This window comes from Magnolia sinica, chromosome 8, assembly GCF_029962835.1.
Source record: "Magnolia sinica isolate HGM2019 chromosome 8, MsV1, whole genome shotgun sequence".
NCBI lineage: Eukaryota > Viridiplantae > Streptophyta > Magnoliopsida > Magnoliales > Magnoliaceae > Magnolia > Magnolia sinica.
In genome coordinates, this window is record NC_080580.1 from 85,115,682 (window position 1) to 85,176,629 (window position 60,948).

General features: G+C 40.5%; 1 protein-coding gene and 1 long non-coding RNA gene across 3 annotated transcripts; one reads left to right on the plus strand and one right to left on the minus strand.

The window, feature by feature from the left end:
* The first annotated feature begins 14,073 nt into the window (after positions 1 to 14,073).
* Positions 14,074 to 14,483, plus strand: LOC131254106 (uncharacterized). The gene is made up of 2 exons (XR_009175501.1): positions 14,074 to 14,148; positions 14,314 to 14,483. It is a non-coding gene; the product is annotated as an uncharacterized LOC131254106 (long non-coding RNA).
* Positions 14,484 to 24,424: 9,941 nt separating this feature from the next.
* LOC131253562 (stress response protein nst1-like) lies at positions 24,425 to 57,777 on the minus strand. Of its 2 annotated transcripts, none has more exons than XM_058254600.1 (3): positions 55,659 to 57,777; positions 54,397 to 55,445; positions 24,425 to 24,666 (listed from the first exon to the last, which is right to left on the minus strand). In XM_058254600.1, exons 1-3 carry the CDS (start codon positions 57,156 to 57,158, stop codon positions 24,552 to 24,554), a joined length of 2,664 nt encoding a protein of 887 aa, XP_058110583.1. In that variant the 5' UTR covers positions 57,159 to 57,777; the 3' UTR covers positions 24,425 to 24,551. The 2 variants fall into 2 exon arrangements, with proteins under 2 accessions (XP_058110583.1, XP_058110582.1); XM_058254599.1 differs by having other exon boundaries at positions 24,425 to 24,669; positions 55,659 to 57,775.
* Positions 57,778 to 60,948: the final 3,171 nt, after the last annotated feature.

A 60,948-nucleotide genomic window follows, 5' to 3' on the forward strand; every position in this document is an offset into this window, starting at 1 on the left:
TGTGGTGTGGTCCACAAGAAGTTTGGATCTGCTTCATTTTTTGTCACATGGACTAAAATAATCTTACAAAACAGATGGACGGCATGGATATACAGCACATACATTAAGATGGGGCCGTGATCATGACTTAACAGAACTCGATCAGATCCCTACCTGACTGAATTGGCACCCTAGACGACTTGTGTTAGGAATCTTCTTACTCCTGACCCATCTAAGGCTTGAACCAAACCCAACTTATTTGGACTTGGACATGACCAAACTGAACCATATATGGCTAGACCCTATCATACATCCTCTTATACTAGACCTCACCCAACTCTAACCAAACCCAACTTATTTGGACTTAGACCTAACCCAATTGAACCCATGCATGGCTAGACCCTGTGTCATAAATCCTCTTAGTTCAGAGCTGATTAGACTCGAACCAAACCCAACTTATTTGGACTTGGATGTGACCAAATGGGACATACATGTGATAGATGGGGTGTGGGACCCAAAATAAAGACTGATTGAAGATGTCGGCTCCTAAACTCTTTTCCACTGGGCCCCACCCAATCCATTTGCCATCTAGCCCTGTCCATATTAGAGAACCGTACAAAGACTTCATTGATTGAAGTAAACGGTCCACATCCATAGACAAAAGAAAAATAATGGATTCCTCTTTCATCCCTCATTGGATCCCACAAGTTTTCTTGTGGAAAAACTTTTTTGTTTCTTTAGAGGAATGATTAGGTGGGCCAGACATCTTTACACGTGGCACTGATGTACGGCTATCCAGACTGTTGAAATTGTGCCCCAGTTTGGGTGTAGCATGTCTATGAAACAATGATCCAGCAATTCTAATATGCAATTACTAGCGGCCATTAAACAAACGGTTAAAAATAAAATAGTGAATTAGGTTTGTGGATGGCCATCTAACCATATCATATGTACAGTTGAAGAGTTATCATCATTTTTTAAAATTTTGCCAACCTCACACAAGAGTTTAGACCCAAATTCAAACCAAACCCCCACTTATTTGGACTTGCGTTGTGGATCCTCTTAACCTAGGCCCAACCCTAGATTCAAACCAAACCCAACTTATTTGAACTTGTACCAACCCAATAGTATTCATATGTATGATATGCTAGACCCAAAATGTAGACCAGGACATATTGGCTCCTGAATATCAAACCCTACTGGAACCATTTGTCATGTAGATGTATTATTATAGAAAAACACCTGCGGGTGATCAATATAATCAAAATCACAAAAGAAAAGGGTCAAATAAAAACAAAAGACAAGATGCACATCATGCCTATTTCACAAGTAAAATCATAGCGTTTCTTTAAAGAAACAAAAGTATAAGGTTTACCTCTCTTCCATCTGCATAAAAAATCTCACATTAAGGAATACTTCAGAAAATGAATTAATGAAATACATTTCTTTACCTATAGTTCCCTATATATAGACCACGCTACAAGAAAGAGTAAAAAGAAACCCAACAATACAGCTACATACGGATATACATACCCATGAGAAAACATCTCTCGCTTACAACCCATTTGGATCCCACCAAATAAGTTACTTTTTCTACTTACAGTAGTAGATGAGTCCCCGCATCCCACGGGCTACCCCACTCGAGCCCGATGTGAAATGCGCATTAATCACCCCCAGCCTGTGGGCCCCAAATCACATGGGTCACCCACCCCGAGTTTAATCAGCCCCGGTGAGAAGTCTCAAACATGAGACCTCCCATTTTGATACCAATTTAATGCAGGACAATTAATCGCTTGCTCTAAAAACTCGAACTGTTAGAGTATGGTGAATTAATATCTTTATCTTATAGCCCAGACCCCACATCTCATGGGTTAGGACCTCGACCAAACCCCCCTCGTAGGCCCCAAATCACATGGGCCGCCCACCCCAAGTGTGTTCCCGCATCCCACGAGCTACCCCACTCAAGCCCAGTGTAAAATGCGCATTAATCACCCCCGGTGAGGAGTCTCAAACATAAGACCTTTCTCGTGGGCCCCAAATCATATGAATCACCCACCCCGAGTGTATCCCTGCATCCCACGAGCTACCTCACTCGAGCCCGATGTGAAAATGCTCATGCATTAATAAGTAACTTATTTCAAATAAACAAGTTTGGTTTATGATTAGTTATAACTTTTTTAGTTAAACTTATTTAATCACTTTAGTTAATTTTTTAACCTTTTCTACTTTTCATATATTGCTGAAGAGACGCATCATGAGAGAGGAGAAGCTAATTAGTATGTTGTTTACTAAATATATTTATCTGCTTAATAAGTAGAAACTAAGATAAGCTACTTAAGGTATAATATACAGCTTATCTTAAGTAACTTCTGATCCAAACACCCCCTTAAAGATTAATTGAAGAAAAAGAAAGAGAGAGCAAGAGAGATACGGCACCAATAACACATGACAACCGCACAAAGATATCATTGTGAAGTAAATGGTCCATGTTCTTGGACAAAGAAAAATATTAGATTCGGATTCCTTATCCATCCCTACTTTTCCTCTGAAAGCTTCCTTTTTTGTTCTTTTAGTAGAATAATTGAGCTAGGCATCCTCACATGTCGCATTGATGTACAGCCATCCAGACTATCAAAATTTTGGCCCATTGTGGTGCTGCATTGCTCAAATCAATCAATCCTAACCATCCAATTATTGGGTATTAGATGATTGGTTTATAGTAAAATGGCAAGTGGTCCAAATTAGAATGGAAAAATCAGATGGATAATATTATCTCCCAGGGCAATGCTTCAACTATGCTCCATCCATGGTTGGGTTTGTAATTTTGGATGGTCTAGATTAGCGTACAACCACAGCAGATGGTGCCAAACTAACCTAGGAATCTAGTATCCAACATTTTCTTTCTCAGATTCGGTCTTAGGTCTTCTTTTTCTTTTCTCTTCTTTTCTTTTTTTTTTCATGCAAGTGATGAGTCAACCTTTGCATAATTAGACCAGTCAGATGTGAGGGCCATAGTTTGATGATCCAGACCATTGATCTGATCATCCCCACTGTTTGTGGATGGATTTTGCTTCAGAAATCTTCTGGAGTGGATGATCTTACCGTTTCTTAGATGAGTTTGGGTAGATTTACAAGAACATTAAGAAATCCATGTGTAGGCTTAAACAAGCTTCAGATAATAAATTTTTAAGTTTAATAGTGGCACTGTTTTTCTAAAATTTCAAAAAAAAAAAAAAAAAACACAATTGATAGATGTATACATGCATGCATCGAAGTACATAACTATAAAGGTCAGTGGGAGTAAGTTTATATTTTTGGTATAGTCTATGGACAATATCTTTCTCATTAGTCATAATCTTGGCCCACTACATGCATACGGGCACACAAATGTTAGCGTTCAAGTGGGGATGTCAGGGAGATACCAAAGCGAGAAGAAAATGATTACGAAAAAGTTGTAAAGAAGATTATATAATAATTGTATGGGATAATAGTTACAAGCACACGTTTGGTCCATGGAATATAATGGTATTGAATTGTATTAGATGGGATTAACATTTTTATTGCACAATGATTGCTTGTGTGGAAATACCATAGTATTTTAGCCATCCAATCTCATGTTTGGGATAAAATTCTTGCCATGGGAAAACACTTAGATTAAGCAAAATCTTGTTTGGTGGGCCATGGAATTGTAATCAATGAACCAAATTCACAACAGATGTCATTCGCTTGTACACATATATAACCAAACGGTCACGTGTAAACGGTGAATATGGATGGACGGCATGGATAAACACATGCATCAATGTGGGCCCCATATGTGTACTGGATTTCAAAATTCATGGAAATTCTGCATGGGACCAATTGCAACTCCATCCCACCTAATCCCAACCTTTCTCATCTTCCCCAAATGTTGGATGGAATTTGCACCGACCGAATGCAATTTTATCCCGCCTAATCTCATCTAATACCTTTACGGAACGATACGGGCTAGGATACGGTTCTTATAATCTTAGTAGCGGAAAACTCGCTTGAGTCAAGATTAATTAATGCCCTCTAGTAGGGCAATTTCATGTAAAGGTATGAAGTAGTCCATCTCTATTGCTTCAACTATGGAAGCTGAGTACGTGGCATACAGTGAGAGGCCATGAACCATATATTATGATTGTAGAATCTATTTCAATGCTTATAGTTGACCACTTTATTACGAGGTTGTCAAGAACTTGTGGGTGATAATGCCACAATAATATTCTTTTACAAGAGAGAGAGAGAGAGCAGAATCTATTTCAATGCTTGTAGTCGACCACTTTAATACGAGGTTGTCAAGAACTTGTGGGTGATAATGCCACAATAATATTCTTTTTCAAGAGGGGGGGGGGGGTATTCTAGTGATCCCAAAAAAAGTGGTGATTAGGTGAGTCCGGGTTATGGCTTTGTGAGTGAGTCGCAAGTCGCTGACCTAGGGTCCACTTTGATGTGTGTTGTATATCTACTTCGTCCATCATTTTTACTAGCTCATTTTAAGGCATGGTCCCAAAAACAAAGTATATTTAAATCCCATAGAAAATGGTGGTCATTGACCATAAAAACCTTCTTCTAGGCCACAAAAGTTTTGGATCGAGATGATATTTTTGCTTTCCCTTCATGACTTGAACTTTTCAACGGTTGGATGCCAAATAACATTACAGTGGGCTATAGGAATTTTTTAATGGTGGGTGTTCAATGACCATTGTTTCTTATGACGTGGTTCACTTGAGATTTGGATATACTTCATTTTTTGGACAATGCCCTAAAATAAACTGAAAAAACTAATGCACATAGTGGATATACAACACATACATCCAGGTAGGCCCCATGGTCAAGGACTAACCCACTTAGCTGTTACCCTAAAATCACTTAATCCACACCCTGCCAAATCCATGAAAATTAAGTTTTGCCATCCATCATAGGAGCCAAACTTTGATTCCCCTTCTATTTAAAATAGTGACTTTAACCATTCACTCTTAGGCATATAAAATAGACGGTCCACATCTTTCCTCTGACAAAAGGTTTTCTTTATAGATCGAAACCATCCATCTTATTTCCCACCTATGATTATATGGATAAAAACGGTGAGCCAGATTGACTTGAACTATATCCATCATGTGAGCTTCAAATTATTCAAAAAATACAAAGAGACACGGGTCCTATCTATTTCCAATGAAAACTAATTCTAGCCATATTTTTTGGGGGACCATAGAAGCACAAAGAGATGAATCAAGCAAAGTATTCCAATTGCACAATAAGTCTAATCACAAAGACTCCAAATTTAACGTGGAAAAATTCTTTCGGCAAAAAATCACGGCACCAAGCGACAGATATCACCATTAAAGCAGAAATTATAAGAGATAGAGAGAGTACCCGATTCGAACAAGCCTCAAATCTCTCCTTACAAGCCTTGAAAACCCTAGGAATAAATTAGAAAGCCTTGAGATCTACCCTAATCCCATTTATACCCCTATATATAGCCTTAAGAAAAATCTCAAACATAATCAGACAAAAATCCCATACTTACACAATTCTCCGTATTTTCTGCAGAATCGTTTAATGGCACCTTTGATGGGACTTTGATGGCATCGACAGACCGTCAATGACATCGAACTAAAAACTAAACATTCCAGTGACTAAACATGAATTTTTCAAATTTTACCGATGGCATCGAGCAGGCCTTCGATGGCATCGAACAAGACACCTAAAGTGTCCAACAACCAACTTGATAATTTTCATATTTTAGTTAAACTTATTTAATCACTTTAGTTTAAAAAATTACACTTTCTACTTCTCATAAATTGTTGAAGAGATGCATCAGGAGAGAGGAGAAGTTAATTATCTACTTCATACGTACAAACTAAGATAAGCTACTTCAAGCATTAGTAGCTTAAGCATTAGTAGCTTATCTTAAGTAACTTGCTATCCAAATGCCCCCTTATATATTAATTGGAGAGATAGAAAGAGAGAGAGCACCAATAACACATGACAACTGCACAATGATATCAATGTGAAGTAAACAGTCCATGTTCATGGACAGAGAAAAATATTGGATTCAGATTCCTTATCCATCCTTATTGGTTTCACAACTTTTTCGGCTGAAAGCTTCTTTGTTCTTTTAGTAGAATAAATGAGTTAGGCATCCACACATGTGGCATTGATGTACGGCCATCGAGACTATCGAAAATTTTCCCTATTGTGGTGCAGCATTTCTCAGATCAAGCAATCCTAACCATCCAATTATTGGGTATCAGATGATTGGTTGATAGTAAAATGGCAAGTGGTCCAAATTAGAATGGAAAAATCAGATGGATAATATTATCTCCCCGGGCAATGCTTCAATTATGCTTCATCCATGGTTGGGTCAGTAATTTTGGATGGTCTAGATTGCCGTACAACCGTAGCATATCTATGATTGAAGAGCCGCCGCCACTTTTTACATGGTGCCAAACTAGAGTAGCAATCTAGTATCCAACATTTTCTTTCTCAGATTCCTTAGGTTCTCTTTTCTTTTTTTTTTCATAAGACCAGTCAGATGTGAGGTAGATGGTTTGATGATCCAGACCATTGATCTGATCATCCCATTGTTTGTGGATGGATTTTGCTTCGGAAATCTTCGAGATTGGATGATCTTATCATTTCTTAAATGATTTTAGGTGGATTTATAAAAACATTAAGAAATCCATATGTAGACTTGAACAAGCCTCAGACAATAATTTTTGAAGTTTAATAATGTCACTATTTTTCTAAATTTTCAAAAAAATTATAATTGATAGATGTATACATGCCTGCATCGAAGTGCATAACTATAAAGGTCAGTGAGAGTAAGTTTATTTTTGATATTGTCTGTGGACAATCTTTCTCATTAGTCATGATCTTAGTCCACAACATGCATCTGCACACACAAATGTTAGCTTTCAAGTGGGGATGTCAGGAAAATACCAAAGTCATAAGAAATTGATCACAACAAAGTTGTAAATTAAAGAAGATAATATAATAAGTGTATGAGATAATAGTTACAAGCTCATGTATATATAAGAGGATAGTTCAAATGCTCATACTCAGATTTCATGCAAAGTCTTAGTAGTGAAAAACCCACCTAAGTCAAGATTCATGCCCTCTATTAGGGCAATTTCATGCAAAGGCATGAAGTAGTGAGTCCGGGTTATAGCTTTGTGGGTGAGTTGCTGACCGTACGGCCCACTTTGATATATGTGTTATTTTTATCTATCATTTTTATCATCTTATTTTAAGGCATGGTCCAAAAACAAAGTATATTTAAATTTTAAGTGAACCATACCATATAAAAAGATGGTCATCGACTATAAAAACCTTCTAGGCCACGGAAGTTTTGGCTCAAACTAATATTTGTATTTTTCCCTTAATGATCTGACCTTATCAAAGGTTGGATGCCAAATAACATTACAGTGGGCTGTAAGAATTTTTTAATGGTGGGTGTTCAATGACCATTGTTTCCTATGGTGTGGTCCACTTGAGATTCGGATCTGCTTTATTTTTGGGACCATGCACTAAAATTAGCTGAAAAAATTAATGGACAGAGTGGATATACAACACATACATCAAGGTAGGCCCCACGGTCGAGAACCAACTAAGTTATCACCCTCGACTCACCTAATCGGCACCCGGCCAATCTCATGAAAATCAAGTTTTGTCATCTATCATAGGAGCCCATCTTTGATTCCCCTTCTATTTAAAAAAGCCACTTTGATCAAATGATTTTAACCATTTACTCTTAGGCATAGAAAATAGATGGTCCACATCTTTCCTCTGACAAAAAGCTTTCATTATAGATCGAAACCATCCATCTTATTTCCAACCTTATAAAAACGGGTGGGCCAGATCGACTTGAACTATCCATCACGTGAACTTCAAATTATTCAAAAAATACAAAGAGACATGGTCCTATCTCTTTTTGAAATGAAAACTAATTCTAGAAAAAATCTTTCCAAAAGTAATCCTCAAACTTCATAGAATCAGTTCTTCGTGCCTAAGCTTACAAGAAATGCTTATGCAACCATTTCATGTCCAAGAACCCGTGTCATTCACCATGGTACAAGTGGCATTGAATATAGGGGAGTGGATTAAGTGTGGTCCTCACCGTGGGGCCCACCTTGATCCTTACCGTGGGGCCCACCTTGATGCATGTATTCTATATCCATGTTATCCATCCATTTTACAACATCATTATTTTAAATCATGAACCAATTAAATAAAGGAGATTCAATTCTTAAGCAGACCAAACCATAGAAAATAGTAGTGATTGGTCATTAATAGCCCACAAAAGTTTTGGATCAAGTTGGTATTTGTTTCTTTTTTTTTACTTCAACTAGGTTTACGTGACCTTATCAACAGTTGATGGCAAATAAACATTATGGTGGGATCTAAGAGAAGTTTTTACCGGCAGGGCATTCAATTACCACTGTTTCTTATAGTATATGTTCCACATGGGACTTGGATCTTATTCAATTTTGGGCTTATGGTCAGATGACATTGTCCGCGCTACTGCATTAAATGCTTAATGATGTAGCCCAATCACATAACAACAAACAGAAAATATCTTTTTGTGGCCAGCAAAGTATCTGTATTAAAAAATGGAATGGATGCTCTAGATATAGAATAAATACATTAAGGTTGTCCCCATGGTACCCAGGATGTAGACAAGATGTCAGGCCCAATAATACAAAAAATTGTGGGGCCCATAGTAGAGATTAACATTGATTGAACAGCTATGGATCAGCTTGGCGGACATCAAATCGATGGTCAGAAACAAAATAAGCGCTTGTTAGAATTCGACGTGCAAAAGCAGATTCTGGATCAGCTTCTTTGACCTGTGCTCCATCCACAAAGGGCCAATGATATGGACGGCTTGGATTGCTATAAACATCCCACGCTAATGGGATGAGTCTCCACCATTTTCAAGATGGTGGTGAATGCACACCGTTGGATCGAGGGCAACTCACCAGTGTAATTCCCACTTTAATATTCTAAGTTGTGGTTTCTCATTCACCGCTTATATGGCACACGTGCACGCTAATCCAGACCACCCAAATTTCTGAGCACATCCTGGATCAGGCACAGCTCAAGATAGATTATGACAGAACGATCTCAGCCATCCAATATCACCACATGATAATTTTATTTATAACCATTTGACACTTGCTAAATGGACGGTCAGAAAGAGTGATAGTTGATCACCACGGCATGGATGGCTGTGCATCAATGCCACGTGTACAGAGGACATGACACCCACAACTTGAGAAAGTGGTGGTGAACTGTCACACTAACCTGAGTACCTTTTTATATACTTCTCCCCTAAGTGGTGGTCAACTGTCACCGCGTCCTTGTCTCCTTGTGATATATGTAACTCTAGAGGGGGATGGCCCACCGAAGGACAGAATAATGGATGGGTGAAAGTGCACGTCGAGTTTCAAAAATCCTCCTTTGCAGTTTGTATTTTCTGACCATAATCATTAAAGCTCGGGAACATATGATGTGGTGGGACCCTTCTCACCACACAATAAAGCAACACCCATGGTGATCCACGACCGATGATATGAACATTATCCTCCACTCTTCTGTTTGTGTGAGTAGGTTTTTGAACAATTCAATCATACATGAGGCCGTATATGTTAATGAGAGCATGTATTTAATTGGCAATTGCCATTATAATAGTGCATATGTGCTAGAGTTATACTTGATTCAAGTTTGATTGAATGTTGTGACTCCTATTCGCGCTGAGATATATCGATCAAGACCAAATTCATGGGATTGACCGCCCTCTCAACCACATGAGATAGACCGATTAAAGATCGAACTTTGAGATTGACTACCCTCTCAACCAACTACACTTATAGTAATAAGGCAAATTTAAAAATGTAGTTGCAATTTTAAAAATGCAGGGATTGGTTCTTCTGAAGAGATTCTTTCTACCTCACGTTAAGAACTTTTTTTTCACCATGATTACGAGTTTCGTATTTTTTAATAGAATAAGGATAAATTAAATGTTTAAAACTAAAAGCTAAAATGTTGATTTTATTCATGTGTATTTGATGATTAGTATAATCGATAGATAAATAAAATAAAATAGAAAATAAATGAAAGATAAATATATGTGATTACATGTGTGGACAAGCAATCAAAGTGGATTGATCAACAGAATGTGAGTGAGGTATGATCTTCCAAGTAAAGACTCGATTGATGAGGAATGCAATAATAATATGAAATAGATATTTATATTACTCCCAAGCGTACTATAGACATCATACAATAACGATCTGAAGCTAACATAAACATCAGACATTCTACAATGTGACTGGGGAAAAAAAATGAATGGAATGAAAACTAAGATAAAAGAAGGGACTATAGCTCTTTATCACGTGCTTTTTTATATTTATGAGAAGTGACGAAACCCTCGTCAAGTTTTCTTGTTGATTCAAGATCCTTGGTAGTCACAATGTATAGTTATTCATTGATCATCCTAACGTAGTTAAAGAGATCTTTAAAGGTAAGAATCCATTTTCCGTCACGAGAGAACTAACCGTCCCTAAGAAGATATTCCATTTCGAAAGGATTGTGTGAGACAATATCTAGATTTGTGATCAGATTCATGTCTCAACGGGTCTTTTATAACCTTATTGGGCTCGCTTCCTCATTCTCACGTGCCATGTGTATTAGGGCCATATGTCATTCATCGTAGCATCCCCACAGATGTGCATACAACTTTGTACCATTTTTACAAGTGACGTACCGTTGGATGAGATGGGGAAAAGATATTTTCAAGTGCTAGTAAGATTTTGTCCATTATTAGATGCGTATTGCCAACATTTGGCATAATCTCATTGGACTAAGTGGATACATCAAAATAAGTGTAAACAGTGGGTACCACCGCTTGGTTGTCCAAGCTGTTGATTTTATTTTTATTTTTATTTTACACCTATGTCAGTACACACACTCTATGTTAGCCACCCCCACTAGGGATTCATAGCAAGACCTCAAGTGTTGAAACGAAGTATTTCCATTCAGTCTGCCAGTTGAGCTGTGGATCTGGGTGTTCTATGCTGTTGGTCTGATGTGTATGTGAACGGTTTATATATTACTTGCCACCACTCCGAGGGTTAAAATCGTTACATCAAAAGAATAAAAAACCATTAAATGGCCCATCCAGACTGGAATCCATGAACCATGGGCCCCAAACTGAAAACTGGAAAAGTATGAATCCCCTTCGAACCGATCGAGGACGGTCGAAAAGATAGCGTGATTTGGAGTATGCACCGTCCAAGAAGTCGACAACTGATTGGACGGCTGGATCCACAAATAAACGATGGTGGGCCCCATACAATCTGGATTGTTGATGCGCCGCGAACTATAAAGTATGGAGCACTCCTGCAACTTTAAATCACATGAACACTCCATGATGCTGATAGTTTACCAGCATTTTGAAGATGGACCCCACCTTTGAAACCACAATGATCGAGCGATCCTAACCATTGATTGGCGCGGCTATCAAATGGATCGTTAAAAATAAAAATATTCGACTGTCAAAACTCAATATGAACCATCCTTTTATTCTATCTAAGATACTTCCACCATTTGGACGGTTCAGATCACCATACACGCACGCACCACATGTGCGGCGAGCAAGTTGCCACCATTTAGAAAATGGTGTTGAACTACCAACCCATTGACTAAAGTTTGATGATAGTGGACACAACAGGATTGATTGGGACCTTACATTCCTGTGCCCTAAAGTTTATATGTGTGGGGCCCACTCCATTGGCTATGGACGAATGCAATGCACTATAAATACCTTTCAAATGTCTTTATTTGCATGAGTGGATAAGAGGAGTCTGTCTCCCACCAAAAAAAGAAAAAATAAATAAATAAATAATAGAAAATTAAGTTAATATTAAACAAATACCGACCTTTGATAAGCCCACACGCGTGTGCAATAAAGCTCATGTATATGCCACACATGTGCGACTTTTGAACCATATATATAAGATCCAATCCATTCATCAGCACATTTCTACTATATTGATTCCCTATCAAAAAGAATCAGATTGATCCACTGGTTAGATGGGCTACAGTTGAACAAAAAGAATGTACGGCTCTTAATAAGTTGGATAAAGCTTTCTAACCATCTATCTGTTTCTAAGTTTGGGGCCCAAGTGCTGACTGGGTTAGATTTTATTACTGGGAATATATGTACAAGGTGGGCCCAACCTGATGGATATATTAGTTCTCGCACGTATGTGCCATGGTCGCACATGTATGACGTGTACACGAGCTATATTACATGCGCGTGTGAGCTGAGCAAAGCTCGAAAGCACTTACCCAAGATTTCTCAGGAGGAATTTGATACTCTTGAAGACTTTGATTGTTGATATTCATGCACTCGAATATTGGACAACCAGCATCTATATTAGTCAATTCAAACCGTTCAAATTGTGGGACCCATTTTAGATAGGGAGAATCTTGAAAGAATATCTTGTGGACTATCTTAAATTTTTTTTACTGTACATTTGTTCATTGAAATCGGACGGTTGGTTACTTTTCATTTTATTGTGCCAAAAATGGGCCACTTCGGGCAACGGTTCTGTTTAAACGTTGATTTTTGTTGACCCATCAAAAAGTAAGCCATGTGATTCCAACAGTTCAATTTTAGTTTAATGCATGTCATGCTAGGTTGTGTGGCTTTTGAATTTAGACATATTTGTACCTGGTTTGGGCATGCACTAAATTTAGTGCAATGTAAAAGGCATGTAAATTGCTTAGCCTTTAATGTAAAAGCTGGCAAATTTAAGCTAAGTTTGGGCTACTTTTGGCTGAAATGATCACGCACACGTGGGGCTGTACACGAGTCAAGCTAGCTCGAAAAGCCTCACTCGATCTAGCTCAGGTTAAATGACGAATCAAGGCAAGTCAAGCTTCATATGATCCGGCTTGTTTTGGAAACGAATCGAGTTTGATCATAGCAGAGGTTAACCCGGCTCAACTCGGTTTGAAGCTCAAGCTCGGCTCGACTTGAATATATATTATATTTTATTTTATTTTATTTTATTTTATTAATTATATATATATATATATATACACACACACACACATACATATTATATTTAAAAATAAAAAAGTTAAAATTTAAACTATACCCTACCCATCCGTCCCTTTATTATTCTTTCCCTTCTTTATCCAACCCGCCGCACCCAAGCTCCTCTTTCCCTCTCTTGTGCCTGAGCTCCACAGTCCTCTCTCTCTCTCTCTCTCTCTCTCTCTCTCTCTCTCTCTCTCTCTCTCTCTCTCCTCAACACCCAAAACAAAGTACCTCTATGGCTCTATCTAATATTATATATATATATATATATATATATATATATATATATATATATATATATATATATATATATATATATATATATATATATTATTAATTAAATATTTGATTTGAGGGTTGGGTTGGGTCAATTGGGTCGGGTAGTTGGGTCAAGTCAAGTACAGGTTGGGTTGGGTTGCTAGGTTGAGTCAGGTGTGGGTTAGGTTGGGTTGGGAGTAGGCTCGACTCGACTCAAGGTAAACTCACCTTCACTCGATCCACCAACTTGCCTCGAGCTCGACTCGAAAGATTTGGCAAACAAGCCAAGCTCCAATGGTAAGTTCGAGGCCAAGCTCGAGCTCAAACTGAGGAGAGCAAGGACAAGTCAAGCCAAGCTTGGCCCACATCGACTCGATGTACAGCCCTATGCACATGCCTTCTATAATATTTATCAGTGAAGGTTTTAAGTCAAGAGTTTCAATATTGAGATTATGTGTTCGAGTACCCACCATGGTGTGTGTGTGTGTGTGTGTGAAAATGGTACTATGAGGTCGACCTCATAGGAAGTTCCTATGAGGTCGAGCTATGTGGGCTCTACTATGATGTGTGTCAAATATCTACCCCATCAATCTGATGCACCATTCCATGGTGGGCTACGGGATTAAAAATCAAGTCAATCCATGACTTGGGTTGGCCACACCATTCCTATGAGGTCGAGCTATGTGGGCTCTACTATGACTTGGATCATGAGTCTTTGGTGGCTGAACAGGGGATCTATTATCTGGCAAGCAACTACTATGGATACTGTTATCCAGGTTTGTTATGTTTGTTGGGATTGGTATCTTTAGTTGAGTAATTCAGTGTTCTCTATATGCTTGTGATTGTGTCTATGTGCACACGGATTTAAATATGAATGCACTCATGTTTAATTGCATATTTCAAGCTTGGAGTTTTATGAAGTGGATCTGTGATTGTTTTAGGAGCATTTGATGGCGTCTTGGAGCTTCTGGTTCATGCTGGCAGAAGTCTGCCCAAAGCTATCACGTGGAGGGGACCTTACTGAAACAGTTCATGTGGAAGGCTATGTGGCAGTTTGTTTGTTTTGAAAACTTTAAATAGACCATTAATTGTTTTGTTGGTATTGTCCTAATTGTTGTCTTGATGGATGTTAAATGGGTGAAACATGCACAAGTTCAATCATTGGTTGATTATAATATTGTTAGCTTTTGTTGATAGAAACTAGATTTAGCCTCCTTTTATGCCAACAAAGGCTAAATCTATCTTTAGTCTCAGTTTTGCCTCAGTTACCTAAACTGAGACTACAACTCCCGTGGCTAAAGGCTTTAACCTCGATTGTTGAGAACCGAGGTTAAAAATAGATTTAGCTTCAATTGGAGGCAACTGAGGCTAAAATTTGGATTTAGTCTCAGTTGGAAACAATGGAGGCTAAAATTTTGATTTAGCCTCATTTCGAGAAAACTGAAGCTAAAAAGGTTCTTTTAGCTTCACTTGAAGAACCGAGGCTATAAAAGTCATTTTAGCCTCAGTTGCTAAAACTGAGGCTAAAGGCTTTAGCCACGGGGGTTTCAACCTCTGTTTGGATAACTGAGGCAAAACTGAGGCTAAAGGCTTTAGCCACAGTTTTTAACCTTTTTAGCCACAGTTTTTAACCAAGGGTAAAGCCCCCTTTTCTTGTAGTGACCATATACAACAGTTGAGAGGAATTACTCTACCATTAAAACATTCATAATCATTTATTAGGTCCTTTGAGATCTGGTTCACAAATCCAACCCATCCATTGTGTGTGTCCCACTTGGATGAGAGGTGGGACCAATTTTTACCCACATCCAAAACTCAGGTGGGCCCCACCAAGTACTTTATATGTTTTAGGCATGTCTTCATAGGTTTTAGATGGTATGGCCCACCTGAGTTCCATATACGGCTAATTTTTGAAATATCCCATAACCTAAAGGGGACCCATCAAATGCACGGTGTTGATGTTTGACACACATCACGGTGGGACCCAGACAACTCAACCTCATGGGAAGTTCCCATGAGGTTGACCTCTTAGTACCATTTCCACACACACACACACACACACACACACAAGAGTATTTATGTTATCAGAACTTAGGAGATAATCTTGGAGAATGGAGATTACAACTGAGGTGTGTGTGGGTGGGTGCATTAATTTATTTATTTAAAAAAAAAAAAACTATTGAACCACATGTTACAATCCACGTAACAAATAACTTCCAACCTTTTATGTGCATGTGACATCCCACCTATCTATCAAGTTATGTTCACCATGAAGATTTTCACATGCAAATATTAGTCAATTCATTCATTGAGTAGACCATGCCGATATTTTATTATTTATCAATGGTTATACATTATTTTTTATGGTGTGACCCACTTAATGAGTAGATGGACATGATTTTCACTCTAAAGTGATCCTTATGGTGAGGGAAACATACTTAGAAAGGGTTAGATTTTGCATTTACTTTATAGGCTAGCTATTCACTTGGTGGACCATAATCCCCGCTACTTCAACTGAAGTCGGGTATTATGCCTCGATAAAAAAACCAAAAGTTATGTGGACACTACCTTATTGTGTTTAAGAAATCTAATCTAATCACTCATTGCTGGACCTAACTTTAGTTGTAGGTATCAAAAAGTAGTTCCATCCGTGATTTAGGTAAACCATACAACTGAAAATAGTATACCCAATGTAACGCCCTAAATTTCTAGGGTCAAGTAATGCTCGACTTCCGAATTTTCGGGTGCCACTTATGCTTTGCAGATTTAACTAATTTGGGTTTCATTTGATTGGTGTATGAGCATTTGAAAAATTAAATGAATCATGCGGCGTAAACTAAAATCAACTAACTAAATTAGAGCATGACAATCAAAATGATGTATATACGTGTAGTGTACAGGATCGTGTCCCAACAAAACACATATAGTCCAAAAGATGTACAAAACATTCATGCCCTACGGCCCCATCACTGGCCCTAGGACAACTACAATGACCCACCTAGGAGCTAGAAATACGAGAGCTCCTCCTCCAAGTCTATAGATGCTTCATCCAGCGCGTCAGACTCTGTGATACTTGCATCTAAGATAGGGTCTAGTTGGTCTTTTAAAACACCGTCCCAGAGTGGGAGTGAGTGATCAACTCAGTGGTTCCATTAACATCAAGTTACACATGCTATCAAATCCACATGCACAATTAATGAAAAGCAATTTAAACATATAGTCCCTAAATACTTTTGTTAATGCGCATACATGCTATTATGATATGATGTATGTCATCGCCATTCAATGTTCCCTCAATCGACTCCATATACACATTCACATATGACCAACACTCCCTCAATGTGACCTCAACCGCCGAGTCGTCAACCTAACTAATGCAATACGATAATGATCATGCTAGCTGAATATTTAATTATGTTCGTTCGTCCAGGATTGGGGAAACTGAGGCACTCCTACAAAAGCAAGGCCCTAATCCAATCACGAGGCTCAGGGCGACCGTAGCGGCATCGTGCCTACGATTCTTGATCCATCTGGGTTCGTCACTCCTGGCTACACTCATACGAAAGGCAGGTTTGTAAATTGGATTGCTCGCAGTCATTACAAGGAGGTTCATTATCCCAACATAAGCCGACAGCTTAAGTATAGTGTTTCATACCACCATGCTCGGCTCTCGAGACTTATGGATTGTGTCACTAACAGTTGTAAGTGGGTGTTCCAAAGGCATGGGGTGTCCCAAGTTCAAACAGGCGTGATCATACACGGTGAACATACATGGTTGGCCAACTAGTGGACTAGTCCGGCTGACTCGGGCAAACTACAATGCAACCATCACGGGGTGCAAGCATCCCGCGTAGTCCAACTACTGTTGGTTGCCCATCTTCTGCCTGAATCGGTCGGATTGGATCAGGGCAGTCGATCCAATAGGGCTGCCCTTGTGAATTTTTTCGATTTACTGGCCAACTCAATTACCAATAGACCAAAATTTTAAGCATGCCACAAAAAATTATATTCAGGAATAGACAACTAACTCAACAGTATTTCAGGATATTCTAGCTGATATCGGCAAACAAATAGGCATGCAAGTGCATTATTCAATCATCGCACAATTTACAATAATCAGCTAATTAGGTCATATATCAGGAGAAAAATATGGAGCACATGGGCATGAAATTTTAGTAAATCCAGTCTATTCTAACATGCAATCAATAATCGGCAGCCATAAATGGAAAGTACACTTCATAGAGGACAATAGGCTTAAGATTAGTCACTAGTTAGCATGCAATTCACAATTTTCACTACATAAACATTATTTGCGACTGTGCTTTTCAAGCACTTCCTTCCCGGTCCGAATTGCAGAGTTCGGGGCACTGTCTAGGTTCACCATCCGCGATGGACCTCAAGCCAGTAAGGCCAACGATTTCTTATAGTTTCGGATTTGGTAGAATTTCAACGGGCGACCCACACTCATTTTAGTCTGTCGTAGTAGATTTTGGGAGGGCCAACTCTCACAGTCCTTACTAGGTTTTGGTCATGTTATCCTTTTAGAATTTTTAAAATGTGGTCGCTCTACATTATTCACTCTCGCTTCCTAAGGCTACGCGCGTGTGTTACATAAGAACTGCCTAATACAGTCCTAAGGCGGCTCGCTGGTGGACTCTCTAGGGTCCGGTGTCATTTTGGCTCAGGTGTTACACCTAATGATTCCCACTTTCTAAAGTTTTCTCTCGGTGTGGCCCACCTAAATCAAGTATTGTCTTAAATTTAGGATCATAGGTCTAAATGTTTTTGTGGGATCTAATGGTATAAGTGAATTACGCGTAATAATCACAGTGGGCAAAATTAAAAATCAATGGTGGATATCTCTTCCAAATATTAGGTTTCCTGTGTGGCCCAAGTGAAGCTTGAATATTTATATTAATTTTTCATGAGCCTAAGTTGGATTACACATGTAATGCTCCACGTGGATTTCACATACACATTGAAGTAGACCCCACAAAAATTGCGTTCCCTCTGACAATGGATGCAGATTGGGTACTACCTCCACAAGGGCCTAGCCAAAGACGGATGGTGGTGGCAGAGATCTGCAGGGACTGATCAATTTAGGGCGTGAGCCCAAAAAAGAGGCAGATCTAAGGTTCAAGTGGACCACACCACAGGAAATGGTGAGAATAAAACACTTACATAAGTTTTGGATAAAGCTAATATTTATGTTTTCCCTTCGTCCAAGTCTTTCATGGTGGGCCCTAGGAATGTTTCAATGGTGGGTGTCATTATCAACACTGTTTCCTGTGGTGTGGTTCACTCAAGCCTTAGATTTGACTCCTTTCTAGGATCATGCCCTAAACTGATCTGTGAAAATGAATGGAGGCATGGATGAAACACCTACATCACTATGGACCCCACATATACCATGCTAGGATCGTCATCTCTAGCTAGGTCCCTGTGTAAGTAGTAATGTATCGGCATCCTATGACGACCGTTTTAAGGGGAACAGATAAGGTGAGACCTTGGCTCACCCAAGACTGTTCGGCCATTACCATGGCCCCATGTTGATGTATGTTTCTATATCCATGCTGTCCATCCATTTTTCCAAGGTTATTTTAGGGTATTATCTCAAAAAATAAGTAAATCCAATTATCATATGTATAATATCTCAAGGAAATAGCCGTGATTGAATGCCCTACGGTTAAAATTTTCTTAGTGTGCACCTTAACATTTAGGTTGTGTTTATTTGCCAACGAATTGATAATATCACATAAGCATGGATGAATATCAGCTTGATTCAAAACTTTCTAGGTTCATTAATGGCCAATCACCACTATATCCTATGGCATGATCTACTTGATAATTGGATCTATTTCATTTTTGAGATAATGCCCTAAAATGATCTTAAAAAATGGATGGACAGTGTGGACATGCAATACATACATCAAGGTGAGCTCCATGGTAAGGGCCACGCCTTTGGAATCTCACCTAATCCACACGCTCAAATGGATAACCGTTTTAGAAATTCACTCTGACCCTTAGATGCATAATCCCATCTCAGGCCACAACAAAAGTAAGAGTTAGGAGAGAAGTCCACCCTTGATTTTGACTGGACCACCATAATAACTATAAGAAATACACCCTTGATTTTTACCAGGACCCCCATAATAATTATAAGAAATCCACTTCAGCAATTAGATTCCAAGAAAAACAAAAAAAAAATAAAAAAAACAAAAACAAAATTAGACTTAGGCCACAAAAATCAGAAAATTTTTTTATTCAAGTAGGCCACACCATGGTAAACAATTTGATGGGTGGGCATCGCGCTACACAATGTTTCCAAACGTATGGTCCACGCGAATAATAGACAGTTTTAGCTTTTAATACTTTTGCTTAAAATTAAGTTATTCAACTTATGATTAGATTCGATTTCCTACAAAAATAAGTTAAGAGTCAGAAAGTTTTTTATTTTTCATAAATTGTATAGGTAAATCCTTTTTCCGTACAGTAAGAGTAACCTTTGGTAGATATGAAGCGTCTAATCATGTTATTGGAATATCACATTGAAAGAGAAAGGTAGCATTTTCGGGACGTGGTTTGGACGGTGACCCCAGCACCACCCAAATAGCTGGTGCCAAAGCTCCGTGGCTCCACCATGATATATGCGCGCTTTATCAACACTGTCCATTCATGTGTCAGCTTATTGTAGAGCATGGACCCAAAAGTGTGGGAGATTCAAATCTTAGATAAACCACACCGTAGGAAAACAGTGTTGATTGAACGTCTATCATTAAAAACCTCTTAAGCCTATTGTGATGTTTATTTGTCATCCAATGTGTAATCACACCTAACTCAACAAAGAGAAAACACAAATATTAACTTGATCTAAAACTTATGTGCCCTCTAACCGAAAGTATTCAATTTCCAATGTTTTTAGTGGAAAGCCTATTATTTTTGGATCAGCGTCATGTTAAACGTTTTTTGATCAGTGGATGAAGGGAAAACACAAATATAAGCTTCATCCAAAACTTTTGTAGCACTCAAGAAGTTTGGAATGGTGGCGTTTAATGGCATAGTTCATCTGAACTTTTCATCAACTTCATTTTTAGGTCCATACCCTAAAATTACTTGGCAAAACACATACATCATAGTGGACCCCACACCACACCAACACCCAATCCGCTTCCTGTCAGGTGGGGCCCGCTCTATAGGTAATCAGTTTCGGAAATCAGGCTGGTTAACTCATCAGGTGGGCCACACATGTAAGGAAACTTGAGTATAAAGGAGAGCCGAGAGTCGAGGTTGCGAGTATTTCGACCCACCTAACCTGCCACCGCAAAGGCAATCACTTATAGCCGCCGGAACAGATGGGTGTGCGGATTAGCAAACCTCAACACTCTAATTTGGACCGTTGACTTTTTCCTCGTCCGGCAATCCTTTATGATCATGGATCTATAAAGATCAGGATTATCTAAATAATTTGATTTTTGGGTTATACCATATCCAGAGTGGTACCGACGGTACATACGGTCCAGATCAACTTAAAAGGCAGGCTTTGAACGTGTACAGTGGATGATTATGGTCCACCATGGACTTTAGTGTGAACATGCGGACTACCTTAAGAGACGTTGAACCGCACGCCAAACCTACCAAAGAAAAACTAAACGTGCAGACTCTTTTCTCCTTTCTACGAAAAAGTAAGCGCCCAACCCCTTTTTCACATTGGAAGGAGAGGTGATGTGGTCGAGGAAACCTATCCGGTATACGTGGCAGTCTCATGCGTCAATAACAGCCGACCACGGATCCAGCTATGTGGCTGCGACCCTGACCGTAGGGTCCACCTCGATGCATGCATTGTTTATCCACGCCATCTGCATGTTTTTCGGCTTATTTTAGGGTGTCGGTACGAAAAATGAAATAGATTTAAATTTCTAATTTCAGGTGGACCACACCACAGGAAGCAGTGAACGTTGAATGTCCACTATTAAAAACTTTCTAGGGTGCACTGTAATGTTTGTTTTGAAAAAACAGACCCAGGATGAAAGAGAAAAACAAATATCAGATCCAAAACTTTTGTGTCCCACGAAAAATTTTTGATGTTTAATAGCTGCTTTTTGTGGTTAACCTGAAATTTGTTTCTTCTTTATTTTTTGAATCATGCCTGAAATAAGTTGGCAAAATATATAGACAGCGTGGATATACAATACATGCATTGAGGTGGGCACTAACCTACATAGTTGATTCCGGACCGCACTTTCATGGATGGGCTTTGTTTCAACAAACTCCCACACATATTAGAAGATTTCAATGAGCGGCGTTTCTTCGCTTTACCGGATGAATGTTGTTTTTGCTCACTGCCGTAGCTTTCAAGGCCACTCATCAGATGGATAACATACTTCATCCGATGTATATTTTTACCAGTTTTCCATCAATATTACATTGAACTAGATGGATGGTTCTGATTTTAATTTGATATTGCCACGTGTCCTGTGGAGAGATGGCTCTGGCACTCTTTGAATTAAAAGACAGTGGGAGAAAAGGTGGCGTGGGAAAGCCAGTGTGAACGCCTCAAAATTCAAAAGAGGGATTAACTGAAGTGACTTGGATTAGTTAATCTAATCACGCAATTAAATATTCAATTAGTGTGGAAAACAAGCATACATGAGTCCATGACTGTGGTCGGCAAAGAGATTGAAGGGAACATGTGTGTGTGTGTTTTGCGCCATAGGCTTAAGCCATTTTTAGGCTTAAGCCATTTATGGGCTTAATCTAGACCCTCCAAACTGGGGCCCACATGTGGACAGCGCATAGTGCAAAAACCGTACATATTAAATGATCCTAACCATCGGATTGGTGGCAATCAAATGGATGGCTGAAACAAAAATGGTCAGAGGTCCAAATTACGCCGGCAAAATTGGATGGTTAAGATTGACACATCATGTGAATCAACAATGGGGCCATTGGCTCGTGTGGGTCGGCCAAGAGGCATGCCACGTGTACGATCGATGGGAGGCGATTACACACTGTTGGATCCAGTGTCTACTATGCAGTGAGGACACCTCTACACCCAACATTCGGTATCTATCACTTTTGATACGGGATGATCACATCATCATTCGGTGGTGTTGAATGAGGTCCACTGCCTGATCATCCGTTCATCCACTCACTTAAAATAGCAAAAAAAAAAATTTAAAAAGTACCAAAAAGTTGAGAAATGATGCGAGGAGATACGCAGTGGGCCACACATACATGACATCAGTTGTTTCGTTTGTTGGTGAGGCCCGAAGGACATTCTTCCTTCCTTTTGGCGCAACGGACAGAGAAGTGGAGCTTTATTCGATGCGATGAGATAACACAGTTTCTGTACTTCTAAGATACGGTGGTCCCCCACCATACACGTGTCACCCCTGCAAAAGCTGGGATATCCCAACAAGTTGCACAACAACTAGGATGACAAGTGCCGATAGATCCAGACCAACCAATTGGTGGGTCCCAGCCCCTTGCAGCAGTGAGTCGTTTGGTGTGTTGCAATATGCACCGAAATGCAAAGACAAAAGTTGCATCTCTTCTCAGATATGTCGCGCCTATTTGGTTGAGTTCGACTCGGGCTGAAGATCTCGACCAGCCCGAGTTGTCTGAGTTAACTCGGACTCAGTTGGGAATGGTAGGTGTCAGTACCACAGAGTAACCCCGGGCCAATTTACCCCTGACTAGGGCAGGTTGCAACTCAACTCAAAACCCGAGGAATCTGACCAAAGCCTCATGGTTTTTTTTTTTTTTTAATAATCATGACCGTCCATCGAGGATGTATCATTCCCCTCTAATAACAAATGTTCGTCTACTCATCCTTTTTTACCATACTGCCTATCCTTGGAGAGGTATCAGATGGACAGAATCATATATGCGTTTAAAATCCTTTTTCTTTTGAGATGTAACCTTTGAAAGGCATCGGATTGAAAGAATCATCTGACCGAAGATTTTGGTGCATGGAACATCCTTGATGGGACCTACTAGATAAACCTGCTTAAGACTCCCGAAAGCAGAGTGCCTTACCAGACCCATCCCCATCTAGTGGGCCCCATCACGGGTATATGGATTGCAACTCGACTCTTCTGCGGCTTGCAACTTGACTCTTTTACCACCCAAAGATCCAAATTTGACTAGAATTTTACCCGAGGTTTGGAGACGTCTGACGATGGGAATTTGCTGGGCATCGACCATCCACATCTGGGTGGGGCCCAGCATATGAACGGCTTATCTCGCCAAAGGTGGGTTAAAAAAGTGATACTCAGCTATTGCCTTTGGAGCAACAGCCTGCACAAATAGTGTGACCTGTGGGGCTGAGGTTCCAGAAACAGAAACAAGCCACAGCAGCAACAATAGAAGCATAGTGAACTGAGAAACAAGCTATTTTACAACCCAAAGCAACTAAAATAGCAGGATTCCGAAGCAGGAGCGGCTCCAAAAATAGTAGAGTTTCGTGGAACTGCTGCGTGAAGGAATAGACATTCTAAGGCCCTTGGAAGAAGGACAGACTGAACAGGCAATTCACGGGACATATATGCAACATCTTGGCCATTCATCAGGCAGCACGAACATTGCCTCTGACCCAAAAACCAGGCCAGCACGCTCATCAAATGGGCCACATGTAAGATAAAAACAAGCAGCCATAGAAGGATGACAAATTATCTACATTCCTACGTGAACACAGCCCACCACATGAGCTGGCCAGCCTACGTTTTGAATCAGCATATATTTGCGGCAGACCTTACCCAATGAATGTAGCATTGCTGTTGGAAGGAGACCTTAACCCTCGGCCCACTCCAGATTGAGAAGAAGAAGCAAATGGAGGGCCTCAACACAAGTGGAGCGACTATATTGAATTCTAAGGGCAGTTGACCCGGTAGTAGCATTGCATGATATATATATGTTCCCTTCTTTTTCTTTTTACCTCAAAATGATCGGGACCCGAATTACATTTGAAACGGAGACTGTAACCAGACACAGCCGAGGGATGCTGAAAAGCTCTCTGACATATGCATGGATGCATACATACCTGACTACCCATACTAATAAAGTGACCATCTTTCTCATTAAAGAAGGAAGTTACAGAGCAACCAGTTTCTGAGCTCTCAAAAGAGGCTGCTTTGCCTTTGGAACAGTGGCGGTGGTTGAGTGTCCTCTTTCTCTCTATTTAATTAAATGACCAAAGTGACTGTACATCTGGGGTGGAAAATAAGCCACCAATAGGGGGCATCGCTAGGGTTGAATTTCCGTCACCTTCCACTTGACCTTGCACAGCCCAGTCTCTACTGCAAAATCACACAAGAAAAAAGAGAGGAGAGATCATGGGATTAGAACAGGTGGTGGGACTCGAATTCTAACATCCATGTTCTACAAGAAATGTGAAGGATCTTTTCAAGCACCAAGCATCAAATCCCCAGGCACAAAAAACAGGCCATCCACTCGAAAGGTGAGCCAGATGAGTGAATTGACAGGGGCCCACACAAACCGTGGAGCATGTGGTTTAATTCATACAGTCATGACACACCTGATGAGCAATCCAGACTGATTTTTGTGCTGACTATTCTAGCAGGGCTCTTTGTCTAATAATAGAAAGAATAAAGACATGAAAACAAAGCAAGCATTGAGAAGAGCTCGACAAGATGCCAAACCCTCCACACCAAAACAAACCCATTTGAGATCAGCAGTACTTTCTAAAGAAAGCTACTTTGTGTGGTCAAAGCAAGCAACAAGGTGAATGTAGAATATTCCACTCCAGAAAGAACAACCCAAATCAATACAGTATAATTCTGCTACGATTTGCTTACAAAGTCATGAATTAGTAGAGCTTCAGCCATGTATTTACTTTAAGTTGAGGATGATAGTAGCAGAGCAGATGGTAACAAGGAAAGCAAAAATGAATTAAACTGATACTAGCATTCCTCGTATCAAGTTCCCATTTAAAGCAAAGCTAGCTTTGCAACTGCCCACTCAAAGCACGTTGAAATCAATACAAATTGAAATGTCCTAGCAACAAGGGACACCCCTCAAAATCCTCTATAAGCATCCTGCTTTTTTTTTGGATATTTTTTTGGATGGGTAAGCTGGGCTCAAACCACAGACCTCAATGATGAAACGCACCCTGTCTACCATTGAGCTAGGGGCTTGAAACTACCTGCTCTAAATTCTTGTCAAGTACATGTCAAATGGGTCCTTACTCTTGCTCCAGTGGTAGACTCTCAGGAGTTTCACCACCGGGTCAAGGGTTCGAGTACTCATAGTTGGTGAAATTCCACTAGCGTGAGTGTGTGGGTGTGTGTGTGTGTAAAAAAAAAAAAAAGTACATGTCAAATTAGGATCCTTACTCTTGCTCTGGTGGTAGACTCTCGGGAGTTTCAACACCTGGTCAAGGGTTCGAGTATCCATAGGTGGTGAAATCCCACTGCAGCGTGAGCGTGTGGGGGTGTGTGTGCGTGTTTTTTTATAAAAAACAAAAACAAAAAAAAAAAAAAAAAAAAAAAAAAAAAAAGTACATGTCAAATTACCTACTTTTGTCAAAATCATCTTCACCATCAAATTACCTACATGTCAATAAAACTATAAGCCATTCATGAAAAAGTATGTATATGTAATGTTTTTTCATGTCTGTTCTACTTGTCCACATCAAAAAATAGCTATATACTACATGTCAAATTGGGGGTTTAGCATCAGTTTCTTTCTTTTATTTCTTAGTGATACGATGGAAATTTGAATATACCAAGGTAATCCACAGAGAAAGCAAAATAGATCTACCAAACAAACTGTGCTAAGGACGAGAGAGAGCAAACCATGAAGATATCCTCAAACTCAATAGAAATGCTCCAATATAATGCTCAAATAAACCCATCCACTTCCCAAAAGACTCCCATTATAATACTCAAATAAACCAATCACCCAGAAACATTCACCAAACGACTAACTCCAAACAAATGCAGAAAGAGGCTTCAGATGGATCTAGCAACAGAATAATGGAGGAACAATTCCTCATCCCTCCAGCAAGGAATGCACATATTCGGAAATGCCATTTGCTGCTTCTTGAGGTTGTTCAAGACTCCAAGGTAAGGACTTAATTCGCTGCAGCCACCCAAGCATTGCATTCTAAGCGGGATAGGAGATTCCATTTTTTTCTTACACTAGTGCTAATCACTTAAAAGACTGAGCTGAATTTACCATCGGAAGATAATTTCCAGATTTTCTTCGCTTCAGTTGAAGGGTCGACGAAGACGTCATTCAACTTCCCCATGAACAACTTGCACGCAAACAATTCAACATCAAATAGGGAGGGTTATCAACGACACTGAGCCCCAAATAAACTCATAACAATCTTTAACCTCAGCCTCTTGGAGCAGAGGGAGCCAAAAGAGAAACTTGAATGACTCTACGAGTAGAACCTAATCAAGCCAGACATCCTTCCAGAAGCAAACCCCATCATCTCTAACAATGAAAAATTGGACCCCTTCACAAAGATGCAACCAACATTGCTAGAGATATTCCTACTTGCCTACCCAAAGTTATTCCCCATCTTGCAGATCTCCTTCCAAACAACTGATCATGTGCTCCCTAAGGGCAGCCCAGGACTCCCCAAATTTCACACTTATTATACCCCTCCACAAAGTGCCAGGCTCCACCCAAACCTCCACCATGACAACACCACTTCGCAAAGAGGCCCCAATTTCTCTCTTATGCTTCGTAACCCTATCCATCCTCCCTTCAGCTATAGAAGATCCTACCTCATGAGATGGAATTTATGTCCCTTCTCCCTCCCCACAAAACTTCCTCTACAATCACTCATCTTCTTGGCTATCTCCAGTGGAATTTCAAACAATCGAAGTACACTGAGATTCAACAACATCGCTCTAATTAGAGCAATCCCATATCAAAAAGAGAGGCAACCCTTTCCATATTTCGCACTTTTTTTTAGTAATGGAAAATTTATTAAAGGCCTGCTTGCAAGCAAGACAGGAAAATAATACAAAGAAAACCTAAAGGGATTACAACCCTAGAACTGACTTAACACAATTGGGATCAACTTTCAAGGGGGCTGCCCATTCAAAAACAGACACCTTAATGGAGAGCACCAAAGCCACGCTTGAGCCTGAAGAATCCCGAAACCGGCTCACCCCAAATGGCCCCCACATAGCAAGCACAATCAGATTCCAAATAGCCCTAACCTTCTTTCCATATTTTGCACCCTCCACAGAGCATGCTCCTTCCCAAACCTCCACCACCACTTCGCCAAGGGACACCAATTTCTCTTTTTTCCTTCCTAACCCAATAGTTCCTTTTCCATCCAATTTCTCAACATCCTCCCACTTCATGACATGGAACTTATGTCCCTCCTCATTGCTCTAATCCAGTAGCGGATTTACACTCGTAGCCCATGAATGTATTGATTCTTGTCATAGAAAAGAAAAGAAGGGTATCATATGTAAGCTAGATATAGACGAGGCATATGATCATGTCGATTGGAATTTTCTCGACTATATGTTGGATCATTTGGGATGTAAGGAAAAATGGAAGACATAGGTTTAAGTTTGTATTTGATCTGCCAAATATTCAGTGTTAGTAAAGGGTGCACCAAAAGGGTATTTCTCAACTTCTAGAGGTTTGCGGCAGGGTGATCCATTATCTCCTTATTTGTTTGTGGTGGTAATGGAGGCCTTAGGAAGGAAGGATGATGGAACAAGGAGTCAAGGTAGGTTTGGTGGATAGATTTAGGGTGAACAATTCCAATTTTCAAATTCCTCATCTTCAGTATGTGTATGACACACTGTTTTTTGTGACGAGAATGTTTCAAATGCGGATAATCTTCGGTCAATTATAACATGTTTCGAGGTGGTTTCGGGGTTAAAGGTCAACATCGAAAAAAGTGAATTATTGGGGGTGGGCCGTACTAATTTGAGGTTGAGAATTTCACAACTCAGTTCGGATGTAGGGTGGGATCTTTTCCATCTTCTAATATTTGTCTTCCCTTATGTATAGGCAAACCTGCCAAACATCTATGGAATAAAGTGACAGAAAGATTTGAAAGAAAATTAGCTTCTTGGAAGGGCAGGTATCTCTCTTTAGGAGGTAGGTTAACACTAATCAAATCAGTTGTCTAATCTTCCGATTTATTTGATGTCTAATCTAATCTCCGCAAGAACTTTCTTAGGTAGGGAGGATCTACGTCTAGGAAATTTCCACTTCCCACGTGGGATGAGGTATGTAAGCAAGTTCAGGTGGGAGGGTCAAGTATAAAACATATTGATTTAGTTAACTCTATGCTATTAGTAAGTGGGTTTGGTGCTTTGCTTATGATAAAGATTTTCTATCATCACAGATACGAGTTTGATTCCCCTCCCCGTGGATTACCCGATGCACTTGGTTGGCGGGTGATTGCGTGCAACATCCGCAATGAATAGTATCGCCTTAAAGGGGTGGGGACACCCTTTCGTCATTTTATTTTTTTATTTTTTTTTTGAAGACACAGGGTGTCCCCACCTCTTTCTTGAAGTGAGACTAATCCCTGCGGATACATGCAATTACCCACAACCACATGTATCAAGTAAAGCCAAGGAGGGGAATCGAACCCTCACCTATAGGGAGCAAACCTATGGTGAAGACCATCCATTAAAATAAATAATAAAATAATAAATCTATGGAAATATGTGATTTCAAGTATGGTGTTTTTTTTTACACACGCACACACACCCCACACACTCACACTTTCAAGTATGGTGTTGAATATGGAGGTTGGAGGACAAAAAAGTCTTCTAATTATAGGTCCTCAGTTATGTGGAAAGATATTATGAAAATGGTAGGCCACATATTCCACAATTCCTCCTTTTTGTGGTTAATGGCAAAAGGATTAAATTCTAGATGGATAGGTGGTGCGGGGGTCACCCCCACTTTGAGTCTCATTCCCCCAGCTTGCTAGGCTTAGCCCTGATCTCCATATTTTTGTTGCTGCATCTTTCTCCTTTTTCTGGCCAAAAAGGGGTATGGACCCCGCCGTTCACAAGGGATTTGAAAGACAACGAATTCAATGAGTTCCTTCTTCTCTTCTCTCATCTGCAAGGGTTCAAGGTGGCCCTGCAATCAGCTTACTCAGTTTGTTGGAGCCACGATAGCGCCAGCATCTATTCGGTTTGATCTTTCCATTATATCCTTTCCGCTCCGGAGTTGTCGTCCTCCATGACCTACACCGGGTTGCATTGGTCTTATAGCACCCCAACAAAGATTATTGCTTTTGCCTAGCTAGCTGGTAGAGGTCGGATTCTCAAGATTGACAAACTCCAAAAAAGAGGTCTTGTCCTTCCAAATGTTTGCCTTCTGTGCCTAGCGAATGCAAAATCAGTTAATCACTTGTTGCATTGTCCAAATTTGGAATGGTATTCTCCAGCAATTGGAGGTGTCATGGGTTGTCCTAGATTCTGTCGAGTGCCACCTTAGATCTTGGGATGTTGGTGGCAAAGGAAAACCCGAAAAGAAAAGGAGGAGACTCGCGCTCCTAGTTGTTTTGTGGCTTATTTGGTGTGAGCGAAATAGGCGTTGCTTTGATAACAAGAAGGCTTTGGCCTAAGGGGTTTTGTGTAAAGCTATTATATTGATCAAGGAGTTGGCTCCTTGATCCTACAGGTTGGGTTTGAGCCTGTGGGTTGTTGTATTTAATTGTGTTGCTACTTTGTTTAGTTTTGTTTGCTGTTGTCTTTTGCCGCTTTTAATAATATTTGTCTTTCAAAAAAACTGCCCTAATTAGTTGTGGTTAAGTTGGAAAAGATCATAAGAGACTTTGTATGGCAAGGTTGGGAAGATAATCACAAATTTCATTTATTAAAGTGAGAAAAGTTGTGTAGGCCGACGTCTCAAGGGGGTGTAGGTTTGAGGAGCTTGGAGTCAATGAATTTAGTTTTGTTGGGAAAGTGGGTTTAGAGGTTTGGGGTTGAGGGTAGTCTTTGGAGAGGTGGTAGGGAGAAAGTAAGGGGTTGAGGATGGGAGTAGATGGACTAAATCTTCTTCTTTGTATAGGGCTTCATCTATATGGAAATCGATGAATTTGTTGAAAAGTAAGGTTTGGGAGGGAGTGGGTTTTTTATGCAGGTGATGGCAAGAAAATTCAATTTTGGGAGGATTTGTGGTTCAGGGATAATCAAAAGTTAAATGTGGCATTCCCTCGTCTAGCAAACATATCTTAGCAAAATATCTCAATTGATCGTTGCTTTTCCATTCAAGGTGAGGATATTATTTGGGCACCACCTTGTAGAAGAAATTTGAAAGATAAAGCGGTGGATGATTTAGTTGGGTTGTTAGATACGCTTTCTAATTGCCGTCCGTCTTCTACAGATTCATATTCTTTAGTGTGGTTAAAAGAAACGTCTAAAAATTTCTCAGTAAAATCCTTCTATGAGATGGTTGTTGAGGATCATAGTGAGCATCACGAGTATCATACGGTCCCTGTTTGGCGTTATGGTGCTCCTTCAAAGGTGGGAGCTTTTGCTTGGTTAGTGGGAAGAAACAAGGTTCTTACAGTGGACAATTTGTGCAAGTGCCATATGATAATTCCAAATGTTTGTTTATTAAGTTTCCAAAAAAAAAAATTTATGTTTTCAAGATGAAGAATCGGTTGACCATCTCTTTATTCATTGTCCTTTTGCTTCAAAGATTGGGGTAGGTTTTTTCAATTTGTTTGGAGTTTCATGGTTTGTTCTAAGATCGATTAATCAGTTCTTCTTAGCTTGGCATGGAAGGGGAAAAGGGAAAGGTGGGAAGTGGGTATAGCATTTGTGCTTACTAGCAGGGTTATTAACATAGGGGCATTTTCACACTGAGCTCGAGTGGGGTTGCCTATGGGATTGACGCAGGGGAGGACGTGAGGTCGAGCACCGTCTTCCTCAAGAGGATAACTATTCCGAATCCACGGAACTTCTCTGGACTCCTCACAGAGACTTCTCGAATCCACGAGGAAAGAGAGCAGAAAATAGAAATAAATTCTAGTAAATTCGAAATTGATTAATGAATGAGTAAAAACGAGTTCACAACCCTTTAAATAGGGGTACCAAGCAATGGAAAAGAAATCAAAATCAAACTACAACTAAAACTCCTAGAATCCGCGACTTACTATAAATAGTAAACTTACTATTTATAGACGGTCGTGATGTCTACTAGTGCACAAGGTTTTCGGCCAAAAATAGTAAGTGTCCTATTTGGCTTCACCAAACCGTTCTCCTAATTATTCTAAGCTCTTTTCACGTTGGGCGCAACTCCTAAAGCCCGACGGATGAAGAGTTATAATCAAACTAAAACTTACTATTTATAGTAAAAACGAAATTAAAACAGGGAAACGACCGTTGATCAAGGGGTTTTTCCCAATTCCGGGCTGCGTAACCCGGCGTAGCGGAGTTGGTTGGCTGAAGTAGCTCGTTCTACCCCAACATCATATATTTTACGTCAGATAACTCATTCCGAATTGCGAGATACGCCCGATCTAAGGTCCGATGGTCCGGATCACTTCTGTCGTCGACCGGGCCTTTTCTGATCCATCTTGGCCATGAAACTGTCCGCGACCCACTCTACATCAGTCTCCTCCACTTCAAAAGAACTCGTCCTCAAGTTCTCATCCTGTGCTGGTTCATGATACTTGGTCAGGTCCGCGACGTTGAAAGTCCGTGAGATTGTCATATCATCTGGAAGATCAACAACATAAGCGTTGTCATTGATCTTTCGGATGATTGGTAGCGGTCCAATCTTTTTATTCTTCAACTTGTTGTACGTTCCGGTCGGAAATCGTTCTTTGCACAGATGGACCATTACTTGGTCGCCCACCTCGAACACTTTTTGTCACTGATGCTTGTCCGCTTGCTCATTGTATTTTTTGTTCGAGGCATGTAGCTTGGTTTGTACCTCCGCATGAATGCCCATGATCTTGTCAGCCATATGTTCCGCTGCAATGCTCATGCCTGGGAGCTGGGGCAGAGGGACCAAGTCTAGTGTGTGGCGAGGTACTCGTCCATAAATAACATGGAACGGGGATTTTCCTGTCGAGCGGTTCACCATGTTGTTGAATGCAAACTCCGCTTGAGATAAGGCCAAATCCCACTGTTTCGGTTTTTCTCCTGAAATATATCGAAGGAGGTTTCCCAACGTGCGATTCACAACCTCAGTTTGACCGTCAGTCTGTGGGTGGTAGGCGCTGCTGAACTGAAGTCGTGTATTAAATCGAGTCCACAAAGTCCGCCAAAAGTGGCTTATGAACTTCGTGTCACGGTCAGAAGTAATAGTCTTGGGAAGCCCGTGTAGCCGCACAATTTCTCTAAAGAATAGATTCGTCACGTGTGTTGCATCGAGAGTTTTCTTGCATGCAATAAAGTACGCCATCTTGGAGAAACAATCTACTACCACGAACACCGAATCCATGCCGAGTTATGTTCGTGGGAGATCAAGCACGAAGTCCATAAATAAATCCTCTCAAGGGCCGTCAGGCACAGGTAACGGAGTGTAGAGGCCCGTATTATGAGATTGCCCCTTAGAGGTCTGACAAATATAACAACGTTGGACTGCATTTCCCACATCACATACCAATTGCGGCCAGTAATACCGTTCTTCCACAAGAGCTTGCGTCTTGTCTTGCCCAAGGTGTCCACTGAGGCCACCTCCATGTAGCTCTTGGATTATCTGTTCCCTTAACGAACTGTTTGGGATGCACAGTCGATTTCCCTTGAAAAGGAACCCGTCTTGCATATGTAAGTCACCGGGGTGACCTTCTTGGCATCTAACCCATGCGTCTTTGAAGTTGTCGTCATCGGCATATATGTCTTTGAGGCGCTCGAACCCAACAACCTCATTGCTCATAGTGACTAACAAAGTTGCACGGCGACTCAGTGCATCAGCTACTTTGTTCTGTTGCCCTGACTTATGTTTTAGTATGAACGTGAATTCCTACAAAAACGAGATCCATCTAGCATGCACGCGGTTAATGTTAGCTTGACTATTAATGAATTTGAGAGTTTGATGGTCCGTGTAAAGTATGAATTCCATTTGAATCAAATAATGTCGCCAGTGCCACAATGCCTGGACCACCGCGTATAACTCGATCTCATATGTAGACCACTTCTTGCATACATCGCTAAGTTTCTCGCTGTAAAAGGCTACCGGCCTACCTTCTTGAGACAAAACTCTCCCAATTCCAACATATGACGCATCACATTCAACTTCAAACAGTTTGTCGAAGTTGGGAAGTACAAGAACCGGGGTCGTGGATAATCTGCGCTTGATTTCGACAAAGCTCCTGTCGACTTTGTCACTCCACTGAAACTGCTCTTTCTTCATGCAATCTGTGATTGGTGACACAATGGTACTGAAATTTTTCACGAACCGACGATAAAATGTCGCCAGTCCATGAAAACTTCGCACTTCGTGAATATTTGTAGGAACCGGCCATTCTCTGATTGTCTTCACCTTTTCCTCATCCACCCGAATGCCCGTGGATGTTATGACAAAACCCAGGAACAATAGGCTATCAGTCATGAAGCTGCACTTTTTTAAATTGAGGTACAGTTTATTTTTAGTGAGCACTTGAAGGACCTTCTTGAGGTGTTCCATATGGGTGGTTTCATCTTAACTGTATATCAAAATATCATCGAAGTAAGCTACAACGAACCGCCCAATGAAAGGTTTCAGAACTTGGTTCATCAATCTCATAAATGTGCTAGGCGCATTCGAAAGACCGAAGGGCATGACCATCCATTCGTATAATCCTTTCTTGGTCTTAAAGGCCGTTTTCCACTCGTCACCCAACTATATTTGAATCCGATGGTAGCCGCTCCTTAGGTCCAATTTAGAGAATATTTTTGCACCATCTAGCATGTCCAGCATATCGTCCAACCGTGGTATAGGAAACCTGTATTTTATGGTGATTTTGTTGATGGCTCGGCTGTCGACACACATGCGCCAACTCCCATCTTTCTTTGGAGTTAATAGAGCTAGTACAGCAAATGGACTCATGCTCTCTCGAATAAGACCCTTACGGATCAACTCCTCTACTTGTCCCTGCAGAATCTTGCACTCATTCGGACTCATTCAATAATGGGGACGATTAGGTAAACTGGACCCAGGGACAAAGTCGATATTGTGTTGGATATTCCGCATGGGGGGTAACCCATCGAGAAGGTCATCGGGCCAGATTTTTTTGAATTCATGTAGCAAGGGCCTTAGTCTTTCAGGGATGTTGGTAGGCTCGAGTTCCCCTTTTACAATTAATGCATAAGTCTGTCCTGTTTCCTTAGATTCTTCCACGAAATACCGTATGGTTAAGAGAAAACGGCCCTCCACTTTAGAAGTTTCAGGTGGTCCCTCTGGATCCATAGGGGCCAATATGGTCTTCCGGCCGTCCTTGACGAAGATATATATATTATCTTGCCCTTTATGAGTGGCGTCACAATCAGATTGCCAGGGTCGACCGAATAGTATGTGACATGCTTCCATGTCAACTACATCGCATACTACTTCATCCTTATAATGTTTGCCAATTGAAAAGGATATGGTGCACCATGCAGTTACCTTTGTTTCGCTGACCTTCTTGATCCAACCGATTGTATATGGAGAGGGATGACACTCTGTTTTCAATTGCAATTTTTCCACCATGACCTTGGAGACGATGTTCTCGCTGCTCCCACTGTCAATGATCACGTTACAAACCTTTCGATTTACCGTACACCTAGTGCAGAAGATGTTATGCCGCTGCGGATGCACTTCTTTTCTTGGCGCATATAATAGTCGCCTCACGACGAGCGACTCGCCGTGATCTTGTTGAACCCAACCTGAATCATCTACCTCGTCCTCGGTAGTATGCTCCTGTTCTTCAATATCTGGATCTTCATAAGCGTTATCAGCACCACCATCATTGATGGCAAGGTTTGCCGCAGTCGATACGCCCCTTTAGGGTCTATCTTGCCCGCTTCCCTGATCTCGGTTCTCAAACGTAAGAGGTTGAGTGCGTGCTCCTACGGGCTCCTTCCCCTTAGGCTGTGCAGTTCCCTGGGGCAGACCTGCCACAGGGATCCTTACAGTAGGATAGGTCCGTGTGTTAGGACGTTCAAGTTGCGCTTCTGCCCGAGTAGTCAACTTGATCGCATCATTCATCGTCCAGACGGACTGCATCTGGACTCGGATCCTGGATAGCCATATGCAATCCACCATTGAATCGGGCGACTTGCTGTAATTCAGTCTCGACCAAATCGTTACGCGCCGCTAGGCGGTAAAATTTTTCTGCGTATTCTCTTACCGACCGACTACCCTGTCGACAATTTTGGTATTGTTGGAATAATACCTGATCGTAATCGCTAGGGAGGAATTGGGCACATAGTAGCTACTTCATCCGCTGCCAGGTGCGGATTGGTGTTTTCGTCTGCCTGGTTCGCGCGAGTTGCAGTTGTTCCCACCAAGCTGAAGCTCTTCCTTTCAACTTGTAGGCCACAAGCTTGACCTTCTTTGCTTCAGGGATGTCCATATAGTCGAAAAATCGCTCAACTTCAGAAAGTCAATCGAGGAAATCCTCATGTATAGTTGGCCATTGAAGCTAGGAATATCAACCCTCATCTTGAATTCTCGATCCGTTCGATCTACTCGATCGTCGCCATGTCTGGGGTGTTGGAAGATTATGTCGTTGATTTCCTCCTCACTGGAGCCCCCTTCCTCAGGAATGACCCTTGGATGCACTGCCGGTACTATCCTGCGATCAAGGCGATTAATTAGGGGTGGAGGATTGCCACCAGGAACACGGAGTTGCCTTAGATTTTCCGCCAAGAGATCCGCTATGCGGTCGATGGAAGCCTGCAGCCCTTGCATGGCTTGCTGATTCTCTCGTTGCGCTACTTCCACTGGTCGGTGGACATTTAAGTCTAGAGAGCAGGTTACTTAGCCATAGATAGGGCCCACCAAGATGTTTGTGATAAATCCCTGTGTCCATCTGTTTTGCGACGCAGGGGAGGACGTGAGGTCGAGCACCGTCTTCCTCAAGAGGATAACTATTCCGAATCCACGGAACTTCTCTGGACTCCTCACAGAGACTTCTCGAATCCACGAGGAAAGAGAGCAGAAAATAGAAATAAATTCTAGTAAATTCGAAATTGATTAATGAATGAGTAAAAACGAGTTCACAACCCTTTAAATAGGGGTACCAAGCAATGGAAAAGAAATCAGAATCAAACTACAACTAAAACTCCTAGAATCCGCGACTTACTATAAATAGTAAACTTACTATTTATAGACGGTTGTGATGTCTACTAGTGCGCAAGGTTTTCAGCCAAAAATAGTAAGTGTCCTATTTGGCTTCACCAAACCGTTCTCCTAACTATTCTAAGCTCTTTTCACGTTGGGCGCAACTCCTAAAGCCCGACCGATGAAGAGTTATAATCAAACTAAAACTTACTATTTATAGTAAAAACGAAATTAAAATAGGGAAACAACCGTTGATCATGGGGTTTTTTGCAATTCCGGGCTGCGTAACCCGGCGTAGCTGGGTTGGTTGGCTAAAGTAGCTCGTTCTACCCCAAAATCATATATTTTACGTCAGATAACTCATTCCGGATTGTGAGATATGCCCGATCTAAGGTCTGATGGTCCGGATCACTTCTTTCGTCGAGCGGGCCTTTTCTGATCCATCTTGGCCATGAAACTGTCCGCGACCCGCTCTACATCAGGGATGCAGGGGCACACTTGGGGTGGGCGGCCCGTGTGAGGCAGGTGATTCGTGTGAGGCGGTACCCATGTGATTTGGGGCCCATAGGGGAGTTCGGCCGAGGTGCTAACCCATGAGATGTGGGGCCTGGGCTATGAGATAAAGGGATTGATTCGGGCTATGAGATAAAGGGATTGATTCACCATGCTCCAACAGTTTAAGCTTTTAGAGTAAGTGGTTAATTGTCCTACATTAAATTGGTATCAAAGCGGGAGGTCTCGTGTTCAAGACTCCTCACCGGGGGTGATTAATGCAAGGGCATTTTCACACCGGGCTCGAGTGGGATTGCCTATGGGATGCAGGGGCACACTCGGGGTGGGCGGCCCGTGTGAAGCGGTACCCATGTGATTTGGAGCCCACGAGGGGGGTTCGGCCGAGGTCCTAACCCATGAGATGTGGGGCCTGGGCTATAAGATAAAGGGATTGATTCGCCATGCTCCAACAGTTCAAGCTTTTAGAGCAAGTAGTTAATTGTCCTGCATCAGTTATGGTGCATTTGGTTGGAAAGAAACGAAAGGCGTTTTAGAAATAAGAGCAATCTCTTAGAAATTTTCAACCAGGCAAAGAGGACTGTTAAGGAATGGGCGCAAGCAGCAGATATTTTAGTTTTTGATCGATTTACAGATAGTTGGTCAAAGTTGTATTGTGTTTTTAGTTGTATTTTTCTTTTTTCCTTTTTGTATTCTTTGGCTTTGGCCTTTCTTAATAAAATTGATTATCACCTCCAAAAAAGAAAAAAAGAAATCTTACGTCCCTCAGCCCCTTCCAAAAAAAATAAAATAAATAAATAAATAATCCTCTGCAATCGTTGTATCTTCTTAGCTTCATTTGTTGGCATTTTAAACAATGAAAGGGAGTACACTAGAAGATTCAACAATGTTACTTTAATGAGAGTGATCCGCCCTCCTAAAGAAAGGTTCAAACCTTTCAATCTTGCTAACTTTTCTCCATTTTCCCTAATACAGGTCCCAGAAGAATGCCACTTTAGGATTTGCCCCCAAAGGGGGAGCTAAGATAAGAGAGGGTGTGAAATAATCTTACATCCCAACTGTGCCACCAAGAGTTTCTCATCTTTTCAACCCAAATACAAAGCACCTGCCGCTTTTAGCATGAGAAAGAGGATTTAAGTGCAAGAGTGAAGCTTTGTTTTCAAAGTTTTTGCTAGTGTAAAGGTCAAAGCGAATGGGAGCAGGGGTGAATCGGAATGGAAGTAAAAGTGGAAGCAACAGCAAGAGTGGGAGCGTGCATCTAGATATGCAAGTTCAAAGTGGGAAGCGGGACCAACACCTTAGTATGAGGCTTGTGTAACCAAGGATGTATCGTTCACCCTCGAGCAATGAGATGTTTCATAACACAAGATTCCCTTCCAATATACCAATTGTTATGAACAATATCTCCATTCATTGACTCTTCATATTGCTAGGTTCCCAGCCGATCTTATTACTAAAGCCAAGGACTTTCCCTTGCTTCAAACGTCTTAAATTTTGATCCTTAAAAGGCAATATTGAGACTTCCATGACATCTTCTCGAAAACAATGTGTTCCTTTCACGAATATGTTGTGTCCTAATCATATAATGAATGCATGTTATTAAAACACGCGCGCGCGCACACACACAAAAAGAAGAAGACATGTATCTATTGTTATGAAACACACCAAATATCATCTTTGTATGACTTATTTGGCCATGAAAGACGGCAAACATGATTGTGTGACTCTCATGTTTCCAATTTATTACCCCTTTAGACCACATTATTTTGTCAAATTCCAGCATCTTCTACAACCCAACTTGCATATATCCACTAATTCCATATATTTATGATATTTTTACTGAAAATTTCCTCTTAAATATTAATTATACCATAAAACGCCATTAAATTCAATATTTACCAAATCATACTTGCTTATTTATAGGTGAGGGTAAAAAGACGATCTTACCCATCCATTCTCATCTATATCCTCTAACATGGAGAGCCGTCACCACCGAATCCGCTCTCATCCCGATGGTCTCCTGCCAACTAAGACTTGTAAAGAGCTTGGATGACAACGAAGGGGTTGGCCGCATGGAGTGGGACCCATTTTCTAAATCCACTCCGACCATCAAGCATGTGACACATTTTTAAGTGTAGGGCTCAAAACTCATCCCCATCTGTTATTCAGCTAGACCAAGCAATTGAAAATGGTGTATAGGGCGACACCAACCCTCCAAACTATTTCCCTCGGTGTGGCCCGCCTAAATCACAGATTGTCTTGATTTTTGGGCCCTAGGTCTAAATGTTTTTGTGGCATCAAATGGTTCAAGTGGATTTCACATGATCATAAAGTTAGGCCTGGTAAAATATCAACGGTGGGCATCTCTCTCCCAACCGTTCCCTTTGGTGTGGCCCATCTGAATCACAGGTCAGGCTGATTTTTTGGACTAGGGCCTAACATGGGATTACACGTTTAATGATTCTAGTGGATTTCACATACCACTCGGGTGTGCATTCCATAATTTTTTTATAACATGCGATGGAAAGTCGATTGCCTGCAGCACCCACCCCCACGGATATTCCCATGTCACGATCCTGCCAAAGCTCTATGGGACCCACCATGATGTATGTGTTTTATCTACACCATCCATCTTTGCTAGCTCATTTTAGTGCACAAGATCAGACATAAATACAGATCCAAAGCTCTAGTGGACCACACCAAAGAAAAAAGTGGGGATTGAACGCCCACCGTTGAAAACTTCTTAAGGGCCATAGAAGTTCTAGATCAAGCTTTTTTTTGTGTTTTCCCTTCATCCAAGTCTATGTGATATTATGAACATTTTGGATGGCAAATAAAACATCACGAGGGCCCCAGGAAGGTTTCAATGGTGGGTGTTCAATCCCCCACTATTTTTTGTGGTGTAGTCCACTTGAGCTTTGGATCTACATCATTTTTGGGCACATGCCCTAAAATGACCTGGAAAAAATGGAGGGACGGAGTAGATAAAACACATGTCACGGTGGGCCTCGAGCTTGGCCTTGTCATGCCACACGATATCTCCGGAGCAGGTGATGCAACTCACTTACGGAAATCTTGTCCTGGGGGACCGCCGCTGATTTTTGGCAAGGCCCACTGTGATGTGTATTTGAAATCCACTCGCACTATTAGATGTGTAATCCTACTTTAGGCTCACAACCAAAAAATCAGGTTGACCTATGATTCTGATGGACCAAACCAAAGGAAACAATCGTGAGAGAGACATCCACCGTTAATACTTTATAGAGCCCACCATGATGATTATGTGAAATCCACTCAAACCATTAGATGCCAAAAGAACATTTAAGACCCAGGGCCCAAAAGTCGTGAAAATTCGTGATTCAAGTGGGCCACACCAAGGGAAACAATTTGGAGGGTGGGCATCACCCTGTACACTATTTCTAATCGTATGGTCCACCTGAATCACAAATGACTAGTTTTTAAGACCTACACCTAAAATTGGGTTTATTAACTGGTGATCGAATTGGATTTTGGAAACACATTAAGTTAAGATCCATATAGCATCCAGTTTTTGTAGTCCTAATTTCCTTCTGAAACAGCAAGGTTTTTGTTCCGCATATATCGTTGTAAGGGTATATTAGACTTTTCACCCACTACCCGCACAGTTCCAAGGATGTTTTGGTAAATATGAAAAGTCTAAGGTCATTTTTGGAATATCATGAACTCATAGGAATTTTCAGGTAAAAACCTCCATATTTATAACTCTGCTAAAACTAAAGAGAAGAAATATATATATATATATTCTCCCTAAAACATAAAGAGAAGAAATTCACTGAAAGGATAAGGTCCTGGGCTAGACCACTTTACTTTAGCTTTCTTTTGGTGTTCTAGGAAGATCTAAAAGGAGAGGTGATGGAATTCATCAATGACTTTTACTCAAGGAGTTCTATGGCAAGGAAATGGGTGACTCCTCGATTGCCCTTATTCCACAAAAAAAAAAAAAAAAAAAAAAAAAAAGGATCTGGAAATTTGTTTGATTTATCGATAAGCCATAATAGCAATCCGCATAAAATCTTCTAGACTATGAAGCTCATTAGGAACCATCATTTTTCCATCCCAAGGGGCATTCATAAAGAGTTGCCTCTGTGTGTGTGTGTGTGTGTGTGTGTGTGTCGGGGGGGAGGGTGGTAATTAATCAAAAGACCATTACAACCTACATCGTAACGGCCAACCCATTATGGCCATCGTTACCATTATTGAATACCTTATTTGGGGGATCTAAGGGATTATGATTGGGGGATTCACCATCTCCTCGTGATAATGGCATAAGCTCTCGAAATTTTGGAAAAAGCAAATCAACAAGGTCTAATAAGGGGGTCAAAGTAAATCAGTCAGATCTCGAAATTACTCATATTCAATTCCTGAACAGCACGTTGATTTTGTGTTGCAAGTGCTCATCAAGTAGCTGACCTTAAATGCTTATTGAGATGTTTCCAGATGTAGTCTGAATATCAATTTTTCAAATAGCAAAGTTAAGATGGAGGGTATATATGTGACTGCATTGGCGAATGTCGTGGGGGTGGAACACTACCATGGGTCACTGTCTTAGAAAAGCTGTTAAAAGTTTGCGGGAACCTATGATTAAAAAGGTGCAAAGAAGATTGTCAGTATGAAGGAAATATTTTTCTTTTGGTGGGTGTTCGACTCTAATCAAGGCCATTGTGTTGGCCATGCTGATTTATTTTACGTTATTATTTAATTGTCCCGTGATCATTATCCAAAAGTTGGAAAAAATAGAAAAAGATTTTGTATGGCTACGGGTCATATGACAGTCAAAAATATCATTCGTTGGAATGGAAAGAGGTTTGCAAACCTACTAACGAGGGACTAAGTCACTATTTTTTTCTTTGACATTTGGATCAAGTCACAAAGTTTTCCTTTAAAGATTGGATCAAGTCACAAGTTGATGAATTAATCGCTTTTCAAGGAAGTGGATATGGCGTTTTGGACAGGAGTCAAGATGGATGCTCGGCAGTGTAGACGGACATACTGGGAAAGGAGAATCTTTCATGCAAGGTGTTAACGGTTATGGGTATGGGCCTATGTCCCACTTGGATATGTTTATGGGCCTACAGCCCACTTGTTGCTTAGTCATTTTGGTCTTGCATTATGTTAAACATAGTGATATTTGTATTAGGGATAGTTTTGTCATATTTGCTTTTTATCACTTAAATATAAAGGAGAGGGAGTGAAGCATGTAACCTAATCTCCTCTTTTTCCTCTTTCCATCTTCCTTCTCTCTTTCTTTCTTCTTTTCTCTTCTTTTCTGCTTTTTCCCATGTCTATACAAATCTACATGGCATCAAAGCCGTTCTAGAAGTGGTTCAAGCCTCATAATCCCTCCCATTCCGCCCCAAGTTGCTGGATCTAGTTTGGGTGGCCTTCTAAAAGTGTAGGGGACTGATTGCATCTTAAGGGAAGCACATTCTGTTGTTCTTTTGTGCAGAAAACATGTTATTTTCTACGTTATTCTTCAAGTCGAAGAGAACACTCACAAAAAGGAGCATAGATGCCTTGACGGATAATAAAGGCTTACTAATTTCTCATGAGGTGATGTTTAAAATTATTCATTTATGTTGGTTGCATTGTGCGGAAGCAATTGTTCTTTTTTGGTAAAATATTCTCATCATTGTGTTCAATGCAGGAATGGTGTTGACATGGATTAGGGTGATAATGGAACAAAAAACTGTGTTATGTTATTTTAGATGTGTAGTTGTGTGTGGATTTTCCTCTAAGGTCAGCATTTCTTGTTGTTTAAGTAAATTGATTGTGGAATGTCTATGGAGCCCAAAAGTGTAGTTGTTGGTTCCTCATCGCTTAAGGAAATGCCAACACCCTCCTTCAATGCATCAATAACTTCTATGAAGTTAAATGGAAAAAATTATCTTCTATGGGCCAAGTCAGTTGAGATATTCCTCTTAGCCCACGAAAAGGATATGTTCCTCATGGATCAGAGAAATCTAATTCTAGATACAAATAATGGATGCATGAGGACACCCAAATTCAATCTTGGTTGTGAAATGGCATGGAGTCTGAGGTGAGTCCTAATTTGGTGCTCTTCAACATAGCAAAAGATGTCTTGGATATTGTGAGGAAGATGCACTCCTCATAACAAAGTATATCTTGAGTGTATTAGTTATACGAAGAGATCTTCCCTTTTCAAAAGGGAGATAAGGTCCTTGGTGTTTACTTTGCAAAACCGATTGAAATGTGGAAAGAGCTTTCCATATCTCATCCAATTACCTCAAATGTCACCCTCGTTACATAGCGATGGAAAGATATGAAAGTGGCTAAACTATTGTCAAGACTGCCAAAGAATATCAATCAACAAAGAATCAGATTTCGGGAGGAGTTTCCATTCCTTTACTGGCAGAGGTTTATGCAAGGCTTCGAAAAGTCTCTCTGGCAAATGAATTCAATAATATTCATGTTAATGCATCTAATAAAACTACAATGGCCTCTTCATCTGTTTATTCTAGTTGGTAAGCGTGTTGGGTGTGGTAAGCGTATTGGACGTGGTGGCAGAGCTGGTAGATTCCCAGGAAGAGGTAAAGGTGGTCGTGATGGTAGAGGAAATTGTACATATACTCATTATAGCCTGACAAATTATCTGGACTTTTGTTGGGATCTTCATGGAAAACACCCAAGGCTTAATCAAGCCTTTGTGGTGGAAGATGCTTCTTCCAATAGGGGAGCGGATTGGATACTGAACGCTTCAGTAGCCAAAAGGCTGCTGAAGTGACGTGGCAAAACACCATTGGTTGAATACCAACGGGCTGTTCCCTTGCAATGAATGCTCCTCCGTTAGAGATCCGTTAGCCGATCTTTCTCAGTTTCAGCCGTATACGCACTCGACCACATATGGGTAAACTCCATTTTCAGGTTTTTTTTTTTTTCTTCACTCTCAATTTTCTTACCCTCCCTCTCCTTCTTGCCATCAACATTACCCACTTGATGTCAATCTTAGACCGTCCAAATCATTGATCCACCATTCTATATCATCTCTCAAAAGTCTCATTGATCGGACCAAATTGTTAAGAGAGTTTGATCTGTGTGATTTCTAGGATATGCTCCATCCACGGGGATATGATTTGGACGGTCAATATCTATATGATTTCCAACTTATACTCCATCCATTGGGATATGGTTCTTGCCTTCTATCAATCACCTAAATCAAACACTCTCCTTACAACGTGTGTTTGTCGCAAATCACTGTACTATTGCAACTCATTAGTCGTACACGTGGCATACATCCACACCAATTTCAGACCGTCCAAATCATGAATCCCACTATGGATGGATCATCTCTAAAAAATCTTATTGATCAGACCAAATTGTTAAGAGAGTTTGAATGGTCCATAGAGATATGATTTGGACGGTGAATATTGGCATGCATGCATGTAAAGGTGGATACACTGAGTGGAGGATACACAACATTGATATGGAAAAGTGGGCTCACGGGTGAGGATCCACACATTGATATGCATAATAGAAAGACGATTTGCTGTCAATTCATAGATTGGGACTTTTGATTCAAATGGGACGTGTTTTCTTCTTAGCCGTCTATTTTTAGGTCATTGATAGAAGGGTTAAGATAGTTCAATGTTAAGGTCTTCTAGGGAACCCCCATTCATGGTGGTGGCCCGTTAATCAACGGTCTGGATCGTCAATGCAGGGGCCTCAATTGTCCACACACAAGGAATGAGGATATTATGTCCACACGCGTGTAGAGCAGCACATAAACATTCGCAGGCACACATGTAAATATGAAACATGTGTATGAGATCTAAATTGATGATTTTAAAACGAAGAAAGATCGGCTAACGGATCTCCAACGGAGGAGCATTCATTGTAAGAGAACAGCCCGTTGGTATTCAACCAATGCGTTTTGCCACGTCACTTCAGTAGCATTTTGGCTACTGAAGCGTTCAGTATCCAATCCGCTCCCTTCTAATAGTAGACCCACTACTCTTACTTCATCCAATCCCGGTAGTGATCAAATCAATGTTTCACTATCACGGAAGGAATATGCACGTATTATATCTTCTAGCGGCTATACATCCAACAATGCCCCCTTCAACTCTACAGATGCTTGCCTCAGTCAAATAAAGCATCCCTCTTGTCATCTTCTACCTCCTCCTGGATCATTAACTCTGGGGCGTCCAACCATACCTATGATAACCAAACTCTTTTCTTCCTTTATTGTGTTTCATCAACTATGTCGGTTACTTTAGTTGATTTTGCATCATTTAATGTCATTAGAGTTGCTACTGCTCAGCCTAATGCATCAGTCTTGATGTCGTCAGTTCTATATGCACCCAGATTTCCATTCAGCTTTTATTTATAAGTAAACTAATAGGGTCTTTGAATTGTTCTATGCCCTTCTTTCCTTCTTACAGTGTCTTTCAGGACCTCAAGATGGGCAAAGTGGAGGTCGTGAGAGGAATGATCTGCACCATTTGGAGAGATAATCAATAAGTGTGATAGTGATTCCTACGGATTCAACAATTTAAGAGCATCGTCGTTTTGTACATTCGTCTCTTCAGAATCTACTAGCTCTCATTCCATCACTTCCCTAGGTGTTAAAGTTAGAGTGTGAATAATGCGAGCCAGATAAACATTATAGTCCACTTTCCATCTAGAATTGATTCAAGAAATGATGTTCGGTTTAATTTAGCCCATAGTGATGTGTGAGGACCGGCTCGAGTTCCTAGTTTGTTAGGTTTTAAGTACTTTCAACTTTGTTCTCTTCATTGATGATTACTCTGGGATGACATGGTTATATCTAATAAAGAATAGGTTGAAAGTCTTTCATGTATTTCAGAATTTTTATGTATGTTTAGGTCATATAATGCCCTTAAATTCAATCTCGGGATTTTCGAACTTACAAAGTCAAGGTATTATTCGTTAGACCTCTTGTGCCTATATACCCCAACAAAATGGGGTGGTTGAGCACAATAATAGAAGTTGCTCAAGCCTTGTTGTTAGAAATGAATGTTTCATAATTCTTCTGAGGTGATGCAATTCTTATTACGTTTCATTTGATAAATGGGATGCCTTCATCAGTTTTACTTGGCAAAACATTGCTCTCTCTAATGTTTCATGATCAACCAATTTTTCATGTTCCTCCCAAAATGTTTGGTTCTATCATCGTGCCTCATTCAGCTAAGTGTATTTTTTCTAGAATATTCCCGTGTACTCGAAAGGGTTATCGATGTTATTCTCTCACTCCTAAGAAGCATTTTCTTACTCTTGATGTTCCCTTCATTTAAAAGTTTCCATTCTACATTAAAGATGAGCATACCATCGAAGCCACATCTATAAATTCCCTTGCCAAATGTATTTCCTTCATAATTTGACATTGAGATGCCACCGCCACCTCAGAAGGATTTCACGCAAACTTATTATCGAAAAAAAAAAATTAAGATCATGCATTACAGACTATTACTCTTCAATCCACATTCATAGTTGACTACTACACCTACTGAGGTTGCCAATGATCTTCATATTATGGTCCGAAAAGGGAAATGTTCTTACGTTACTCATTCTATCTCCAATTTTGTCACCTTTACCTATTTGTCCACAAAATATCATGAGTCTACTCTTACCTTGTCTATTGTATCCACCTGAGAGGGATTTCACGCAAACTTATGACAGAAAAATGAAAAAAGACCATGCATTATGGACTATTCTTCTTCAGTCCACATAATTGACTATTGCACCTACTACGGTTCTTAGTTCTTCCGAGTCTCTTGAGGTTGCCAATGATCTTCCTATTGCAGTCCGAAAAGGTAAGCATTCTTGCATTACTCATTTTATCTCCAATTTCGTTACATTTACCTATTGTCCACAAATTTCGTAAGTTTGCCCTAACCTTGTCTGCTATATCCATTCCTAAGTCAATCCAGGAAGTATTGTCGAATGAAAATTGGAAAAGAGCTATGGGCGAAGAGATGGAGGTCATGTACTCCGATGATACCTAGAAGTCGACTGGTCTTCCTTCGGGTAAGACTCTAGTCAAGAGTAGATGGATGTACAGTTAAGTTCATGCCTCATGGATCAATTGATCATTACAAAGCTCGGTTGTTCACTAAGGGGTATAGTCAGATTTATGGAGTAGATTATATAGACATGTTTTCACCAGTAGCTAAGCTCAATTCGGTTCGTGTTGTTATATCAATAGTTGCAAAATATGATTGGCCTCTCTTTCAGTTAGATGTAAAGAATGTGTTCCTACATGGCAATCTACACGAAGAAGTCTACATGGAGCAACCTCCTGGATATGTTGCTCAAGGGGAGTCGTCTAAAGTATGCAGGTTAGAAAAATCTATATATGAGTTAAAGCAATAACCATGGTTGTATCATTTGGATTAATAAGGAGTAAAGTAGATCACTCGATTTTTTCAAAGCACTCTTACCTCTAGCTATATAATTCTCGTTGTGTTTGTGGATGATATTATAATGACTGATGATGACTTGGAGGGTATTGAAAAGTTGAAGTCATATCTTCAAACTCACTTTCAAATCAAATATCTTGGTCTTCTTCAGTATTTTTTGGACATTGAAGTGGCAAGATCAAGAATAGAAATAAATCGGTGTCAAAATATTAAAGTGGCAAGATTAAGAATAGAAATAAATCGGTGTCAAAATATATTTGTGACTTGTTGGATGAGACAAGGATGTTGGTGCCAAACCGGTTGATGCACCAATAGACCCTTATCTCAAACTTAAACCAGAAGAGGGAGAATCGTTAAAAGACCATAATATATACGACAGACTTGTTGACAAATTCATCTATATAACCACCACCGCGACGAGGCCGCAATCTACCAAACCAAGCTTGTTTTGTGTTCAATTGGGGCTTGTTTAATTGACTTGTGAAAATCAAGGCTCTTAGCAAGAAGAATAGCAATTGTGCACTATCCATCCTTTTTTTTCCCTCAAATTTGTTGAGGGAAATGGTGTATATGAATTGGTGGGATTAATCCCATGGATTTCAAAAAATGCTTGCCTTTTCATGTTGTCCAAGTATACCCAATTCAGGAAAACACTATTCATCCGATTTTTTTATTTTTCTTCAAATTTATTTAGTGAAATGGTGTATATGGATTAAGGATATGCATTAGTAGGGTGAATCCAACAGATGGCATGAATTTACTTATTTTCATCTGCATTTGTGTAATTGTGTTTGACACTTTGGCATCACTTTATTGGTATTTGTTTATCATATATTATACTTGTGACTTGTGGTTTTAGTAATTGTGTCATCATTATTAATCAAATGTGGATTTATGATCTTAGGTATTGATATTAGATATTTAGAGTATTACATACAAGAATTTAGAGTCATTCGGGTACTTAGTACTCACCTTAAAACAGGTGGTCCGATGGACAACATTTTTATCAAAGAATGGCTTGTTACACCATCAAATGCATGTACAAAACCAAAAAAGACATTTGGGATCCCCACATTTTTTTCATAATTTTTCCAATATTTTTTAGTTTCACTCAAAAATTAAAAAACAGCCATTACAAGGCCATATCAGCCAATACAGACTGTACCGTATCAGCGAGGGCTGTTAGTAGGGTTTACACTATGCTGATTGGAGAGGACTCTAATGAGGAAAAAATCAAGTCCTATGAGCTGGGATTAAAGAAGCGGCCGAGTATGGCCTCACCCAGATTGTTATTGAGGGGAAATCTTAACTTGGGCGTCCTCTTCAAGTTGTTACCTGTGGAGGTTGGTTAATTGGTAGTTGAAACTAGGGAAATTTGTAGGGCCTTTAAGGAGTTACCTATAGTCTAGAGAGGTTTGCATTTTGTGACGCTGAAACAGTGGACCATTTGTTCGTGCATTGCTCCTTTGCTTCAGAGATATGGAGGAAATTCAAGTTTTCGATGTGGAATGGGTAAATGCCCCAATCGATGGGGAACTAGTTTCGAGCTTAGCATGGCAGCTGCAAGAGTTGCAAGAGGATGTCTATGGCAGCTTATTATTTTGGCTCTTCATGTTCATCGGCATCAATATTCATGAAGGCAAAGCATTAGGTCATTGAACGGGCTAGAGTGCAAAAGGAGTTTGTTGATGGCCTGTGTAGCAGTTTGGAAGTTCTTGGGGGGTTTCTTCCAAGCAGTATCATATGCGATGATGCCTCATCATCTAATTTATATTAGTTTTCTTTATTTTTGGCTACCCCTCAAAAAAAAAATAATAATAATAATAATTAGTTTCTTTCTTCTCATTCTCTTATTTTCCTAGAGAAGGAAATTCCCCAACAAATGCGCCATGGGGGGATAGACCATTCATCTTATCTAGGAAATGTGTTTCCCGTGTTCTTCTTCTTCTTTCTTAATAGATCAAGAGAAAATTGTTGGCTCAACTCCTACATGGGCAATTTGGTCATTACCATTTACCAGGGTTCGAGTTGTCAGTATCGCTACAAGTTTCGCTAGCCAGAGATAAAGATATAATATCGTTATCGCCGATAACTGGAAATGCAAAGAAAAATGCGAAAACATGGGGATAACGGTGAAATTTTTTAATGAAACTTCAAGACAAGCCTAAATACACATATTTGCATATTTAGGAATTAAAAATTGGTAAAAAAATGCATTAAATAATAAGTTTTCATTTAATGGGGCCCAAAAAACATACGTTGCCATAAGAAATTACTCTAATAATAACCAAAATAAGTTTATATAATGCAGTTAACATATAATAAGTAATACATGTAGAAGTAAATGAATTAAAAAATTAAATGTATTTTTCTTAACGGTAATGTAGAATGTTGATCCTACTTGGGAGTTGGGACAAACATTAAATCCACCCCATCCATCAAGTGGGCCGTCACATTTTCACTATATATCATTGAATTATATCAAATAAAACACTTGATTAGGCCAAATAAAGGTGTAAAATTATCTTAAAACTCGAAATTCAAGTGTTGTAGCCCACATGAGTATTGGGTGTTGTAAGCTTGTAGCCCACTCTAAATTATCCTAAAACGATCTAGAAAAATGAACGAACGGCATAGATAAAATACAAACATGATAGTGGGGCTCAAAGAGCACCATCCAATAGCCGTTGGCTACGCACCGTCGGTAGCCATCTAAGTTGGGAATGGATTAGGTGTTATGCAGTTAACAGCTTAGTGGGTGTTACCCCTACCATGGGGCCCACCTTGATAATTTGTTGGATATCCATGCCATTCAACTGTTTCTACAGTCCATTTTAGGACCGGGTGCCAAAAAATTATGCATATATAAATCTCAAGTGGACCACACCATAGGAAATAATAGTGATTGAGTGCCTCACCATCAAAAATTCGAAAGGGCCCACCGTAAAGTTTTCATAATGTTTATTTGCAATCCAGCTTCTTGATAAAGTAAAGAAGATCTGGATGATGAGAAAGTAGAAAGATTAGATTGATCCAAAAATATTGTGGACTAAGGATAGGTTTTAATAATTATTCATCACTTTTTCCATTGGTATGGTCCACGTGAGATTTGGATCTTCTTATGATTTGGGATCGCCTCCTAAAATGAGATGTAAAAATAGATGAACGACATGGATACACAGAAAATACATCGAGGTGGGCTCGACACGGTGAGAGTAACACCCACGGAGCTGTTACCGGGTAACAACTAATCCTTTCCCATCCATGTAAGGCAAATGTAAGTAGTATATCATTCCAAGTAAACTCTGTTGGGCCCATCCCGAATGTGATTAGTTTATCCATGTTGTGCATCTGTTTTTCCATCTTATTTTATGACTTAAGCCTAAAAATAAAGTATATCTAAGTCTCAAGTTGACCACACCATATGAAACAGTGGGAATAATGATTTCCACCATTGAAATCTTCTTAGGGCCCAGTGATGTTTATTTGCCATCCAAACTGTTCATAAGATCACATGGACATGGATGAATAAAAAACAGAAATATCATGTTGATACGAAACTTTTGTGGCCCCTAAGAATTTTTCAATGGTAAACATTCAATTCACATAGTTTCATGTGGTGTGGTCCACCTAAGCTTTGGATATGCTTCATTTTTTGGCTTGTGCCTTAAAATCATCTAATAAAATGGATGGACAGAGTTGAACAAATACGTAAATTACGATGGGCCCACGAAGTTTACTCAGTACGCAATCCGCTTCCGTTCTGGCGCGGTTTGTGTGGATCCCAAAATCTAATGTCGGTGGATCCGGAAGCGGATTGGCTGGTGTACCGCACACCAGCTATATAGCTGCTGTATTGACGTCAACAAGTTCTGTGGATCTGATCATGAGGTATGTGTTATATCCAAACCATCCATCCATTTGACGAGCTCGTCTTAAGGCTTGAGACGAAAAATAAGATAGATATAACTATCAAGTGTACCACACTACAAAAACCAGTGGGGATTGAACGTCTACCATTGAAACCCTTTTTGGGGTCACAGAAGTTTTGGATCAATATGAAAATTGTTCTTCCTCTTCATTCAGATATGTGTTTTTATGAACAGATTGGATGCAAAATAAACGTTATGGTGGGCCCTACAAATTGTTTAACGGTGAAAATCATTATCTCCGCTGCTATCTATGGTGTGGTCCATATAATCTTTGGATATGATTCATTTTTTGGATAATGCTCTAAAATGAACTCTAAAAACAGATGAACGGTGTTAGATATAATAAATACATCACTGAGGGGCCAATGTAACTTTGATCTCCTTTAAACCATTCGTACAACTTGGAGCTCGAGGAGCGTCAGTGCTCATCTTCGCACGACACGTACCTACAGCAGCTATATAGCTGCTGTGAGGCACACCAGCCAATCTGCTTCCGGTGGATCCCTAACTGTGGGACCCATGATGAAGTATGTACCTTACATCTGCACCGTCCATCATATATAACGGCTTATTTTAGTGCGTGATCCGAAAAATGAACCAAATTCAAATCTTCAGTGGACCACACCACAGGAAACTGTGTGAATTGAACGCGTATAATTAAAAACTTCTTAGTGGCCACAGAAATTTTGAATCAAGCTGATATTTATTTTAACCCTTCATCCATGCCTTTTTATATTTACAAAAAGGTTTGATGACAAATAAACATCACTGTGGACCCTAAGAAGGTTTCAACAGTGAAAATCATTATTCTCATTGTTTCTTGTGGTGTGGTCCACTAGAGCTATGGATATGCTTTAATTTTGGAATTTAACCCTAAAATGAACTCGAAAAATGAATGGACGGCGTGGATAAATCATATACATTTACGGTGGGCCCAGAGAGTTTACTCAGTACGCTGAAGCGCACCATGCGCGCAACTTCTATAGTTCTGAAGCATAAAAGGAAAAAAAAAATAAAGAAAAAAAAAAGTGGGGATTTCGTCTGTGAAAAGGGGTTTTCGGCGAAGAGGGGGGATTTTCGATTGAGGGTTTCAAAATCCTATCTCCAAGAAAAATAATAAGGTAATCTCCCAAAATCCCTGATTTTTTGCCGAAATCATGTATTTGTGACATCAATCTTCCAATCGAACAAAGAAAAGGAAAATTTTCAGATTTCTTTACCTCTATCGAAGACGAGAGCTGTCGATTGCTGCCCACGAGATTCTTTTCTTCCGAGTTCCAATCAACCATCAACCAGGTATTACCGAAATCAAAGGTTTTTTTTTCAATTTTTTTTGCTTTTTACCTATTTTGTCGCAAAGAATCCAAAATTATCGACGATATCGCCAATAATCCAGAGAGAAGCGAAAAATTGGGGTTTCAGTGTCACTAGTCTAGTGACACCGATATTATCGACATTTCGTCGACAATGCAAACACTGGTCATTACAAAATCTGCAGATATTACAGAATTTAATTGATTTGGTAATTAAATTCAAACCCCTGTAAATATACTATGCATAGCTACTTTTGGATTACAGGGGATTCTGAATCTAGGGTGCCAAACACAACGAGAGGATTCCAAATCCAGGGGTTTCCAAATCCATGCTCCCAAGCAGTCCCTAATATAATCCAGGTATGTCCACAAAAAAAAAGGCATCACAAGAAGCTTTGAAGTTTGAATATCTAAGTTTCGACCTTAGCGTCATCCATTTCAGTTATTCCTTTTAGGTTGCGCTCAATGGTGTTCCACCAGCTAATGCTGCTGTAGGATCTCTCTGACATATTTAATTATTGCCTCAGCATTTAGAATCTCACAGTGAGTTTGCCACAAATTCTTTTGGTTACATTTTCTTTACTTTTTTTCATAATATTTTCTTATTGAAGTTTTCTTCCTTCTCTTGGATCACTACAGGACAAGGGAGAGGCAAGTTTCAAGGTGATCATCCAGGGAACCAGCAGACATTCCCATGAACACAAGATGAAGAGTTGAAGCTACTTATCAAAGAAGATTGAAATATATCTGCCCAAATTTCTACTGAATTTATGTTAAAACTTATAGAAACCAACAGACTCGGCTTATTATCCTAATAAGATGAGGGATCGCCAATTCCAACTGTTGGATCTAGCATGGACTAGAAAACCTAAAATTGCACCCACACAGGTGGGTTATATGCATAGCTCTAATGGGCTTATATGCAAAGTTACTAAAACATGAAGAAACATCTAAATTTCAAATGGAAAAAAAAAAAATTTAATAATAATAATAATAATAATAATTGATCAGTAAAAATTCCAAAGAAATCACTCTGAGGAATAAACCCAAAGGGGCTACACAAAAACAAGAAGCATAACGGTGAAAACAAATAGCTACAATTGATCTAGTAAACAACATTCCTGAAAGCAGCATTCAGAAAAAGACTGAAACGAACAAAAAACAAAATATTTCCCCCACCCAAAAAAAAAAAAAAAAAAAAAAGATTCTAAAAGATTGCACTCAGAAATTTAATCAGCATGTCAGATTCTCACAACAAGGTAATGCTGCAAAAAGGATTTAAATAAGTAAAACAAACGACAATGTGTGTGTGTGTGTGTGTGTTGTGTGTAAACTCATGTTCAGATGTCATCTTCATATGAGAATATATCCAGGACAAGTTTTACTGAGAATATTTAAAGCCAGCAGAAATCAAAAGACATCATAGTAGAAATACTATGTGTGGTGAGAAAGCTACTGATTGGTGTAGTAAAACAACACCCGCAGCAGTTAATGCTTTTAGAAAGTTTCACTTGATCACAGCAAAAGTCACTTCCAAAATGACCTTTGCTTGACCATACCCAACAAAAGGGAATCATAGAAAAAAATTCAGAATTGCTCAGTGGACTTACTTTGACCAACAACTGCCTGGAGATTGTTCAAATGGATGGCCAGCTCCTGCCTTTCTTACACCATCATAAGTCATTTCATTCTGTGAGATATCCTCCCTCAGGTTAAGGGGTGGGAAATGTTTGTCCCCATCACCCACCAATGGCTGCAACACAGTTTTATGTAGCCACAGATCAGCTTCATTTGAGCCAGGACCAAGAGGACTAAATGTCCCGCCACTCTGGTCATTACCAACACGAGCATTCTGAGGAGAACTAGCACCAGGAAGGACTTGGTTCTCCTTTGGAAACTGTGATACAATAGCCTTGTGGGTTGAAGGATGCACAATATTTTCCTGGTTTGTTTTGTTCTGTCCTAGAGGCAAAAGCCAGCTGGCAGGTCCAAGTGGCGGCGTACCCCACATCTGCCATGTGCCTTGCTCATGTGCATTAACAGATTCATCTGAAGAAGCATGTAGATCCCGGGACCTTGGAGTGCATGGCAGTTGGCTGGAAGTAAAATGCCTTTCTTCAGCAACCCGCAGTTTTGACATTGGGGATTCAATAGGAGAAGGCTTGCTGACTTCTGTAGAAGCTGACACATTCTTGAGAACATGAGACCTTTCCAATCCTGAACTTGACACAAACCCAGTCCCCAGGTCCAGTGGGAAGTTATCAAGTGATTCTGAAACTGGCCCGAGCAAAGAAACTGGATCAGGCACATAACATGGGTCTTCAAAAAGCTCTGCATCTTCGGATATAAAATCATGTGCAGGATTTCCAACAAGAGGAAAGACAGATCCAGCTGCAGGAGGAGATACTGAGCTACTAATTGAAGTGGTACATAAGGGAGAGAAAGGTAACGGCAACCCAAATTGGATTGGATTATCCAAGTGATACTTTGGTGGTGCTTGATCAGGTAATTGCGGGCTCCGAGCTTCTGTTTGGTGATTTGGACTTGGTTGAGACATGGTATTTGCATCCAAGGACGAAGTAACTGCTGAAGAACGGGTAAATAGTTGCTGCCACGTTTTTTTTGGGGCAATTGGCTGTGGTTGCAGATCTGACACAACCTGAAAAATAGCAATCAATAGTAAAGCATATACATAACCCACTACAGTTAATTGAGAATAATACATCACTCATAATATATGCTTGTCAGGTTTACTTACCATGATACTCCTACAAGGAAAAGGTTAAAGAATTAAAAGGAATAGCAATCTAATCTGCAGTAAAATAAAGACAGAATATGAGAACAGTGGCAGGTTGTATCAAATGCAACTTACAGGCCGTTGGGAAGCAGCCTCAGAAAGCTTGTCATCCCCATTTGAAGTAAATTTCCCTGCAATGTGTTCGGAGGAAAGTACCTCTCTCCTACTGGTAGAAGTTTGGACATGATCACCAGAACCAGAAGGTCTATTCACTTTCATAGCAGCAGTAGCAGAAGCATGAGCACCCCTCCCAAAAAAAGTAGCTCCATTGAAAGCTTTAGACGAAGAAAGGAAAGAACCCTTCATCCGATCAAAGTATCTGCTGCCACCACCACTTGGTCTGCTAAAATTAGTCGATATATTTTTCATACCATTCCCTATTTCCGAACTCTGTGGCCTGATACTTTCCATTGTGGTTTTCTGAAGGTCCCGTCTTTCAATCTCACTCCTCTTGTCAAACTCACGCTTTCTTTCGCTTTCCCTATTGACCTTCCTTTCAAGCTCTTCCCCGTCAGAATTACTTTTATTGGAACCTTTGTCTTTCTCCTTCCTCTTTTCCTGTCGCCGCCTCTCTGTTTCTCTCCTATTGTCTCTTTCTCTATCAGGAGTCGATCCCTTGCCACGTTCTTTTTCTGCCTCCAATTTTTCATCTCTCAATCTCCTGCGTTCCTCCACTAACCTCGCAACCTCTTCCCTCTGCTTTCTTTCTTCCTCCTCAAGCATCTCCCTTTCCAACCTGGCTTGTCTCTTCTCTTCAGCTTTCCGGCGGGCTTTTTCCCCTTTACTCTCATTTAAATTAACCCCATTCTCACCTTTCTTTGACAACAACCCTTTATGTTCTGCATCTGATGAAGCATCTTCCCTCGTGGAACCGACACGAAAGATCTTTCTCCACAGCCACCTTATGCTCAAGAAAAAAGATGCCAACAGTTTACAAGCAAAAACAACGACACCCGAATAAGATTTCTCCGCCACGCACCGGTCATCGCCGCTAAAAAATGCACCCCCATTTCTTCCCCATTGACCACCTGGTTTCCCAACAAAAGACCCTCCGCCCCAGTTCCCATTCTCTGACCAATCCTGCCCACATATCCAACCATTCTCTGACCACACCTTCGAATTCCATATTTTCCCAATCCCTGAACTCGTAATCCCCAAACTGGCTGGACCCTGCATGTCCAACACCGGCCGCCTTGAAATATGCCCGCAGTACGAGCACATGAACCGGCCCCCACCTGGGTTCTGGTCCCGGTATGGTGTGAGGCAATTCCTGCACCGTCTAGTGGCGGTCTTCCGAAGCTTCTCCATCTCAATAGCTTCAAACCGACGTTGCTCCCTGAGCCGTGCGCTCCTACGCAGACGCCAAGCCGACAGCTGTGGCATCAACACCTCATACCAGAAAAGTGTAACAAGCAGCACGAAAACACATGCCAGACGTGGAGAAGTGACCTCAAAACGGAACCCTGGCGGCAGCAGCTGAGAGAGCGCCCAGAGCCCAATCAACGGAATTACTAACCAAGGAAGCATGGTCGCGACCCGGCGGGACCACTTCTGAACAACACACAGTATACACATTATCCTCACAACAATCACTGATTCTCACCAATTTCCCCTTCAACAAAACCCTAATCTCCAACAAAAACCACAATCCGCGAAACCCCCAATCTCCACAAACCGCAAGCTCGAATCGTAGCCGAATCCCACAAATTCTCCTTAGCCGGCCCTGGAAACACCGCGTAAAAAGAAAACCCCAACCCAAGCAAAAATCCTTAATTCGACAGAACCCCAGAACAAAACCCTAATTCCACGACACTGCAGGCTCTAATCGTATCAACTCCTCTACAAATAGAAGAAACCCTTGCCCTAACCTACGGTCTGCTCCGGATCGTAATCCGACACCATGATCTCATACAGGAAGCCTATTTTTCAATCGCTCGCAGCTAGTTTAGATAATCTACGTCGAAATCTAATGAAAACACAACGGAATCGGAGATTTTGGAGATTGAAGACTTACCGATTTTCCGCCCATTGTGCAGAAGGAGAAGTATACCCTAACCCTATTTTTTCTCGCCTGCGACTGGCGTTGAGTCTCTGTCGTGAGCTTCTGCGTTCTTGCCAGAGAAGATGGATGACATGAGACAGAAAAGAGGAAAAAGATAAGAACTCGCCTTTTGTAGCCGAGAAGAAATGAGATAGGTGGGTCGAGAGGGCGAGAGGGAGTAGGGATTTTGTGTGCGTCTGCCACACGTTGCTAGACTTCTGGCACCTCGTCCACTGTACACGTGGACGTTGTCCGTTTCAACGGTTGTGAATTAAAATGATGGATTGCGCAGCTGATGAGGGAGAAATTAAGGAAGCGGATTAGGTGCGGCCCCCACCTCATACCACACGGTGCGGCCCTGACCGTTGGACCACGTTGATGTATTTGTAGTATATCCATGCCGTCCATCTGTTTTTCAAGCTCGTTTTAGACTATAAACCTTAAAAACAAGCAGATCCAGACCTCAGGTGGACCACACTGTAGGAAACAGTAGTGATTGACCATTAAAAACTTCATGTGGGCTACTAAAGTTTTGGATCAGGCTGAAAATTTTTTCCCTTTATATGTCTCTTATTATCAAGAGGTTGGTTGGCAAATAAACATTACCTTGGACCCTAAGGATCTTTTAATGGTGGCCGTTCAATTCCTACTGTTACATATACTGTGGTCCTCCTGAGATTTATATCTCTTTCATTTTTGGTGTTATCAATTGAAATGAGCTACAAAAACAGATGGACGGTGTGGATATAATACACATACATCAATGTGGGCTCCACAAGCAGGGCCCTACCATGCTGGATGAGGTGGGGGCTGCACCTAATCCACTCCCGCAAATTAGATGCTTCAGCCAGTAAAACCACACTGCATCGAGAATTGAGATCGTGGTTTGGACGGTATGGATTGATGTACAAATGTACGGAACGATAGCCACGTGGATGTAACTTTAGTGAGATCCACCCCGTCCATCAGGTACCATGTTTCATGTTCATCTTAGAATCCTGAAATCATGACCATCCAGATGTCAGATAGCCCACACCTTGAGAAAACCATGGCATGGAAACCCGCCATGGTGTTTTATATGCAATCTAATCCATTCATCTGACGTTATTCATCAGTATGAAAGCATTAGCAAAAAATAACAGCATTCCAAAACTCATGTGGGCCATACCAGGAGAATTTAGAGGTTTTTTTGGTGTAATTTTATGGTGTGGCCCACATAAGTGGTGAATGGTCCTGATTTTTTGGATGAAAGCCAAGCAAGGGATGCTGTACCTGATGTCGGATGGGGACTTCAGCTGAGAAAGTGATATCGGTAGGTACTGTTTTCGGTATGAAATTAAGTAGAGTGCGGTAAATGCACACAAAGTGGAAAGTGCATAGTGATCGTAGCCATTCATTCAGTGGGCCCAACTACAGACTGGACGCTGCAATGGGAAATCCCAATGTGCTGCAGCTGGATGGTTAGATTAGAAGTGCCAACGGTCAATATACCAATAGTGAAAATGCATTAATTGTTTGAATTATGAATATTTTATGCAATTTTCACGGTGGGCTATCTGAAGGGGTTTCCACCGGATGGACGGTTCTGATCGCGGAGAGTAGGCCCCACGTACGATGAAAGTGCCATGGACAGTTGACAACAGGATCTCCTGGAAACTAAACATAGAAATATTTACACCGACATGGGAGTGGATTATGTGTTACTCGGGTAACACCTTATGGGTGTTACACTGATCATGTGGGTCCCACCTTGATGTATTTTTTTTATATCCATACTGTCCTTCTGTTTTTTCATCTCATTTTAGGATGCTTTCATATGCCTTAATCAGATCCAAATCTCAGGTGGACCATATTACTGGAAACAGTGATGAATGATCATTAAAAACTTTTGGTGGACCATAATAGCTCTTGGATCAGGCTTATCTTTATAAATTTTCCTTCATCTAGTCCTTATTGACATTATCAACGGGTTGGATGGAAAATAAAAAATTAATAAAAGCTTAAAGTACGCCCTTTGGAATTTTTAATGGGTACGTTTAATCACCACTGTTTCCTGCGGTGTGGTTCCTCTGAAAATTTTTGTTGCTTAATTTTTGGGACGTGTCCTAAAATCGAATGCAGAAACGGATGGACGGCGTGGATATACAAAAATCATCAATTTGGGTCCCACTGTAAGTAAGTGTTACCTGGTAACATCTGCTCCGGACGCGGGGATGCAATCCGGAAGACGCGGATTGAGTACTTACGCCGCACGTCGGCATCTAACGGCCACCGTTATGTATGAATTTTATCCACACCGTCCATCCATTTTTCCATATCTCCAGGCAAAAAATGAGGTCCATATGGATCAAATGGTGATAATGAGACGGACGGCTCAAATGAACCACCCCACAGGAAGCAGGAAGCAGATTGCGTACTGAGTAACTCGAGTACCATTAGCGTACTGAGTAAACTCTGTGGGGTCCACCGTTATTTATTTATTTTATCCACTCTGTTCATCCATATTAACAGATAATTTTAGGACTTAAACTGAAAAAGGAAGCATATAAAAACCTTAAGTGAGCTGCACCACAGGAAACAGTGTGATTGAACCTATACCATTAAAAATTTCCTGGAGGCCACGGAAGTTTTGGATCAAGCTGATGTTTGTGGTTTCTCTTTATTTATGTCTTTGTGATCTTATGAACAGGTTAGATAACAAATAAACATTACCGTGGATCGGTAGAAATCATTATTCCACGCTGTTTCCTGTGACATGGTCCACTTGAGATTTTGATTTGCTTCAATTTTAGGATCAACCCTTAAAATTATCAGGAAAAATGGATGGACGATGTGGATAAACCACATACATTCACAATGGGCTCAACAGAGTTTACTCAGTACGATATAAGAGCAATCCGATTTCCAAGAAGCAGCGGGGATAATGAGACTTACGGTAGAATTCTCCCCGATCTTACCGTGATGGTTAATTGCCATCCAACCTATCGATAATGTCACTTAGATCATGGATGAAGGCAAAACACCGATATTGGATTGATGTAGCTCGGAGAATTTTTCAACGGCATGAACTGCTTCATTTCTTGGATTTTATCCTAAACTAATATGAAAATTATGGGTGGACAGTGTAGATGAAACACCTAGATCAGGGTGGCCGCTCAGAGCCCTGTCATTTTTAGTTTAGTACGAGAGGGGTGGTATACTATCGGCGTCAACCATATGGTGGATTATTAATAAAATGGCCTTAAATTATGACTTAATATAAGTGATGACTTAAAAATTCAAGTTATATCTTTTTTAGCTAGTACGACACTATTGGAATATTTT

Bases quoted from the DNA above. Each gene is read 5' to 3' on its own strand.
- LOC131253562 (XM_058254599.1), bottom strand. From the start codon at position 57,158: ATGTGTATACTGTGTGTTGTTCAGAAGTGGTCCCGCCGGGTCGCGACC. The intron at 55,446-55,658 runs GTAAGTTGCATT...GCTATTTTTCAG, and splicing joins AGGCTGCTTCCCAACGGCCT to GTTGTGTCAGATCTGCAACC. The intron at 24,670-54,396 runs GTAAGTCCACTG...GTGATTTTGCAG, and splicing joins CCAGGCAGTTGTTGGTCAAA to TAGAGACTGGGCTGTGCAAG.